At 38.1% G+C, this 72,089-nt stretch overlaps 2 long non-coding RNA genes across 2 annotated transcripts; one reads left to right on the top strand and one right to left on the bottom strand.

The window, feature by feature from the left end:
* Positions 1-36,392: 36,392 nt before the first annotated feature.
* Positions 36,393-69,090, bottom strand: LOC123383879. The gene is made up of 4 exons (XR_006594214.1): positions 68,876-69,090; positions 64,009-64,123; positions 41,441-41,500; positions 36,393-38,749 (listed from the first exon to the last, which is right to left on the bottom strand). It is a non-coding gene; the product is annotated as an uncharacterized LOC123383879 (long non-coding RNA).
* Positions 69,091-69,230: 140 nt separating this feature from the next.
* On the top strand, positions 69,231-70,104 carry LOC111557288. Its single transcript, XR_002737235.2, has 2 exons — positions 69,231-69,397; positions 69,732-70,104. It is a non-coding gene; the product is annotated as an uncharacterized LOC111557288 (long non-coding RNA).
* The last annotated feature ends 1,985 nt before the right edge of the window (positions 70,105-72,089 follow it).

Below are 72,089 nucleotides of genomic sequence, written 5' to 3'. Positions count from 1 at the left end.
TGCCATACAGAATTAAAATAATGAAATTATGTTGCTACCTCAACTCTTTCCTATATTCACAATCTTCAATTGTCACTCTAACTAGTTTACAGTAAAATAAATAAGGGTAAAGTTACCAAACATTTACCTTTATCACTAATGTACCTTCAACACTAAAGATTTAATTGTGTTGGAAGTGAAATTAGGATCTTTGAGAGTTAGAACCGTTTATCAATATTTTAGTGCCTGTTATAACATTCATGCTATTAATGAATCAGATATATGACAAATATCTCTGATTTATCAGAGAAAAAAAAGATCATTAGGAACTGCAACTATGAAGCTTCCAAGGCCTATGTCCAAATCTAAGCAGGAAAAACAAAATGAGAGAACAGTGTTTCAGAACAGTTTGTAATGGGAAATCTGTACAAAAGTATTTACATAACCGAAAGAAGCCTCTAGAGAAAGGAAGAATTTGCAGGTAAATTAATGCAATGGATTCACAGAAAAAAGGCAGAATTCTGGAAGGCCCAGAGGTGCACTTTACAATGAATAATTCCATCAGAATTATGTGTGCAAATTAGATCAATTAAAGTGGAAGATGCTCAGTCACATACTGGTCTAAGAGTTAAATGTTGTGGGAATACAACTAAAACCAATTCCAACTGAAATTGTGCAGAACATCCCAGGTGGAAAACAAAACAATCCCAGAAGGAAAGAGAGTAAGCAAACGGATTATTTATTTTCTTTTTGTTTTTTAAAGGTTGACACTTTTTTTTAAGATATCATGCATATCTGGCCTGATTATTTGTACATTTATGCTCCCCTTGAACAACAATAACAAAAACACACGAGAAAAAGGCACAAACCTTTTCTCATGAACTCAAAAAAGCCAACCAAAAGTTAGTCCAAAGTGATGATGCTAGTTTTATCAAAATTTAGAGAATACCATATAATCTACTTTGTTAGAATTTTAAGTGCTCACTTAAATCAAATATTTGTTGTTAATAAAAGAATTACAAGAGAGAAATGGGGAAACTGAACATATGTTTTCAAGAAAAAGCAAACATGTGAAAATATAGTACATATTATAGACAAGGTGAATTAATTTGTTATCACTACATAGCTAAACTGTTTAGTATTGCTCAAGCATCTATGGCAGCAAGGTGATTCTTCTAGTCTCTAGGCTCACTCATAAATCTTGGGTCAGTCAGCTGCATGTTGAGTGCACAGCTCTGCTCGTCTACATGGGACTCTCTTGCAAAATCAAGCATCAGTTGGCTAGGAACTGAAGTGCCTCAGCTCTTCTCCACATGGTCCCTCAAAGTAGGCTAGTCCAGGCTTGTTCTTAATGGTGGAAGCCAGGTTTTGAGAAAGTGGAAATACATGAGATCTCTTGAAAATGTAAGTTTGGAATTGGTACACTGTCACTTCTCCTACATTCTATTGGCCCAACAAGTCAGCCGGTCAACTCATATTCAAGGGGTAGGGAAACAGACTCTACTTCTTAGTGGGAGGAGTTTCAAATTCACATCATAAAGGTATGGATGTAGGGAGACCAGTATTTGAACCATCAGTGCAATCAATCTCTCTTGCAAGAGATTAAGTAGCCTTTGGGAAACCAGACTTTATTGTAGACAAATTACTACAGACTAGCAACACCATCACCCTTGCCCTATCAAATAGTAGAAGCTGGGAAAAAAAGAAGAGAAAAGTTTGCAATGAATCACAGAACAACCTGCTATTCATGACTCTGTCCTTAATACTAGCGATAATTGCCAGTGTTTTGGGGTGTCTTCAGCTTTATGCCATATGCCTAGCACTGTAACAAGTAATACTACATAACAATTACCAAACACTTGTTAATATACCAAGTACTAATCTTATTTAAACTTTAAAATGACCCTATGATGTACAACTTATTTGGGGGGAAAGAAAAGAAGAATTTGTCCAAGAAAACATCATTAGTAAGTGACAAGATTGAAATCTAAAGCTCAAACGTGTGCTTTTTTTCCTTTTTTAAAGAATAAGAATTTAATTACATAGGTAGAATTTGCAGCAGACTTCCATATTATTTGCTTCTCTGGAAGACAGTATTAGCTTTTATACCTGCATTAACCATTTATATTTTCTCTTCTATAAATTGTACCTTTCTTTTGCTAGTTTGTATTGTACTGCATGTCTTTTTCTTATTGATTTGTAGAAATTCTTTGTATACACTTGATGAAAACCCTTTATTATTACATTGCAAATATGTATGCATGAATGTCCTCATCTTTCTATTCTATTAGTGATATATTTCATCAATGAAAGTCCTAACATTTGATACAGCCAATATTATCAATTTTTGGTGTCTTGTCACAAGATCTTCTCTGTTTCAAGGATGTAAACATAATCATTTATACATTCTTCTATTATTTTCATTACTTTGGCCTTTATTTTTAGTTATTTAATTCATCCATAGTTTGATATTACAATTGCCATAAGAACATAATTATTTTTTTAAATGATTATACAATTGTCTGAAAAGTACATATTGAATAATCTGTCTTTTCTCCATTGATATGAAATGCTGCATCTACCACAGCCTAATTTCCCAACTACGCATGGACCAGTCTCTTTAATTTCTATTTAATCTCTATTTATTTCATTTCACTGATGTATTTGTCTTTATTTAGCCAATTCCATAGTTTTAATTACTATATTTTATGATATGTTTTAATATCACATAGGGAAAATCCATCTTTTAGTTTTAAATATTATCTTGGCTACCAATTTACATTAACTCTTGCACATGAATTTTAGAATTAAATTTTCAACTACTGTGAAAAAGTGTACTGGGATTTTATTTGGGATTAATTGAAATTATAAAATTAGTATTGTAAGACTCTATAGTCAGAAATATTAAGCTAATGCATCTATAAATGTTATCTTTCCATATACTAAAGCATTTTTTAGGTCCTTCAGTATTTCATATTTTCCCATGGATTTAAAAATATTAATTGGTTTTATTCCTAGCTATTTTGTTGTTTTTGTGCCTATGAAAGATGGCATCTTTTTTTATTGTTATCCTTTATAATGTGTTATGCAAGTCTCTAGAGAAGCTATCAATTTTTGTACATAAATGAGTGTCTTATAATTTGCTATAATTTGCTAACATCAGTCATATGTGATTCTAGTGTTTTATGTGAATCATAAAATATATTTAGTAGCTTTTCATCTTTTCTTATTCTCTGAAACAATCTGCATAAATTGGAAATTACACATACCTTAAAACTTTGGTAGACATTACCTATAAAGGAATTAGGACTTAGTATCTTTTGAGGGTCAGGGCTCAAACTTACCACTCAGAGATCAAAAGTTGCATGCTCTACTGACTGAGCCAGCCAGGTGCCCCTAATTTTGATTTTAATATATTCAATGTATGATGGTCTAATCAGGTATTCTATTTATGTTGTGCCAGTTTTACAATTTAAATTTTCTTAGTAAATTATGCATTTCATTGCATACTTGTTGGTATAATATTACACATATAACTTTTACCTTTTAAACTTCTTTTGTGTAGTTATATCCTAGAATGTTACTATTATTCTAGTAGTTATTCTTAACTATTAAAAATACATAATTTAATTGGTACTTTACAATCAATATCAACATTTCACCAGCCCTCATACTGTCTTTCTGAAAATGAGACTTAACATGCTTTTATTTCCTTCTTATTTCCCTCATCTCTCCCTCCTACATCACATGCTGATAGTCTTTGGATTTTGTTTGCCCAAATAGTAACTGAAATTTACATTAATATTTCATGTATAATATACATCTCAGTTATTTAAAATTACACATGGAACAAGAAAAAAATGGCTACAAGTATTACAGGTAGTCATCTCAAGGACTGGCAAGAGTACTTATTAACTTTCCTTTTTATATTTTTATACCATAAAAATACAAACATCAATATTCAATTGTTCTTCATAAATTATAGTGGCTCATATCTTTTCCTCTATCCACATGAGAGAGCCAAATTATACTGGATGAGACAGAGAATCTACTTATTAAATATACTGTTAGGTACACTGATTAAAACTCAACACTTATTTAAAACTAAAAATAAGTTCTATTAGTCTTTACATACCATTGCTTACTACATCTACTTCTTCTGGAGTTGTAGCATATTCTCCAGTAAATCTTTTAGAAAGAGACTTTCAGTTTTAACTTTGTGTGTCTTTGTATGTGTAATAAATTCTGTGGCTCTCATCACTCTATCAACTGAATAATCCTTTGGCTGCATGAAGTTCTAGGTTCCATGTGATTTTCCGTCAGCACTCTGAAAACAACTCATAGTTGCTCAAAAAGGAAAGTACACTAATTCATGTATACACCTGATCTGAGATGACACAATAATTATTACCTTTATTATGATAACTTGAACTTATAAAACAGTTACTTAGAGACATTATAATAAATACATTACTTGGATTTTATTCTTTATGATTACATGAAGTAGGTTCTATTAGTCACCCTATTTTACAGGTGAAAAAACTAAAGCTTGGAGAAGTAAGGAAATATCAAAACTCACATAGGGATTAAATAGTAGAGTTGGGAAACACAGAAAGGTAATTGGACTAGTTGACCTCAAAACCTCTACTCCTCGGATGCCTGGCTGGTTTAGTCAGTTAAGGATCCGACTCTTGATTTTGGCTCAGGTCATAATCTCAATAGTTTGTGGGATCAAGCCCCACTGAAAGTGCAGAGCCTGCTTGGGATTCTCTCCCTCCCTCTCTCTCTGCCCTTCCCCTGCTCACTCTCTCTCTCAAAATAAATAAATAAACTTAAAAAAATATTTAAAAAACACCTCTACTCCTAATCACTAAAAGAAACTATCTATCTGTAGTTCAATATCATACTTTCCAAACAAGACTATATCTTATGCTAGAATTGAGTAACATTATAGGTGTATGCACACTGTATCCAGAGTATATGCCTGATGTCTTTTTAAGATCTTATCTAATATAAAATGGCTGCTGAAATACTGACACTGGCCCCTCTGGCTGAATATGAAATTATACAAGGAAATCAGCCAGATCTTGCTGGTCAATCTCCATTATCCTTTCAGTTGACTATATGTATAAAGGTAATAAGGCATTCTCAAAGATAGTTTAAATTCCTCTAAGTAATGGAAGATTTACTCTCTGGAATGGCAGACCATATGATTCAAAGTATCACTACAGAATTTTAATTTCCCACAGGGAGGGGACAACTTGAAAGAGTGTGTTAAGTGGCCTGGTAAGTAGTACATTCCTTTATGCCCTCAACAAACCAATTCTAAGACAATGGAAAGAAATTCTAGTCTAAGATCTCATATCAGTCATTTCTTAATGCTGTGAACTAGTTTCCTATTTAAGCTGATTCCTCTGGGATTACTTTAGGATTACATTGAAACTAAATGACACTAAATGACCTTAGAATTTCTGTAATAACCAATATCTCAAAACATCCTTGTTAATTTCAAACAATTTGGCTATCAACTTCGTGAGCAATCACTGTAATCTTTACCAATTACATGCCATTTTTACAATGACTATTTTATTGTGTTGTGACCACTTATGAGCACTACTGCATTAACTTTCATATTTGATATGTCTGCCACTGGGCCTGGACCTGATTACTATGTTATAGCCTTTATGTTTCACATTTGTGAATAATAAAGTTTACATCATATCAAATGATATGAAAATAACATAATGGTTCTTTGGTTGCATCCAAGAATATTTTAAATACATTATCTTTCATGGTAACCTTTCTTCTTTCAAAGGTTAAACTCACATCCTTGAATCTGTAAGCAGAACACCAATGTCATTTGTATTGGTTATATATTGCTGTGTAACAAATTTCCCCAATACTTAGTGGCTTAAAACAACAAACAGTTATAAAAGACACTGATGAAAGAAGTTGATGACACAAATAAATGGAAAGATGTACCATGACCATAGATTGGAAGAATTCATATTGTTTGCTAAAATATCCATAGTACTCTAAACAATCTACAGATTCAATACAATCCCTATCAAAATACAGATAGTATTTTTCACAGAACTAGAAAAACAATCCTAAAATGTGTATGGAACCACAAAAGACGTTGATTAGCCAAAGCAATCTTGAGAAAGAACAAAACAGGGGGTATCACAACCTCATATTTTGAACTATGCTACAAAGCTATAATAATCAAAACAGTATGGTACTGACACAAAAATGGAGAGCCCAGAAATAAGCCCACACTTACATGGTCAATTAATCTATCACAAAGGAGGCAAGAATATACAATGGGAAAAAGATAGTCTCTTCAGTAAATGGTGCTGGGAAAACTGGACCACTACATGCAAAAGAATGAAACTGAACCACTTTCTTATACCATACACAAATATAAACTCAAAATGGATTAAAGACCTAAACGAAAGACCTGAAAGCATATAACTCTTTAGAAAAAAACATAGACTTTAGCAATCTCTTGGTCACTGGCTTTAGCAATATTTTTCTGGATCTTTGTAGGCAAGGAAAACAAAAGCAAAAATAAATAGTTGGGACTACATCAAACTAAAAAGCTTCTGCACAGTGAAGGAAACCATCAACCAAATGAAAAGGCCACCTACTGAATAGGGGAAAATATTTGCAAATGACATACCTATAAGGTGTTATTATCCAAAATATACAAAGAACTCACACAACTCAGAACCAAAAAAAAAAAAAAAAACGCAAATAATCCAATTAGAAAATGGGCAGAGGACCTGAATAGACATTTTTCTGAAGATGACATACAAATGGCCAATAAAAAAATGAAAAGATGGTCAACATCACCAATAATCAGGGAAATGAAAATCAAAACCACAATGAGATATCACCTCATACCAGTCAGAAAGTATCAAAAAGTAACAAAAGACAAGAAATAACAGCTGTTGGTGAGGATGTGGAAAAGAGGGACCCCTCATGCACTGTGGATGGGGGAATGCAAATTGATGCTGCCACTATGGAAACCAGTATGGAGGTTCTTCAAAAAACTAAAAATAAAAATACCATATGACCCAATAATTCCATTTCTGAGTATTTACCTAAAGAAAACAAAACCACTAATTCAAAAAGATATATGCGCCCATGTTTATTGCAGCATTATTTACAATAGCCAAGATAGGAGACAACCAAAGTGTCCATCAATAGATGAATAGAAAACAAAGATGGAGTATATATACCCAATGCAATATTACTCAACCATAATAATAAATGCAATCTTGTGACAACATGGTAGGACCTAGAGAATATTACACTAAATGAAATAAGTCAGACAAAAAAAACCCAACAAATACCATATGATTTCACTTAGATGTGGAATCTAAAAAACAGCTAATAAACAAACAAATAAAAACAGGAATAGACTCATAAACACAGAGAATAAATTGATGGTTGCCAGAAGGCAGGGGGATGGAGAGGGATAGGTGAAAAAAATTAAGAGATATAAACTTCCAGTTAGAAAATAAATAAGTTACAGGAGTGAAAAGTACAGCATACAAATATAGTCAATAATATTGTATTAACTTTGTATGGTGACAGTAACTATATTTGTTGTGATGACATTTTCATAATGTATATAATTGTCTAATCACTATGTCATACACCTGAAATTAATACATATTGTATGCCAACTATACTTCAATGAAAAGTTTGTAATTAATAAAATTACTATATGCAAGAAAACCCAACAACAACAAACATTTATTATCTCACAGTTTCTTTGGGTCAGGAATTCAAGCACAGCTTCACTGGATGCCTCTGGCTCACGGTCTCTAATAAAGCTGCAATCAAGCGGTCAACCTGGACTGCAGTCATCTCAAAGCTTGACTGAGAGATGAGACACTTTCAAGCTGACTCAGGTGGCTATTGGCAGTCCTCAAGCCCTCACTGCCTTTTGGCCAGGTACATCATCAGTTCCTTGCCACATGGGCCTCTCCATAGGGCAGTTCACAACATGGGAGCTGCCTTTCATTAGAACAAATGAAGGAGGAGAAGGCACTTGAGTCAGAAGCCAAATCTTTTTGTAATCTCAGAAATCACTTCTGCTACATTGTATTCATTAGAAGTGAGTCCAGCTCACATTCAAGGGGAAGGAATAATAACAGACTGTGAACACAGGAATCATTAAGAACTGTTTTAGAAACTAGTTACTACTTCATACATACTTCCACAGTGTATGCTGAAGTTGAAGTACACAAACTGACTTGTAAATATGTTGGAGTATTTTCTATGGAGTGGTTGTGACACTTAATCTATTTGTTAGAGGGGCATAACTCTCTAGACCAAGATACAATATTAACTCTTTAATGTTTATGAAGAGTATCAATATTAATACTAGAATAACTGATATCTATAATATAATTATCTATATATTAGCTTTATCTATATGTATGTAGACATCTATTTTGCTTAAAGTTTACAGTTGTTTTGCATGCTTACTCTATTCCAGGCACTTTACCAGTTCACAGAAGTCATTGCAAAGTGGGCATCATTATTCCCATTTTACCAAAGAGGAAACTCAAAGAGCTTAAAGGAAGTACTCAGGACCACATAGCTAGAAAGCTAGACTATTGGGGTTTAAATATAAATAAAAGCCTGTACTATACCTTGCCCTACCACTATCCAGAAATTCAGTTTTGAATAGACTTTCATCTAGCTTCTGTCAAAAATGAATTTAGGCCAAATTATATTATATTAATAGACTATGGTGACAAATGTAATCCCCAGTTAATGAACAGAATCAACTTGGGGGCTTTAAAATACACATAGCCATGTGAGTCCTAATCCAAGATCAGAATTTCTGGGAATAACATCAATACCTATATGCTTTGTATTTTATATTTTGAAACATTCCCTGGATAATTCTGATGGTACAGTTTTAGGAAGTGCTAGTTTAAGGTTTACATTAATGATTCATTCCACTAAAATAATATTTCTAAAAATACGTCCTACTGAGCTGATGCCAACCAAATAATAATCTTTCAACAAGAAGTCCTAGAATTATACCTTAAACAAGTTCCCTGGGTGAATCCTGTATACGATAATGTTTGAAAACTATTACTATATGCTTACTAAGTTCTACCCTTAAAATATCTTACTTTGGCTCTCTAGTATTCTCATAACTGACAGACTAATCTTGAGTTTTTTCCTTTGTGGAGGATCCAAAAACAATAACCAAAACTCAAAAAAAAAACAACAACAGATAAACAGAGAACACTTCAATATTCTTGGGAAAAATTATCATTTTCTATCAATATTCTATTGATGATGACTTACAAGCCACATAGCTAAAAGACAGGCTTCATGTTTATTTATATTAATTATACATGATTTCTGGTTGAATTACAGTTCCTTTTTCTACATCATGGTTTCTCAATCTTGCCACTACTAACATTTTGGGGTAGAGAATTCTTTGTTGGGGAAGGAAGAGTAGTTGTCCTGTGCACTGCAGGACATTTAGCAGCATCCCCAGCCTCTACCTACTAAAGCACTAAGTAGTGCTTTCCTACTAAATACCAGCACCAATCCACCTGCCCAGCTCCCCCACTCCAACTGTGACAACCAAAAATGTCTTCAGACTTTGCCAAATGTCCCCTGCAGGACAAACTGCCCCCTGCATTACATGATTGCTTACCTCTTCTGACTGCCTTCATAGTTAACAGTCTCACATAAATATTTTAGTTATGAACCACTTTAATTGTTTTTGGAAGTAAGAGTTGTGAATTATAAACACATGTGAAGCAAAGAAGATTACAACTTTATTATAAATCCATTAATATATTAATATTCACAAATGTATTGAGTCTTCATATAATCATCAATAGATTCCAAAATAGCTTAACAGGTCCTTCACTTCAGTATGACCTTTTTGAGATCTGTGAAATGACCTACCACACTGAGCTTGTTTTTCCCCTAACAATTTAGCTAGCATTATCAACAGTTCTTCAAAAACATATCATAGTTCTTTACTGCATGATACTATCTATGGGCACTACACTAGATAACAAATTATACAGAGCTGGGCAAGCGAAGGCGAGATGAACAGAACCACAGAGTTAACATTCGTCCTTCATTAGATTTGTCTCTTTATCCACTATTTAGAAAAATATCATAAGAAATTTTGTCCTAGCTCTGTGTTTAATGTTGGAGCCAGATAAGTACTGGTCCAGAAGAGTAAGTATTTATTTGCAGTATTTGATACCTAGTTAATCTTAGATTTCAGAGCTGGTTCTCATTAAAATCACTAGCATTTCTATTTACACTTTTTCCTGTCTGTTGACATTTTGTAAATAAATATTTAGACACCAAGTGGCTGTATCTACAGGCCTTCAAACATGGAGATAAAAAAATGAAAAATATCATCATCTAGCTGCTAAGTTTCCATGTTTTGTTCTATGTTAAGAATGCTAATTAAAGCCAAATAAAACAAATAAAAAAGTAACAGGAAACTCCATTTTTCTATAAATTCAGATTAAAAAGGCATGAGAAACTTAAGAGTAATTTAAGGATATCTCATGCTTATATAAATTAGAAAATATGTATTTGATTAAAAGTCATCTTTTAAAAATTTTCTAACAGAGATATGCTGTTATGTTATATGTAGGATTCCGGTATTCATTATAACTATACTGCTTTACATAATTAGAAGGCCACTGAAAATAAAAGTAGTTTACTTTCATTCAATTAACACTAATTGAGTATATATATTATGCAGATGTTGTACCAGGTGCTGGGAAAGACTAAGATGAATAATCATGGTTCCTGCCCTTGGGGAGCTCACAGTTCATCGGGGAAACAGATAGTTACGTGACTAATGGTAGTACAAAGTGATAAGTGATACATACTGTGTCAGGCAAATACAGGACATGGACTGAGGGACCAGTAAGCAGTTCTGGAGTGTGGCTGAAGGTCACAGTGCACAGTGGGAGGATGTAAGAGAAGATGGGCTATCGTGGTGGTCTGCAGACTTTGCTCCACAGAAAAAAAGTGAAGTAAAAGTATTTTCCTTCCAGGAGCATGTGGGTGGCTCAGTTGGTTAAACAACCAAACATTTTTTTTTAAGTGCTTTCCTTCTAGTTACATCCTGGAGTTACAACAAAAGCTAGGTTAGTACTTTTTTGCTGCTTTTTTTTTTAACTTAGCAGTCTGGCCAGTGGTATATTTATCAATAAAATATTCCAACTCAAAAATAATTTCTCTAGTTTTTTAGTACTTTTGGTTTCAAATGCAAACTCCTTTCTTCTACTGTAACTATGCAACTTTCACCAGTGTTACATAAAAACAAAAGCTTGAAGTGATAAAATATGTGGAAAAATAGTACATCATAAACTTCTTCAAGTTGGCTATATTCTATTTTATGGAAGATCTTGTCAACCACAGACTCAGTGCTCCATGTTTTAATCAATTGAAGCCAACTCCTGTCATTTCCCCTTCTCCCCCACTGGAACGGTAGCTAAGGGTTTCAGTCTATCTTTAGATAAGTATAATGAATATAATAAAACCCAAGCCTATTGGGGTGTTCAGGATATATCTAAATGCATCGAGTCAAGGGCGGCAGCAGCAGCAACAGCCTTCGTTTCCCAGCTAGTTGTTCCTTTACTCAAATGTAAGGCCTCCAGGTCTAAGATGTTCTAGTCTCCTGATTTTTCTCCCCTTTCTCTTTGGCAAACCTTACTCCCAGGAAAGGATCTGATATTTACATCTTGGTATGAATTTAAGTCACTGCATTACTTCTCCCTGCATTACTTATGTATATCACAAATTTTAGATATTTGTTAGTAGGAAAAGAAGAGTCAATAGAATGAACTGTGTTCATCCTGCCCTGTCTCACTCTTCAGTACAATGTGGAAAATAAGAGATACTTAGTAAATACTTACTGGGTGATCACTGAATTGCTCATCGGATATTCAAATATTTGAAGCACAGGAAAGCAAAGCGTATAATTTTTTATCTTCAAATAATGTCAGTGATGGAAGAGTATATTAAACACCTTCTACTTTAGCCTCTGCACTCTACAGATTATAGGACATGCCAGCAAATAAAGAACCTAGGATAGCCTAAGGCAGTATACCTGGAGACAGAGCTCAGATCTCCTGACCAAAATCCTTTTTCCCTTCGGCAACATGCTATTTTCTGCTGAACAGGCAACACAGTCTTCAGACTGAAAGAGTGCAAAAAACTGAAGCAGAATTTATACTATATACATCTTTGCTGTGCATTTTTATTCTTATAGTCTCTAGTTATTCTTTCCCATAACACCAGTCCAGCCTTAGCCATTGAGACAGTCTACAGCATTGTTATCAGTTAGTAATTTAAACTCTGAACTTTGTTTTCACAGACACTAATCATCCTAAATATCACATTCTGTCTGTATTTCATCAGACATGCCTCTTTGTACGTACAGTTGGGTGTATATGATGTTCCATCTTCATGGAGATCTTTAAGCCCCATTTTTTTCATCAATTCTTGTCAATATATATTTTATTTACATTTGTAAACCAAATATTCCCTGGCCTTACCAGCCTATAACTACAAAATAAAATTATACTTCTTTAATAACCATGTAATGATGACTTATAATTCTATTCACCTGCAGGGAATTCAGTCTCTTACTTTGGGATGTTTATGTGCTCTACACATGCAGTCTGTCTTCTTGGGTCTCATCACCCTTCTCATCTCTACTCTGCCCAGTGAGCGGTTACTTGCTCCATGCAGGTCACCTCTTGATAGTCTGAGACTGCAATGTCTCTCAAGCCATTATCCCTTCTCCATGCATTCCCTATGGGGGTGATATCATGTCCACAGGGGTGAAAATTGGTTCTTTGGGGGTGAAAATGTCTTACTCATCTTGCTTTTTTAATGTATAAAGCACAGATATGCATATAGTACATAAACAGATATACACTCTATTTCTGGTATTAAAATTTCATGGAGAGGGAGGCAATTAGGGAGAAAAATGGCTAACAAGGCTCCTTAGGGAGTTGATAATGAAAACAAAAACAAGGTTGAGAAACATCGTTCTAACCTTTCATCCCAAGTATGAGAACAGCCCCTGCCCTTAACTTTTCATAGCCCAACTGAGACCAACCTGCAAGTGTTTACAAGATTTACTAAACATTTAGGGGGTTATAAAAGATGAACATCTTGGAAAAGTGCTAAATATGGTCCCACTCAGAACACAAGCTCCCTTAGGAAACCTTACAAATGTGCCTCTCTGCCTTCTTCCTGGTCAGCTTTCTTCTCATCAGTGTTACCACCTTCTCTCCAGGAGTTCTGGACACATCTGCGATTTAGATTTCACATTTCTCCTCTCCAATTTCATTCATTTGTCCTGGAGCTGCCACTTTCCAGGGTGAACTGTGGAAATTCCCACTCCCTCCAGGGTGCTCAGTACCCATAATATGACCTTGCCTCGTGGCCTCCAGAAGGAAAATCCTACTGGAAAATCCTAGTCTGATGCAGTACAGTTTTCAAGTCTATGAGAGCTGGTCTTATATTACTAAAAGGGTGTCATAGCAACAATTTAATCTAATCAAGAATTTAGTCAAATCCAACCCAATACCCTTTCAGGTTCCCTTTGGGCTGATATGAAATAACACTGCTAAGTCTTCCCACTCACCTCAGAGGTCATGGTGCCTAAACTCTAGTACACACATTTAGAAAACAGTGACAAGATTCTTTAACTTTTTTGCCAAACGCAGCACTCAGGTAATCTTGGAAACACCACTGTTAACTTGTCTTTTCTTTCACTGCCGTCACAATGGTGATCCAGCAGGGCTGTCAGCTGTTGGGTATTTACATGGTTTCACATTAGTTCAGATCAAAGTGTGCACTGATGGTAAATGAAAAGCTTCCAGTAGGTTAACCAACTTGTCCCTGTTTGCTTAGAACTTTCTTTAACTTAGCACTGAAAGTCCCGAGTCCCAGGAAACCACTCAATCTTGGGCAAACTAATTTCCAGCCTAATTCAGTGACTATCTAGAGACGATTCTAGAGAAGGTGACATAACAGCAGCGAGTATTACCATGATTTTTTTTTTGTAGTGCAGTATTGAGTTTGTTTTCCTGATGCTACATTCTCCTTTACCCTGTTTCTCACTGTAAAAAGAAAATCTATATAGCAACATTTTCCCCACATATAACAAGCTAAACATTTTATCTTACAATCAATGTGAATACACACATCTTTTAGAAACTGGACATTCAGATGGCCACTCTGTAACAAGCTTCTAATAGGAGATGCTATTATTTTTGACAGCTGGCAGTGGTGAATCATCCTATTTGGTAATCATAGTTTGCTGGTTGTCAAGAAAAAACATTTTAAATATTGCATGATACTGCTTAGCCCTCTGCTCCTCCTTGTCAATGCCACTGCTGTGTCTCCTGAGAGACCCAATATGTTAGGGCATGTCCATTGAAAATTGAAGCGGTATAATCTATTACAATGCAAAATAGAAATCAGCTTCACGCTGTGGGTAGCATTGAAACAGGCTTGTTACATTTACAAAGATTGTTCTGATAAGAGCATCCCCAGTTGACCAACATATGGGCACTGATGAGGCTATGTGTCTCTCATTTAATTTATAGTTGGAGCTTCCACCTTTGAGGTTTAACTAGCTTTTCAATGGTACATTTTGCACCTGTTCAGTGTTACTAATCCCAGAGACTATTTTCCTCTTTATCCTGTGGAATTATCCAGAGAGGCCAATTAAGAAAAGAAAGAAAGAAAGAAAGAAAGAAAGAAAGAAAGAAAGAAAGAAAAAAGCAATTCAGGGAAATAGAAATGTATTGTATCCCAGAGGTTACAAGATGGAGCACATGAGGGAAAATGGATTCTTCTTTGAATGTACTGCTGTAATTTTTAAAATAGTCATATATATATATATACACATATATATGTATATGTGTATACACATATATATATACACATATATATATGTGTGTGTGTATATATATAAACTGTCACATACTGGAAGAAGCTTTTCATGAGCTTTTAAAAATATCTATTGGGGCGCCTGGGTGGCGCAGTCGGTTAAGCGTCCGACTTCAGCCAGGTCACGATCTCGCGGTCCGTGAGTTCGAGCCCCGTGTCAGGCTCTGGGCTGATGGCTCAGAGCCTGGAGCCTGCTTCCGATTCTGTGTCTCCCTCTCTCTCTGCCCCTCCCCCGTTCATGCTCTGTCTCTCTCTGTCCGAAAAATAAACGTTGAAAAAAAAATTTAAAAATATCTATTAATTCCTAATGTATATAATTTTGATATTTGTGAAGTTCCTACTGTATAGATTAATGACTACAGAAAACTCTTCCTTTTCTCCTCTTTCTTCTCCAAAAAGAATAGAGTCAATGTCGCATAACTTCCATGTCAGCTACAGGGAAGGAGAAGTCGCTCTCATCTCTATTTCTCAAATGGAGAGACCATAGCACAAAGACATTGCTACATCTCCAGCAATTTCATAATTTGCCAGCATGCCTGAAATATGATCAAGTTGGAGCTCTTACATCCCTGTGAGATATCTGGCAGGAAAAATGGTTACATTTTTTATTTATTTTGTTTTGTTCTGAAAAGTATAGTTTATTAAATTTTCAAAAGATTTATTTTCTGGTAGTTTTTTTGTTTTTTTTTTTTTTTTTTTTTTTTTTTTAGGACAATGTTTAAGCACAGCAGGAAAGGAAACCAAAACATCAGGTATTAGAAGTTCTGTGCAACCTAAATAGGGAACAGACTGGATTTAAATATATTGACTGGAATAAGTGTAATATTACTACACTTCAGTTTCAGTTAGAGCAGTTTTTCCTTTTGCTATCTCAAGACTGTGATCTTTTATATTCAGATTGTTTTGCATTACTTAAAAGGTAGTCACATCTATGTCCTGATTCAATTATAATAGTAAGTTTTGGTGCTATGGAATTAGATCTGATCAATTAAGGAAGATTTTATGTAATTTTTCTACTTATATTAGAAAGATTCCATCATGCTCTAATTGCTTAATATGACTGCTCACATTTCATTAAGATAAAGTTATAGTAGATTACCTTAATATTTAATTATTAACAAGAGACTTGGCTATATAACAGTGTTCTGACCAAATATATAGGGTGAACTGTGTGATTCAACTTCATTCAGTTCCATCTCACAACAGAACTGTAGCTGTATTATTTCAATAATCCAATCCTGATGCAGGTTCCTTCTCTTCATAAATTAATAAACTCTGCATTCAGAATTTTAGATGAACAAAGAATTAAGAAAATTAAGCAGTTTTTACACATCCAAACCTCCTGAAGTTTTGATATATACCTATTATTTTTAAAGAATATTCATCGCCTCTCCTCCTCCCTATCCCCCAGCCCATACCTCAACTGCTTCTTTTAGAAAAAAAAAAACTGCAAGAGAGGTAAAGAAATACATTTTACAGTTAAATAAAATTTATTTTGAGAATTTTATATTTTCCTTAAGATTCCATAAAAACATCTTAGTATACTGGGTAGCATGGATTGGTGGTTATTGATTCATATTGATTGGTGATTGAAAGCTTCTTCTGCCTCTTCCCAAAAGAATTTGAGTTGGCTCTCAAAATGCACACAATACAAAAAGATGATAAATAAATTAGAAAACTGGGAAGATAGGAAAATGACAAACATTAATACAAACTCTAAATAAATGGCCAGAAAATGGGATTCAGAGATCGTACTATTAGTTCTTTAATCTCTACACCAGTGCTTCTTAATTCTGTTTGTGCATTTAGCTACTGGGAAGCTTCTAAAAAATACCAATGCCTGTTGGGGTGCCTGGGTGGCTCAGTCGGTTAAGTGTCCGACTCTTGATTGCAGCTCAGGTCATGATCTTACCATTCGTGAGATCAAGCTCTACTTCAGGCTCTGCACTGATGGTGCAGAGCATGTTTGGGATTCTCTCTCTCCTCTCTCTGCCCCTCCCCTGCTCATGCTCTCTCTCTCTCAAAATAAACAAAACAAACATTAAAAAAAAAAAAAAACCCACCAATGTCTGCACTCCACCTCAGACCAGTTACATCAGAATTTGAGAGTGGGGCCCAGGCACTGCTATTTTCAGAATATTGTGTAGATTATTCTAACATGCAACCATGATTGAGAATCATTGTCCTATACCAAAAACATAAAAAACAAAACCAAACAAACACCCCACCCTGGTTCTCTCCTTTTCAAAATAAAGTTACCAGACTTCCATTGCAATTCTCACATTATTAACTTTGCTTAATTTAAATTGATTCAAATTCTTTTCAATAAAAATTTGTAAAGACTTTGCTTTCAAGGTGCTTAAGACCTTGTGGAAGCAGAAACAAAAAGTAAGTAGTCCAAGGTGCAGAAGGCATAAAGGCCTAATAGTGGTGTAAATACAGAGCTATGGGGGAGAGAAGTGATTCACTATAACTGAAGAGAAGGGTATGAAAATCACAAAGGACTGCAGGGAGGAGGCAGCTGGCATTTGTTCCAGAGCTTGAGAAGTAAGAAACAGTTATTACATCTAGAGAATAGATGAAGGCAAAAGCACTTGCATCTGAGGGATGAGTGATCAGAAGCACAGAAGTAAGTGTTCCTGTGTGTCGGGAGTCCATGGGTAGGAGAGCAGACCCACAGGCCCAAGGACAGGAGGTAACTAAATAATTACATTCACGAGTAGTTCTCATGTTACATTTCATGGAAGATAGTTTTTTCAAGGCTGGATGCAGCAGGAAGAAATTTCCTGTTTGACTACCCTGGAGTTAAAAAACCTGATGGTGGCCTGTATATGTGACAGGATAATTAATTGAAATATTATTTTGTCCTTCCCTCCCTAAGCTTTTCCTGTGTCCCTTTTTTGAAACAAGTTACCAAGCCTTGGGGTTCCTTGTAGTCCTTGTAGTCAGAATCTAAGTAGAACACAATGCAGAAAACGCCTAAAGCAGTCTATATTTGAAAAACCTTCATCACTTGTTATTCTGCTAGAACACTAGAAGATGAGAGGAGAAGTGGAGAGGGCTCTGGGCTGTGGGCAGAGGGCTCTGGGACAGAGCTGTTACTGAGTGAGTGGGCATCTCAGGAAGGGGACCTGGACTCAGGGTTTCCAACATTAGCTAAGATTCTCTTACCTACTTGAGTAGGGTACAGTAAGTCAGGGGACATCAAGGGACTATAGCAGGCAAAAACCATGAGAAGTCAGTAGCAACCAGGATATACTGGACATCAGCATCCCCCTCCTATTTCTAACTCCGCATAAACCTTTGAGAGCCTGGCCCAACCAAGGGAGGGGGAAAAACAACTGGAATAAAATTCTCTACTGCCCTGAAGGATAACATAAGGAAAATAGTTCCTGTACAGTCAAGTTTGTGGACCTAAATTTGCACATGCTACAGATATATGGATACTTGGGCTCAAGAGTGTGGAGGAGAGTTTGAATTAGCTAGGTTCCTACCTTTAGTTACTGGAAGAGCTTCGTAGAATAGAACTAACATTTATTACACACTAATTAACTGCAAGGTATTTGCTTACATTACCTCATTTTCTCTTCATAGCAATCATATAAAATAAGAACTATTTTATTTCCATTATACAGATGAGATCAAGACCAGTCAACTTGGGGGCACCTGGGTGGCTCAGTCGGTTGAGCATCCGACTTTGGCTCAGGTCATGATCTCATGGTTCTTGGAGATCCGTATCAGGCTCTCTGTTGTCAATACACAGCCTGCTTTGGATCCTCTGTCCACGGATCCTCTGTCCCCCTCTCCCTACCCCTCCCCCACTGGCTTGCATGCACATGAGCGCGCTCTCTCTCTCTCAAAAATGAATACACATTTAAAAAAATTAAAGACCAGTCGACTAGGTAAGGTAATTAAACAAGAATATGGGGAACCTGAATTCAGCCCTAGGCTGATATCACAAAAACCTATTTCCTTAACTTAATTCCTTTTATCTCCTCCATGGAAGTTTTATTCTTTGCTGCTATTAGTAAAAATATATATGCTAAAAATAAATAAACCAAAGGATAGGAAAGCTGTGGAGGACTTATTTTATTTCCCTCCTTGACAATTTGAAAAACTGATAAAAAAGGCTGAACAAGTATACTGCCCTCACTTTGAGATAACTAGAAGAGAATTTCCAGTATCACCCAGTCTGCTCTTACAGTATATCTCTGTACATTTTCTTTCCTTTTCCTATGACTGCAAATTTTTCTCTGCCATGACTGCTTGTCATTTACATTCATTGTGCTCTGATAAAGGACTGTCATAGCTTTAAAGTAGGCAATTCCACCAAAGTAACCTTCAAAAAAAAAAAAAAAGACCATCCAAAATCAAATGCTTATAGATCTCTGTCTCACTACTCCTTATCTCACCATGAATATTTGATAAGGAAATTCTTCCACCATATATTCACTAGGAAGGAAAAATGGATTGCATTTCTATATGCGAGGCAGTATTTTTGATGAACTTTGAGATATTCTGGTACTTTATGCACCTGTCATTCTGTTCAGTCATAGTAGTTTTGTTTCCTGACAACTTGTTCACTTGTATTAAGAGGCCAGTGAGAAGCTGAACTAAATAGGTAAAGAAATTCCTAAATGGTAGTTGTGTTGAGCAGGTAGCTGTGGCTTCTTCATAAACCTGCTTCATAGGGGAGATCTCAGGAGTAAAAAGGCCCTAAAACCTTTATTGGTGCCCAAAAACTGTGTTCCTCTATCTCAATAAGGTACATTTTAGAAAATCCTAGAAGAGAAAGAGACTGGATAGGTTTGTCCATCTAGAAAATTCAGAGACAGGTGTGTGTGTGTGTGAAAGAAAATAGATACTTCAAAGTATGATTACAGAAACATTAGTAGCTTCAGCTCTCCATTCTACGTGGTGAGATTTGGGGCAAATTTTATATTCCACTATACGCTATTATTCTTCAAGATTCATATTTACCTAGAATGAACATTTCTAAATTATAACAATAATTTATAAACAAAATAATAAATAAGAGGCATAGAAATAGTATTATAGAACATCTGAAAAGAAAAGGAAAAGTATATAATGATAGTTTGAAAACATCATTTGGTACCAATTAAAATAGCAGGAAATGTTCCATCAACTATAGGCAATGCCTCTGAGAGTCTTGGAACAGGGAAGGATAATAAATATATTGGTATTCAGTCATGGAAGAAACTGCTGGATGAGTCAGTGCCAGGGCAGAGCTGATTAAGTTCTTCAGGAAGCTGGAAATAACTGAAAACACAGCTTCTGGATCCCTTTAATCTAGGATCACCCTCCTCAGGGGAATAATATACCCTTAACAGGACTAAATGTGGTTAGTCTTCATGGCTCTGCTAGGCACAACAGCAGGCATGGAGGGAGGTCGAATTTCTTGCTATTCCCTCTCTCTCCACCCCTAAACCCAGAAATTCTTTTAAAATACACAGAATTATCTCTATCAGTTTGTGTTTTTCCTGATTTGAGAGAAGAGAATCTTGGAGGCCAAGGTGTAATCAGAGAAATATTGATGGGTAAACACTGCTCTCTGAGGTAACCTCAGGGATCTACTGACTGGCTGGTCTGGCTGTGCTCTTTATCCCCACTGGCCATTTCCACCTACTCTCATTAAGAAGCAGTACAATGGCAGCTTGTGACAAATAGCTTGGTTGTTTTGTTATAAGGAGCTTCATATTCCAAGGATGAATTATTAAGCCTTTTTTTCTCTCTCTTTTTTTGTTGTTTTAAAATAGGGCTGTCTCATCTGAAAATGTGTTAATTAGGTTATCATGTATTGCCTTGTTTCTAGTCCTACACATTTGATACTGGCAAATTACTCTTTAGAAGACAGTTCCCAATACTTGGAGTAGCAGCTGGAGTGATTCTACCAAGAGCCTGATCTGGAAGGGCTGGGCATGAGGAGTGGGCTTGGCAAGAAGAAGAGCAAAGGAATGGTCTGACCAAACTCAAAGGCAGGCAGGATCCCTATCGTGGCCCTTGGTTAAGTCCACTTTCCTTTCTGTATGCCTCCTAATCAGACTTTATGTTACCTGCCCACTGACCTGTTTCCCAAGACACACTCCCAACTGACCCTTTTACTAAATCTCTGCTGGCTGGGAATTGGCTTTCCTTAGCCAAAAGCTAGCCAGAAAAATATTTCCTCTCTCTTAATAGGCTGGAATGTGACACTTTAGGAATGGAAGCGACAGCCATAGGTCCTATACCCTGTCAGTTGGATATCCAACTCAATTAAATGACCATTTAGTAGGCATCGACTGTGTTCAACTGCCCTGAGGTAATTTAGAGAGAGATGCAAGAATTGAAACATAGTCTCTCCCCTTAGGTTCTTTAGGACCTATCCTGGGGACAAAGCAACTATTTTCAAGAACAATAGTAAGCACAGCAAGAGAAATGCAGCAATGTGTTATGAAAAAAAAAAGGATAATCAGAGAATTCCCCCCACTGACCCCCCACCCCCAGCACACACCCATGTGCTCCTAACGAGGTAAGGTGTGACTTCATGCTCTCCGTATCCCAGTGCCTCCTGCAGGTCTGGCACATAGTGTTTGCTAAGCCATTATTTAGAAGAAGGGATATGAAGTGGTGTGAATCTGAAAGGGCTCACTAGTCAGGTGAAGTGCTGCTAGGGAGAGAGATGAGGGTTGGAAGAACATTCTAGTCCAAAGAAAAGAATATGAGCAACAGCTCAGAGACATATAGCTCCTGCCCAACTTCCTGTGCTTATTGACTTCCACTTTATCCAGGAATTTTGAGGAGGGATTTCCACAGAGGTAGTTGAAAACAAGACCTTACCTGGTGAAAATAGCTTAGTTGATCTCCTAGCTCTAACGGTTGCTCAGGAATCCATGTGTGGTTGCTTCCCTCTCTTACTCCTATTCTTTCATATCTGACCTTTCCACTTTTCCTTTGGGTCCTGTGTCTCTTTTCTCTTGGTTTGAGCTCCCGACATCATCCTCATGTAGGGTAAGGGGATAAGGCACAGGTGCATTACCAGGTCACCAAGCTAATCCAAGCTTTCCCACACAACAAAGTGCTTCAGAGTTGGTCTTTTGTGTGGCTCTCCTAACTCCCTCCAGTATTCATCTTTTTTCTGTGACTGGCATCACAGAAGTTCTGAGAGTTGATATGGATGCAGCATGACAGAAGTGTGAGTCACAAATGCTCATTTTCCACTTCTTTATTTTGCCTTCTGAGTCATAGTGCTTCTGAAAAATTAAACACCTCCTCTCCCCACCACCTGAACTCCTGAAAATTTGCAACAAGTCTATATGCGTCTCCAGCTTTCTACTCTTAAACGGCCTCAAATGGAACTTTTCACAATGGTTTGGCTCCCCATTGGATTGAGGATCCAGTGGGTGGCCTTGGTTTTATAATAAAAGGCTAGTAGAACGTCTTTTGTTTGTTTGTTTGTTTCCTTCCATTTTCACTGTATTGTTCAGTTTGGGCTGTCCTTTCTTTCCTCATATCTCTGTAAGATTTCTTTCCAGACATTTCTTCAAATGACTTGACAACAGCCCTGTTATCTTCTAAGAACCTAATAATATTACTCTGGCTGCTTTAGAAAAAAATGTGTCTGTTTTTCCATGTCATTAAGAAGCATCTGAAATCTCTCTGAAAACACATGAAAGGAATATACAGAGGGCCTCCCAGAATCTGAAAGTCCCATTAAAATTAAGGCCTATTAGCGTTTTTCATCAAAGAGGTCATCAGTGCATTTAAAAACTGTACTATTTTGTTTTGGCTATGGGTGGGGTAGGACTTACATGCAAATTTACTTGCTTCTGAGTTTATTAGGAATGAAAGAAAAGAAGTGGAGAGAAAAGGAATGAAGAGAAAAGACAGCTCTGATTCTTTTCATCTCAGGTTATTTCTGAAATGACAAAATGATGATCCTACAAAATTTGCAAGAGCTCTCTGCCTGTCGCCACAGTTCCACTGCTCTCAAGGGGTGACCTGCCTAGGAAAGGATCCCTTGTTGTCTTTCTGGCCACTAAGCTGAGGCAGATGTAGCCACAAGGTGTCACTATTGCTAAAATAGATCTTTACCTATGCGCTCAATTGTGATTATGTACATAAACGTGGCTTTCATTTTGTTTTTAAGTAGGGTCTTTGGGAAAGGCATATTTTGATTGGCAATATTAGTTGTCTCCTTCCAACTGTGACCCTGAGTGAGGCTTAGATTTATAATCTGGAAATTGGATAGAAGAAAACAATGCCTGTTTTTTAGAATAGTTGTTTGCTTTAGAGAACCTTGGTATAGCTGAGTTTCACATTCAGCATTGAGTAAGTATTCAACAAAGGTTAGCTCCCTTAACTTAAAAGTGAGGAATTAAGTTAAGAGGCAGAAGTGGGGGAGAGGGTGGTAACTTTAAAGTCTCTTCCTTTCCTTTCCTTTCTTTTCTTTCTTCCTTTCTTTTGATTTTAGAGCTATAAGAATAGCATTTAGTACAGAGTTCTAGTTGTCGTAAATAGTTATGCCATTTAAAAAATGCTTGGGAAAGGCTAAATAGTATAGCTTCCTCCGACAGCATCACAATAAATTACAGTGTATAAATATTAAAGTCATATTAAAGTCTCTAAGGAGTTCTGGCATAAGGAAACCTCTCTAACTGACCTATTTTGTTGAATCCAGTTTCCCGTTTCTTTGAGCCAAGAACATGTTTTTTATTGTCTAGATTGGGAAACTTTGGTCTGGTTTATTGTACAGATGTGAGAACAGAAACCTAGAGAGTAACTTTTGGTCCACAAAACACATCTTGGAAGTGACAGAGTTGGTCTAGAACTGCTACTACATTAGATTGGGTTTGTATCAATTCACAAGAAAAAGTGATGTTCATCTCTTTCTAATACCGTGGTTAGCAATGTCAGGTTGAAATCTTGAAATAAGCCACAGTGGGAATATTTACACCACAGAAATTGGCAATCACTACAAGCCATTTTTCCCCAGACAGCAGGTTTTACCAGTATACCACTATTAGAACCCAAGGTAAATGAAGAGTATTTGGTAACTGGCCAGTTATCTCTTCCAACCCAACCTTGATTTCTGGGATGGCTTCAGGGGCCAGAACAAGTTCAGTGACTCCATTTACCCTGCCACTGCTCCAAGATGGCTTATTTTATAGATCCGTGGGATGCAGGCTATGGGGATTTGGTGACTCCCTGGTGCTGTCCGCCTGCTCTAAAAAGTCCTTCTCGTTAATAAGTAAAGATAACAATAATGAGGACACTGACAGCCATCGATACGAGTACTTGCTCTGTGCCATGCGCTGCATGAGATACTTCTCATACCCAGTCTTAGTCTCATAAAGGAGAAAACTGAAATGCAACCAAATTTATCAATGTGATCACAGTCATACAACCAATACCTACCCACCAGGCTTTAAATAGCATGATTTTCCCTCAAGACACTTTAGGCTTCCTCTAGTATAGGGAAAGAGGAGCAGAAATGACCTGCCTGGCAGGGGCACTCCTGAACAAGAAAATATACCAGAACCAAGGAACAAATAGTCTTTTGAAGAAATTTCTGCCTATTCTGTCTAAAACTCACACTTGCCTCAGTCATGAGGGTAGAAATGAAGTTGTTCCATGCCTGGTGGGGGAGATATTACATGAGTACACTGGGAGACACAGAGCGATTGCTGCCGTTGACTGTGGCTTCTGGGCAAAGAGGAAATATGGAGAGAACTAGGAGGTTAAAGTAGTTTTTACAAATAACAGCTTGGGTGTTAAACCAGGATGACAAGTTGCTTCATGCTTTTCAAAAATGGCTTCAAATCATTCATCAATTATTTCAGTCACAACAACATTAGCGTCACCAAAGGCTCTGAAATTTGACGTGAAACTATGGTAGGAAACCAGAAAGAGTACAAAGCCATGTGAGCTCTGGCATGGGCTCTGTGCCGTGCCATTACTGGGTTGTGCACAGATGCGACGGTGGCCCAGTGCCCAGGCTCCACTAGCAGTAGGTCCTGAGAACCCAGCATTGCAAAAGAGTAGCTAAGAATCCCTGGAAGTGATGAAAAGGACCTGGTCACTCCAGCTACATAATGACTTGCTTAATCCCATGTTTTTATTTGGGGGATGAAGCACTGGAGCTGTGGAGTCACTTTTACATTCAGGCTTGGATATTCAATTTGTGCTCTCTATGGTCTACTGGTTGAGCTTCACACAGATTTATCATCCTGGAGGGTTTATATATTTTGCTGATAAATTTGAATTTGATACTGCAAAATTTAAACCTGAAATCATTTCCTATACCACTATTTATGCTTCATATCAGATAAGTGCCACTTCTCAGCAACAGATTAGAATTCAGTCACTCATGGTCAGGCTTCCAAAATCAAGCCCTCATTATTTGAGCATGGATGAATTGTCTCTCTTTTTAAGCATGTGGTATGCCATTTTTATATACTAGGTTGCCTGCGTCTAAAGATTCCTGTGCTGAATATCTAGCATCTGGTGGTGGAAAGGCCAGTAGTATAAGCTATTGTGACCACAACCCCCTTACAAAGCAGTCCAAGAGGAGCTTCAGGAGAGCCATGTTCTGTGCCAACATGGCCCTGTGTTATTCTTCCACACTCTCTCCGGGACCCATGCTCATGCTGGCATCTGAACAAAAACAACTAGTCTCAGTCTGGGTTAGCCTTGTATGGCATGACTAGTGGAGGCAGTGGGGAGCACTGCGGTGGGGACACCACTTGATGGAAAAAATACCTAATAAGGGAAAACCATCGAGTGTGGCTGCAGGATCCTTCCAGCATGGAAGCCACAGGGGCTTGCATCCCTGTACTAGATTGCTTTCATGGGGGGACAGGCTTCCCACCATGCATGGCTGATTCAAAGTTTAACCCATGCACTCAATCACAGTAATCTGCAAACATTCCTGAATCTGGAGCTAAAGTAGTTTAAGAGTGAAAAAGCATGAAAAAGTAAAGTCTGATAGGATTAGAAGTCTACATTTTAAAAAATAAAATATTAAGTAGAATAGCAAGACCTACTCTTCATTGGTGCTGTTAAATGGAATTGATGATCAAACTTTCATTGCCTACCATTTTATTTTAGACCCTAAAAAGCACAACAAATTCAAAAGTTAATTATAAAAAGGGAGGGCAACTACATCACAGTCTTTGTGTGCTTATCTTCATCCACCACAGCGGCTGATTAGCAGAGCTTTATCAGAGGATGTTAGAATGCAGACACATCAACAAAGCTCATTTATTAATTCTGTGAACAAAATTAGATCATCAGAGCTTGTTCCTAAATTTTTAGATCAAAGCTGAATATTAATAAGTAAATAGACAATTTAAAACAAAGCAACGCATACACTACAGAAAGCTCTCCTCTCCTCACTCCCCTCCCCGTTCCCCCACCCTCAAGCAGAATCTCTCTCTGTCTTTGAACCTATAAAGTTTGCTCTATTTGCCTACGTCAACTACACACAAGGGATCGTCTTGGTTATGGAAAGGGGATGTTTTCCAGTGAGACAACCAGTCACAGTCTGACTCCTGTGTGCTTTCTCATTTTTCTCTTTACTGCTCCTCTACATTATACCTTGTCTCCAATAAATATAATTTGTTTTTATGCCCCTGTGTGTCCACCCATGCCATTGTTTCCAACTAGAATATCCTTTCCTTTCCATTTTAACTTTAAAGTCATACCCATCTGTCAAAACCTGGCTGCAAATCATCTAACCTGGCCCTGAGAATAGGATATGATCTTGTCCATCTGTGGTCATTTGAAAAGGTTATTTTCAAAGTTTATGTGACAAGAATCATATGTAAATCATATTAAAACTGCAGATGTCTAGGCTTTATTCCTAATGATTCTGATTAAGCAGATCTGGGATGGGGCTCCATAACCTCCATTAAAAAAAAAATACCAGTTAATTCTGATGCACCAAGTTGGTGGACCATTCCTGCTACAGACTGAATGTTTGTGTCTCCCACCACCACCAAAGTTATATGTTGAAACCTAATCTCCAATGTGACAGTGTTGGGAGGTGTGGCCTTTGGTAAGTGATTATTAGGTCACACAAGTGGATAAAAAAAAGAGACTCCAACCAAATACCATTTTGAGACGGTTCTTTTTTTGTTCTCATTATAAAAATATAAGACTTGGTCCCTATCTTTAAGATTGGAAAAAAAAAAATGTTAGTCTTTGGGGCATTGTTCACATTCGTTGCTCGTGGTTGAGACTTGATACCAGTTAACTTACCAATACATTCAGAAGGGACTGAGGAGTCTAAATGTATGGTCTGGATTGTTTGACAAACAACTATTGGCTCAGTTCCTCCACCTATGAAAAAAATTAAGGTTTTTCATCAAACATACATCTAGCTAAACGTAGTGAACTAGTGCTTTGCAAAGAAGCCTGGGCTGTAAATTTACTTAATTTGCTTTGTATTAAAATTATTCAATTAAACCTGGGAAGAAATGTAAGGTGTTCCTCAAACTTTCATATGAAAGCCATTTTTCTAAAGGAGTTCCTGTATGAATACACATAGCATTCTTTCAAAAATTAATAGTCTCGACCTGAAAAATATCATAGCACTATATATTAATTATCCAAAGCAGTGGCTTTATTTATGACCTCTTTGACACAGTCTTCACCTCAGTAGTCTCAACTCCAGAAGCCGTGAAGAAAATAGAAAAGGACCTGAATGTAGGTTTTCAACTGGAACTGTGTTTAATTACTTCTGTTCTACACTATTTGTGCTGTATGGTCAGTAACATGCTAATGAGTTTCAATTAAGTTACCTTCACAAAACTAAGTTACCTTTACAAAATTCGGCTGAGAAACAGAAATTGGGTCATAGAAGGTGGGATGCTAAATAAATACTGTCTTGTTATCAGTGAATATATATGCTTAACCCCTTTAATTTTCCATTATCTGTGATTCAGAATCACTGATGTGTGTTACAGGGTTAAGGTCATGATTACAAGTGGCTGAGAAGGAAGGAAGAGAATTAATAGGCTAAACAACTGTAACTCTAATATGTTCTATGAAACCTGAAAGGTGTGCTTTGGACTGTTGCACCCTGAGCCTTGTCAGCAGAATGCTAAGGTGGGAAGGTGACTGGCCTGAGAGAAAGGGCTGGAATTAGAACAGCATTTGTCAGCATGTTCTTCACAGAACACTAATCCTTTAAAAATAAGAGAGGAAAGAAAGTATTCCATGGTCAAAGAATTTAGGACACATTATATACTCTATCTCCCCATCCCACCTTGGAGATTTATACAACTTTCTGAAATTCCTGCAATTGAGGAAAGGCAAAAAAAGTATTTAAAGTTTTTACTCAGTATCTCCTGATACTTTCCTGAACTAAACCCTTATTTTTGAGCACCATCCATGGAATCTGAGAATGTAAATTTGGGGATGATTCCTTCCATCCCAGAACTGATAAGAGTAGCTCACTGTCCACTGCCCCCAATAAAAACCCTGGGCATTTGATATTTAATGAGTTTCTCTGGTTGTTAACATTTCACATGTACTGTATCAGTGCATTCCTAGGGAAATTAGGTGCGTCCGTGTGATTCACTGGGCAAGGAAGCTTGTGCTTGGTTTTCCCTCTGCTGATGATGCTTGGTAGCTTTTCACTCTAACAAGTCATAACTGTGAGTACTAATATCTTCTGAGTCCTGTGAGTCTTCCTAGCAAATTACTGAAACTCAGGGCAGTGTTGGGGACCCCAAATACACGTGGTGTGCAAGAAAATGATGTCTCTACCCTTGAAGAACTTACTATCTAATGATGTAGATGACAAACCAGCATTTAGAAAAATGATCACTTACACTTACAATTAAGGTAAATACATATTTTTTTTAAAAAAGGAAAAGTGCAGGTTTCTATGGAAGAAGTAACAGCAAACTAAATCTACATTGGGAAAATAGGCAAAAGCTGTGCTGAAGAAGTGAGATTTAGGTTGAGTCCTGAAGGATGGGTAGGAGTTACTCAAGACAAAAGGAAGGTGATGAGCAATTTGAACAAAGGGAACAACTGTGAAGGTTCTGAGACTTACTGAAGATGGTACATCTAATAAGCAACAGACATTGACATTCTGTTGCTGTGTATATCAGAAGAAAGACCAGTTATGCTGAGATATTTATACGCTGAGATTCATTCCAAAGTCAAAAAATCTGGCTTCTTTTATACATACCTTATTAGCCAGCAACTGCACCCCAAATTATATACTGAACAGAAATGGTGTACATATATACACCAAGTGGATATACAATAATGTTCACAGCAACCAAAAACTATAAACGACACAAATGTTTTCTACAGAATCTGGATAAAATATTTATATAATGGAATATTACACAGCAGCAAATTTGGGGGGAAATATTGGTACAAGCAACAAGATGGGTCAATCTCAAAAACATAATGATAAGCGAAAGAAATCAGACATAAAAGAGAACGTTTATACCAACTTATGAGACTGAGAATGAAGTGCTACCTACTGCACTAACAAGGCACCTTATACCAACTTACATACATTCTTAAAACATGTAAAACTAATTCGTGGTGACAGAAGTGAGGATTTGATTACCCTGAGGAATAGAGACTGGAAGTAGCACAAAAGATCTCCAGGGTGCTAGTAATATTCCATTTCTTGACCTGGGTAGTGGGTACATGATCTGATTGGTAGATGTGATCCCAATCTGTGATGTCATTAAAATAAAATCACATTCGTTTCAGTTGACTCTCAGTTATTCACTGCCTAATCATCTAGCCTATGAGTTTCCTAGACTTCATCTCTTCTCTTCCAAACTGTTTACCCATAGCAAAAGATATGGAGATAAAAGAAAAAAACAATTATTATTATTTTTTAATGTGGCACTGATAGTGATAGAAAAAAAGAACAGAATATGCCTTTAAAATTTACGTCATAGTCTAGTTTTTAAATTGTCAAAGTATTGGGGCGCCTGGGTGGCTCAGTCGATTGAGCAACTGACTTCGGCTCAGGTCATGATCTCATAGCTCGTGGGTTCGAACCCCACGTCGGGCTCTGTGCTGACAGCTCAGGGCCTGGAGCCTGCTTCAGATTCTGTGTCTCCCTCTCTGTCTGCTCCTCCCTTGCTCACACTCTGTCTCTCCCTTTCTCAGAAATAAAGATTAAAAAAAATAAAATAAATTGTCAAAAGTATTGCCACTGTGTATACTAACTTCAGTCTCTAAAAATTTATTTTGATTACTAAAAATAATTCATTTATTGGCTATATATCACGTAATAAAGTAGGCATTGTATAAATATGTTAATATATGTGCCTATATATGTAAAATATATTTTTGTAAGATATAAATATACGTAAAATTTAAAAATTCTTGCAGATAGAATCATCTTATTGAATCCTTATATCAAACTAATTGAGTAGATTTTGTTAAATTATTTTGTAGATAAGAAAACTGGCTCAGTGAAGTTATGCTATTTGTGTAATGTTATGCAAAATGAAGCTGAAATAGGTTTGGTACCTGGGACTTTTTGCCTCCAAGGCCCCTGCTTTTTATCTACATTATCCCCTCCTGTTGGTGGTGCCTTTAAAGCACAGGTTTTTCATCCATGCCTCCTAAATGGATCTGCTATGGTGCTGACCACTGCAACAGCTCCTTCATTAAACAAATACCTAGGCCAAATTGTCTTTCTTTTGCACATGACAAAGTCTACATCATAAGGAAAACATATGTAAGCTATTTATTTGATTATTCACTACATGTCACTATTTGCCCCATACAAAATGCCTGATAGAAAACTATTTTTCTGTGTGGTGAAATCACAGCTTCAAAGCATTTAAAATTTACAACATTAAAAAGATATGTATAAAAGGCCTTTCATGGTTCAATCTTTTTTCACAGAAGTCTCAGTGCTCCAGGGACCCATCAACCCCTCCCCCCACATTTTAGAAGAGATCCCAGTCTCCCACCCCTAGACCCCAGATCCTGGTCCAGGATTGTTAAAGATTTTTGTCTGAGACTTCCCTGAACTAAGAAATGAAACATGACCCTTGTCACTAATTAAAGAATATAGATGAGGTAGAGGAACAGAGGTAATAAGGTATTGGGATAGAGGCTAAAAGCTCAGGAAGCCTTAGGAAGGACAGAAAGTGTTACAGGACAGGTTGGAGTGGATAAACAAACACTTCACAGTGCTTGGATTTAGATAAGAAAACAATGATGAGACCTTTTTCAGTTCTGCCTAAGAGAAGGAGGGCATTGGCTGTTGGGAACCGCATACAAGGTGATTAACAAAGAGGAGACACAATGAGCTCACTGCTTCCACATCATAGACCCAGCCAGCAACTGTGGGCTTTGCTCTCAACCATTTTATGTAAAAGAAGTTGATGCAAAAGACCATTAATAAATGTAACTACCCCAAGAGCTGTTCTAACTTAACACCTTAAGGATTCACAGAGATGTAAGCTTGCTGAGAGAGGCGACAAGATTGAGGGCTTGCAGGGCAGGTGCAATTGGTGGCGGAAAGGTAGTGCGCAAGGGAAGGAAATGGGGAAAATCACTGTATATGAGAATGCTCTCAATAAGTAGGCTGGTCACAACCTGTCTATGAACAAACTTAAGAACTCTGTGTATCTGACTTTATGTCTCTTTTCCTCTCCATTCTGCTATCACTTCCCTGGAGCCTTTTGTCTCATCTGTAAAAGAAAGGCATAGAAATGGATAATCTCCAAGGTCCTTGGCAGCTCTGACAGCCTATGACTAATCCTTACGTGTGAATGCAGTGCTTCATAGTGTATGTAATACCACATTGCCTATGGGGAGAAAACTAGGCTGCGGTGTAGAATTATGAATTTGACCTTTGAAATGTAAACTGTTTTGATTGTATTTTTACTGTTTTCCTAAGGGAGCCGTTCATGTTGTTTTAGTACTTGGAAACTAAACATAGTTCTTAAAGCGAATTGGTGAAAATGACGATTATCCATCATTCAGCACTGAGGTCTGTCTCAAGGGCTGGTTAGAGGGCATGTGGCTATCTGAGGCAGAGGAAATGAAGCAGGAGAGGAAGTTTATTATGCCAAATGCAGTGCCCACTAGAAATCCAAGAAAGCCCAGCCTCTTGAGCTCAATGGGATTTTGAACCACTTGGTGTTTGAAATAATTCACTCTTGCCTAAAGGTATAAAAAAATATCTTTCCAATTTTCCTCTTGAAATATCTCCAGCTGTCCCAGACATTTTAAAAAATAGCAGTATTTGGATGTATTGTATTTTAAGAAGAGCCAGCGAGGTTCAGCTTACATTTGCCTTAAGGCTTTGTGACTTTACGTTTGCAGTCAATTTGAAAAACAGTTTGAGATATCTGTTAAACTTTGAACACAGTGAGATTTACCCATCTCCCTTTTTGAGACTACAAAATAATCCTGTATATTTTGATAAAGAGCCAATAAATTGGCCCCTAGGAAAGAAGCAAACCATATCCATATTTCTAAATGCTTCTGGCAAGAGAGTTTGCTCTATTTTGGACACATAAATTGAACCCAGCAATAGCTCCAAAATCCATCTTTTGTACAACCTAAGAAAATTCTTAGTTCAGAATGGCCTAGAGGAAAACGCTGGAGTACTATATGAATCATGTGGGATCTACTTAGGGCATGACTACTACTATATTCTGCCTAGTATGTGACATTTGCATCAAGAATTCTATGAATTACAGATATGAACAGAGCTGTTTTATTTATTACATCAATTTATTTGTTGAGGCAATCCAGACACTCATTCTTAAAGGGTCTGAGCCCCTGGTCACTGTGTCTTTTCATATTGTGACTGCTGCACTTATCCATTTGCCATAAAAAATCATACAGGGTAGTAATGAGATATGCTCCAGTGGATCACCCAGTTGTCAATGCATTCTTCCTTTCCTCCATGTAGGGCTTCTTGTCCCAGTAAGAGACCTGTCTATCCCTGATTACTAGGATCAATTATTTCTTACAGGTGACATCTTTCCTAGCCTTCTGGTCTTTTGGTACAAGGAGTCTGAAGTGACCAAGAGGCAGCCATGTTTAAAGTTTAATAGGAGTCTTTTAGCCTCCCTGAAAAATACATTACTCCTATAGGAATCAGGACTTCTAAACCAAAATTCCTTAAGTTTAATAGATAGAAAGCACAGATTCTTGAGGTTGGTCCCTGAAAATAGCACCTGTCTCTGCACCCAGGCAGTCTATCTATTGGGAACATAGCACCACATAAAGATCATTGATTTAAGGTTGTACTGTCTTTGCAAAGTATCATCTTCCACCTGGTGCCTCATCTATTCATTCAAAAGGTCATCTATCACTCTATACGACTAGCAGCTTCAGTGTGTATGTAGATCCTATGGTTATACATCCACTGCTACACTCTCTATGATGGTTAACTTTATGTATCAATATGACTGGGCACAGGGTGCCCAGAGAGTTGGTCAAACATTGCTCTGGGTGTTTCTGTGTTCTGTTTGGAGGGTGTTTTAGGTGAGATTAACATTTGAATCAGTAGACTCAGTAAAGCAAATTATCTTTCCTAATGTGGGTGGGCCTCATCCAATCAGTTGAAGGGTGAAAAGAATAGAACAAAGGGGTGACTCTTCCCTGAGTAAGAGATAGTTCCCCTAACTGATTGTCTTCAAACTGAAACATTGTTTCATCTTGCCTGAAGTTGTTCAAACTGGGGCATTCAGCTCTTCCTGACTCTACAGCAGCCTGCTGGCTTTCATACTTGAACTGGGACATTAGCTCTACAGACTTTGGACTACATAGCCTCCATAATAATGTGAGCCAATTCCTTATAATAAATAAACAAACAAATATATAAATAAAACTCATACACACACCCTATTGGTTCGTTTCTCAGGAGAACGCTAACTATACACTGTTTGCTACAAACTGAGTTCCTTGGTTCAATACAGTATTATTCAGAATTCTATATGATAGCAGTACTACCTGAGGCTGTACAAGCAGGAAAGGCAATCTCATACCCAAAATATCCGTCAATCACTGCCCCTTCCCGGGGGGAATGAATCCAAGATAATCACGTGCTATCAGTGGCTACTAATTCTACCCAAAGAATGGTGCTATATTAGGAACTCACTATTGGTTTCTGTTGTTGGCAGGTTGGGCCTTCAGTAATTGCTAGATAAGCTTTGGTTAATGTAGGCTCATGCTTCCACCTCTGCCAACATGGCTACTCTGTTCATGTGCCCATTGTGTCAGCACTAGGGCAGCCAATGGCAGAGGCTGGCCATGTCAACTTGCTGAGGTACCCTACATTTTTTTTAGTATTGCTCCCATGCAGAATGCCCTCTAGTAGGCATTATCATGCAATACAAAGAAATTAATATTTTGTGCCCACCTCTGTATGTATGCCTTCAGGCCTATTCTCCAACCTTCTGCTTTGTCCCCAATCTTCCCATTTCTCTCCTAGGCCCTGACCAACCAGCCAAGCCACTTGCCACTGCTTCTCAGTCTCTATATATTATCTTGCTCCATTTTTTTTTCCACATAAAATAGATAACCAGGTGCACCTCCCAAAGTTTTGCCTACTGGTAAAACTCTCACCACTGTTAAGAGTCATCTCCGAACAGAGCTATAGTATAACAGCAATTCATTATAATCTTTCACACATATCATATAATGAGCAGATTCATCTGTGAACAAAACTCAACCATTTTCCTCCTCCATCAACCGGTTATATGGCTGCAGATGTGAACTGAGAGGGAAAGTATGGGGCAACGGTGGTGGATCTAGGGGCTCTGGGCTACCTTCCTGTGAAGTTTACTTGTGTCCTCTGGCCCTTCTTTTGCCTAATTCAGGATGTACCACTTCTATCTTACAATGGTTTTCTGCTGGGCTTGCTTGACATTACGATTTGATGCATCTGGTAATAGCCACCTCTAGCAGATTGTCACAACCCGTGGCTGATAGAATCAGCAAGAGTCAGCATCTGCTTTTTTTTTTTCACAACGATATTCTCAACTTTTGACTTTTTATGAAAGGGGAAGGAGGTATTTTCTAATAAACCAATCACTGAGAGATTTTAGAGATATCCATTATATCCAGAAACATATGACCTTATAAAAAGTAAAACAGAAATAAAGTAATAGAGAAGAAAAAGAAAAATGAAGAAAGAAGTAAAAAAGCAGCAGCCCTACAATTCAGGACATTGAGTGTATGACAGCTTCCCTTTAAAAGTTGTGGGCAATTCAAATGAACCCTCACAAAACCAAACTGAGTGGCTTCTGGATTGCAAAGTAAGTTTTGTCACTGGTGGTGGATGTGAGGGATGTTCATCCGTCTGTCTATGTATTTACCTATTTATCTACTATCTATATGTCTATCACATCAAGGAAGTTTAGAGGCCAGTATTCAAAGAAAAGAGACAAATTTGTGACTGGGTGTTGTAAGAGACTATGATTTGCTAATCATGACCTGCTTCAGGGTAAGGGTGTGTTTTTTCTCATCAGAAGAGGTGATTTTAGGAAACATGACACCTGTGGTTCTCTGTTAGTTGACTGATGTCCAGTCTCACATCTATAGGCTTTAGAACACACTGAAAACTGACCATTCTTCTGACTGACACATTGTTAGGGAAGACAAGATCCTGGCTAGCATCTTTGGGATCTCTCAAACTATATCAGGAGAAATTTGGATAATGGTTCTCAGACTTCAGTGGATATATGAATCCCTTAAGAGTATATTAAATTCCTAGAAACCATCTTCAGAGGTTCTAATCCAGTGAACTGAAATTTGGCATTTCAGCAGGAAAAGCACCCCATGTGATTCTGCTAAAGGTGCCTGGGAACAACATCTTGAGAAACATGAATCTACTGGACCCACTTGAGGAGGAACTGACCAACTATAGTTCCATTCCCTATAACATTTTGGCCATTGAGAAGATCACAGTCATAATAACTCTTGGTGAAATGCATTTTGTGGTATATTTTAGTACTGACACACTTTTCAGGCAGTAGGAAGTTTTCTCCTCCAATGGAAAATAAATGAAATGTAGATCCAATTGAGTTTACTTTTTCTCTGTTCACTGAATGAAAGACAGACATCAGCAGCCAGAGAATTGTTTGAGAACATTTGAAATGATTCAAATAATGCTTGAATGGCGTGATTTGAACTTTGGCTTCTCGTTTAGGAATGCTGAGAATTCTAAAGGCATCTTGTCTCTCCATAGCTTAGACTGCCAAGCAACTGACCATGAAATATGAAAGTAATTTTAAAGCAATATTTTGAAAAATGAAATGTGTACAATAAATTTATTTATTTTAAGCTTATTTTATTTATTTTGAGAGAGAGAGAGCATGCGCACACATGTGAGTGGAGGAGGGGCAGAGAGAGGGAGAGAGAGAGAATCCCAACCAGGCTCTATGCTATCAGCACGGAACCAGACTCGAGGCTTAATCCCATGAACCTTGAGGATCATGACCTGAGCCGAAATCAAGAGTCAGGTGCTCAACTGACTGAACTGCCCAGAAACCCCTACAATAAATTTATTGATTCCATTTAGTCACTTTTTATTGACAAAGAAGCTCTCATTTGAATACCTGAATAAAATACTCATCAACTGATCATTTAAAGTACTACATATTGCTTTTATTTTTAGCTGTTTTTTTTATTAATCAAACTTCCCTTCCTTCTTCTCTCCCCTTCAAAGATTTCCTTCCCTAAAACATCTACAAAATGCCACAAAATTTAGAGTGCCATGAAATTTAAGCACACAATCACACATTCCTTTGCCCTCTCTATATGAAATAAGACAATGCATTGAAAGCACTTTGAAAATGTAAAATACTGTGTTGATATAAAATTACCATGATACCATTAGAAGGACTAAATGATTTTCCCTCTGCTGTGGTATAGGTTACCAGAATATATGGGTTTTTTCCTACTTTCTTTGTAGCTCTCATCTTTCCCAGCACAGGCTGGAGCAAACAGTAGGCACTTGTTGACTTGACAATATTTTATCACCAATTTTAAGTCCAGACTTATTCTTTAAAGTCTTCTCTCATTGAAATCTTATAAAATCAATTCCTACAATTATCATCTCTAGTTTAAACACAGCTGAAAATGACCATAAGAAAATGGGGTGCTCCTACATCAGAAATGTGTGGCATCTGGCCTTTCTTCCTTTTTTTCCTCCATGACAGAAATGGTATTTAACCTTGGGAGCTTTTTAATGATCAGCCTGAATATAGCTCCAAAATCCTGCTTAATGCAAACTCCAGGATTCCCTGTCACTCAGTCAGGGTTTCCTACCAATCTGTCAGGACTCAGGGTGACATCTTTACCATCTTTCTCCTAGGTACTAATTCCAGGTTATAGGTCCATCTGGACTTCCGGGAAAGAAACTAGTTATGGCATCATAAAATTTGGGCTTCTAGTGTTGACACTGCCATAAACAAGCTGTATGACCCTAGGCAAGTAATTTAATACATCAGAACCTCTGTTTTCTCATCTGCAATGTAAGTTATTTGAACCAGATGCTCTCAAGGTACCCAATGCCAGTTGTGAGATTTTGTGATTCAGTGAATGGAAGCCAGTCAATCACAGTCTGGTCAGGCTCTCAGGACTCATAAGAATCCAATAAAATATGCTTCTTTCTCATTCTTCTACCAGAAAAAGAACATTTATGTTTGACATATTTGCTAGACATTTCCATGAGCTTATGTTTGCAAATTCTTGATGATTATTTAATTTTTATAGTCCTCTGAGGAGAGCCATCATACTGGTTATAACTGAGGTAACTAAGCCTTGACTGCATAGAGTATTTGGAACGGTTTACCACAACCATTTTCTGGGTCCCACAAGAATGGCTCTTTGAGACAATAAATGTATCTATTCCTCAACCCTACTATAAACAGCCATGCTGTAGCTCTAAAGCAAAAACTTTATACCACATTTGATTTTTGTGATGCTTTGGACAGTGATGTTCTATGTATGAATCAGAAGATTCCCAATAGCAATCCAATCGGCCAAGGATGCTGTGGTTAGCAAAACCCCAGAGAATTAGCTACCCTGCTTTGTCCTCCTCCAGCCTTGAGCTCCCAGATGAGCACAACTGTTACCTTACATCTGGAGCCAAAAAGCTCCCATGCTTACTGGTGGCTTTATGGCCAGCCCAAATAGACCTACCAGTAACTGTGAGGTAAGGATTGTATGCAATTGGGGATAGGAACACTGTGTAAACTGTAGAGTAAAAGAATGGTAGTCTCTGTGAGAAAAAGAAAAACGCTGGATAAACATGGCTAAAAATTGTTTGTGTCATAAAGACACATCCTGAACAGGCACATGGAAAGAAATATTCAGAGAATATTCAGAGCTGTTTTGTAACTTCTTGACTGAAATGCAATGGATATCACATAGTGTTTGGTATCCATGACTAGTGCCCCCACAGCCACTCAGGAAGTCAGGCTTATCTGTAGGAGACCTGCTGAAGTGTGCATGCTTTCTGTTTCTGTTTCTCTTTATCTCTCCATTCTCTCTCTCTCTCCTTCTCCCTTACCCCTGCCCCAAAACACACACCTTTATGACAATGGGAAAGTTTTGATCACAATGTTACTTCTGAGGACTTGAGACAGTCCAGTTATTTTCTACAGCTTTCCAAACTGTTTCTTTTACTGGGATATTTCCAATCTTAAAGCAAAAAGAAAATGTATGACTCATTATAAGGTTGACAAACACACTCACTGTGACAAAGCTCTTCTTCTCTATGTGCAGGTTTTAATAAGTCATTCTTGCAACCCTGTTTGTAGATAGAAAGCCAATTTAATTTGTATTTTACTGGATATTCATTTAATCATATATTAACTAGGTGTGAACTGTATACAAATCTTATCAAGCAACTCAGAGACCTCACAATATACTTGGAATTTGTGTGGCATCTAAATTCACAAAGTGTCTGCCCAAGTGTGACAGAGTGTTAAGGAGTATTACTTTTGCAGAAATCTAACTCTATAAGAAAAATAGAGGGGAAAGTATGAGGACAGGCAGGAAACTTATTAAATGTGTTTATCACTATACTTCTGGTTTTCTGAGGTTGAAAAGGATATGACTTGTTTTCTGAAGGAAGCAATTAATGTTGCATTGACCAGTTGATGCACAATGTCTATCTTTATGTTCCCCACAATTGCTTTGGAATATATGTGCTATATTCTACATTTTCCCAGGAAAACAGGGTTTTAAGATCCTGTCTCTTCACTTCTACATGATATGTAAATATTTAACTACCTGGACTTTTCAAAGCATAAATTTGCATGAAGTATGATTTCAGGGATGAAGAAGTTAAAGGTCCAAGAGAAGCTGTCTTCAAACGAGCTGACCTCACCTGTTAAAGGATGTGGTTTGTCATGGTGACAGGAGGTTATCATAATCAGTAAAAAATAGTAGATTTATAAATATCTGTGAAAGCTTTTCCCCCCTTTGGCTCAAGGTAGAATGAGCCAAAATCATCTCCTGTGATATCTATAAGATGTACATCTGAAAAATCACTAGTACCTGGAATAATGCCTAGGTCATGGTAAGCTCTTGATCAGTATTTATTCTTGAATGGAAGTTAAACATTTGCAAATAGAGAGCAATATATTCTCGACATTATCCTGAAATTTTCTGCATTATCATGAAAGCCAAAAGGGACACAGCTAGAAGAGGTATTTAAATCACCATTCACAATCTGGGCCCCCTGAGTGGCTCAGTTGGTTGAGTGTCTCTTTCAGGTCATGATCCCATGGTTCATGGGTTTGAGCTCCACATCAATCTCTGGGCTGACAGCATGGAGCCTGCTTGGAATTCTCTCTCTCAACCTCTCTCTCCACCCCTCACCCACCCATGTGTGTGCACTCTCTCTCTCTCCCTCAAAATAAATAAATAAATAAATAAATAAATAAATAAACATTAGAAAAAATTAAAAAAAGAAAAAAGAAACAACAAATCACCATTCATAATCAGAAAAGGCCACCAGAAAGATCTGGAGACCTCCTACTGTGCCAGGCTGACCTTTTCATTGCTGGAGATGAAGGAGGGACTTGAGAAGTCTGCGACTGACACCTGGGCAATGTCAGTTATTCAGAGCCCTAGGCAACAATTATTTACAAACTATTACAGAAGAATGTCATTGTTTCAAAACCAATAAGGCCATATGCACTGTGTCCAGTCTGCCCTCAGACTGAGGTAAGAGAGGAGTGGCCATAGCAGCAATAACAACATTCCTTATCCCTTGGAGAGATCAAGCAAAACATAGAGAATGTGCAGGACTGAAGTCCCTCATTCCCAGTCCTGATCATCTTGTGTTCTCCTTCCAGCCTCTGAGAGAAGAAGGCTTGGAAGGTGTTCTTGACTTGGTAGGTTTATGATAGGTTGCTGACTTTGGAGCTGCTCTCTGAGGGACCTGCTGATGCTCACCTATGAGTGCTCAATAACAGCAGCCAATGCTGATGAGAATGAATGATCACAGCACTCAGCTTTGGAAAAGAGACTAGGGTGACCAAACAGAAGTGCAGGTGTCTGAGCAGTTAGACTAATTTCAGGCACAACTGCTGCCACATTTGATCTGGAAAAGGAGCCAAGAAAATTATGGGCAAGCTAGAACCTGAATGTAAATGTTGATCTAGTCTACTCATTTATAAGAGGATCATCACACAGCTGAAGACCATTTCTCCATTATAACTAAGCCACGTGGACAACAACATCTAACATGGATTTTCCTGTTTACAAACAGATGGCCTCCTTACAACACAGCAAGTTCAATATTATTTTACATTTAACCTATTAGGACACAGATGCTCTCTCTGATAAGCCTGTGGTCATGCAGTTAACCAAGGCTTCTCATCATTTTTTTTTTCACTTTATTTTCAGAAAGAGTGATCGTGAGTGGGGGAGAGGCAAAGAGACAGGGAGAGAGAGAATCCCAAGCAGGCTCTGAGCTGTCAGCACAGAGTCTGGCACGGGTTCAAACTCATTTCAGATCATGACCTGAGCTGAAATCAAGAGTCAGATGTTTACCCAACTGAGCAAGCCAGGTGCCCCAAGACTTCTAGTCATTCTAACCTGTTTTGTTGCAATACACTAAAGCTATCTTTTCAGAGATCACATTCAACCTTTCTTTTCCCTTGATTTTATAGTTTGTCATGTTCCAAAGTAAAAATAGCAGGGGTGCCTGGGTGGCTTCAGTCGGTTAAGCGTCTGACTTCAGCTCCAGTCAAGATCTCACAGTTCATGGGCTCGAGCCCTGAATCAGTCTCTGTGCTGACAGCTTGGAGCCTGGAGCCTGCTTTGGATTCTATGTCTCCCTCTGTCTCTGCCCCTCCTCTGTTCATGCTCTGTGTATCTCTCTCTCTCAAAAATAAATAAAATTTAAAAAAAAATTTTAAATAGTATTACCTTACCATTTGTAATTCTTGAAATTCTCTTGAAAGAATATTGAAAGTAAATTACTTACAATCTGAGAAACCTGGTTCTCTTTGGACTGGAGAAAAAAATATATGATCACATCTTCACCCTTCAAGAAAAGATTAAGTACCATTTACATAGGAAAGGAATTTATATAGGAAAAGTTGCATGCTACATTTGACACTTGACAAGGAATCAAAAAGTTCAAACAGCACTAAGTTTTTACCATATGAATTGAGTTGCTGTGAATGAAGATGAATTTACTATAGGTGCTCTCTTTGGGAGGAGTGCAACTTGTGTTTCACAAAAAAAGTCAGCAGAAGTTGGCAAATACAGCCATAGGGATTAATGCAGTCAATAAAGGTCTGGTTCTCAGTCCTTCCCACTAACTCCTCTCTGCAGCTGCCACCACCAGCAAGCTCTGTTCCGACCTGGGCCAGAAGTCACCTGTGAGGATGGAACCCAGTCACTCTGCTTAGGAAACCCGTCTCAGTAGTCGTCTCATCTCTCATCTCACAGTGGCTCAGTCCAATGTCCTTGGCCAATACTAAGTCTTATTCCTGAATGGCCTGTCTGCTGAACTCCATGCTTCATGCATAACAATTTGTGGTGCCCTCTGGGCCCACCATAAAGCTGCATTGTATGCCTAGATATCAACTGGAATCAGAAAACCAGACAAGACACACCGAAGAGTCCACCTCTAGCCCAGGAGTTCTTACACAGCATGAAAGGACACGTTTATATTTATTTTCTGGCCACAGGCTTCTGGCTGTCATCCCTATTCACCAATGTTTTTTTCTGTACACAGGATGAGGGGATGCCTTTTTTAGCTGGTAAAGTCTGTAATATTGAAAAGTTGTCATAGAGAATGGATCCATCTGACAGTGAATCAATGGTGATTATGAAAGCACCCAGCCATCTTATCTGTCTGTGTGGTTGGGAGTAAGAACACTGATTCCTTGAATACAGCAGTCATGGTCAGATTACCTCTGACTCTAAAAATAGACACAAATAACAACGAAGTTTTAACATGTAAAACAAAGATCTCTTGATTCTTCTTCCTGATTTTTTATTCAGTTCCAAAGTGATTTTGTTTACTTCAGAGCACTGACCAAGATAGATGGCCAAATGCTTAGGAAAAAAAAAATCATATATGACAGGCCATGAGAAAAATTGTAAGGTATTTTTGAGAGATGTAGCAAAAAAAAAATCTAGGAAAAAGTCCCCAAAAGATCCAAGTAAAGTAATTATGTGCAAAATTAATGGAACAAAAGCAAGAAGAAATTCTGTGTCATGGTCTCTGACTGAAGAATGGATATCCAGTTCCCTACCTGTGCTGGGCTGAATAACGGCCCCTCACCAACACCCACATCCTAAAACCTGGAACCTGTGAATGTTATCTTATTGGCAAACAAGGGCTTTGAAGATGTGGTTAAGCAGAAGATCTTGAAATGGGGAGATAATCCTGCATTACCTAGGTGGGTCCTAAGGGCATTCACATATGTCCTAACAAGAGGGAGACAGAGAAGAGGAGAAAGCAGTATTACGCAGAGAAAGAGACTGGAGTGATTTAGCCACAAGCCAAGGAATAGTAAAAGTTACCAAAAGCTGGAAGTGTCAAGTACCCTATTCTCCCCGATAGTCAGTGGTGGGCACTGCCAGTATTTTGATTGTAGCCGGGCAATACTGACTTCAAATTTGTGGATAGTGATCACAGGAAACTAATACACTATCCATGAATCAGACAAAATATGTATTAACCAATACAAGCCCAGCAGACATTTATTTTAGGTTGATGATATCCTTCAAAAAAAGCTACAAGACGTTACTTAAGAATTTTCAGAATGGCTTTCTATCTTGAGTTTCTCTGTTCCTTCTAAATCTTATTTTAAAAATGCAAAGTACCGGGGCAACTGGGTGGCTCTAACATTCTATGGCTAGGTCAGTTAAGCATCTGACTTCAGTTCAGGTCATGATACACAGTTCATGAGTTTGAACCCCGTGTTGAGCTAACAATGTGGAGCCTGCTTGGGATTCTCTTTCTCTCCCTCTGTCTCTGCCCTTGCTCCATGCCCCCGTGTTTGCTTGCTCGCTCTCTCGCTCTCTCTCTCTCTCTCTCAAAAATAAATAAATGTTAAAAAAGTTTTTAATGAAAAGTAATAACTTCATTTAGCAGATGTGGCTACTGACATGGAAGGTTTCATCATCATCATAGCAGACAGAGTAAGAGTTATGGATACTGAGTTTGTAGAAAGGTCAAGTTAGATAATGACAAGCAAATGCCAGCATTGTGAGTAAAAACAAAGTATCTCCAACATGTTGTACTAAGGATTAGGAGAGCTGATCTCTAATGTTGACTTCCAATGATTATCTTTGTCTTCTTGAGCAAATGACTTAGTTCTTCTAGGTCTCAGTTTCCTCTCCATAAAATGAGTCAATTAAATATACTCAGTAATTCCTTGAAGCTCTAACATTCTATGGCTTTATCCAGCCAAGAATTGGAATTAACATTTGTAATAAGCTCACTGTTATAGACAGAGTTTGTGGATCCCTACATGAGTATCAATATATCACCAACTTTACTACATACACCTGGAATTTCACCCATAGCAGCAGTGTGTGTGTGTGTGTGTGTGTGTGTGTGTGTGTGTGTGTGTGTGAAAGACAGAGAGAGAGAGAAAGAGAGAGAGAGAGAGAGAAGAAATATTCCTCTGTCCATTTAAAAACCTCTGGATGACTCTGGGCTGATGGCTCAGAGCCTGGAGCCTGTTTCCGATTCTGTGTCTCCCTCTCTCTGCCCCTTGCCCCGTTCATGCTCTGTCTCTCTCTGTCCCAAAAATAAATAAACGTTGAAAAAAAAAAATTTAAAAACCTCTGGATGAAATCATATAACACTTTAAATGAATTTATCAATCTTCATTATAGTTCTTCTTATTCAGTTACTGTCTTAGACACATTACACTATGACTATTATACCTGTCTCTACCATTAAACAAGAGAAGTTCCTAAGAGAAGGAACTAGGTCTTGTTCATCACTGAATCCTCATGACCCGGCACTTAAGTGCCTGGCACAAAACAGGTGCTCAATAATATTTGTTAGGTAGATGCATACCTAGTTAGCTGGCCTTTCCCCCATATAGGATATCAGAAGAGACGTGTACAGAATAGGAGAAAAGGTCCTGGCAAACAAAACAAACAAAATGAGTGCGCCTGGGTGGCTCAGTTGGCTGAGCGTCTGACTTCGGCTCAGGTCATGATCTTATAGCTCGTGAGTTCGAGCCCTGCGTCGGGCTCTGTGCTGACAGCTCAGAGCCTGGAGCCTGTTTCAGATTCTATGTCTCCCTCTCTCTCTCTGCTCCTCCCCTGCTCATGCTCTGTCTCTCCCTCTCTCTCAAAAATAAATAAACATAAAACACACAAAATGAACATTATCTACATCTCCTAGCTGTGGTGGACAGTACATTCCACAAATCATCTATCCCAGGCTTTTTCTCATAGCTTGATGCTTTTGCCATGTTTTCTTTTGGGAGAAAATTGGGTGTGCTTTATCAGAGGTTTGGTTTCTTTTTAAAACATCCTTTATCTCTCTAAAGCACCATTAAATTGTTAATTGAAATAAAGAGACTTAATTTGTAACTGGGACTTGATGAAGTGGTAATTAGAAACAAATGCTGTATTGCATTTGAATGTTTACCTTATTATTAGTATGCCTATTGATTTGTTTTAAATTACGCTGTTCAGTTGAATTTCAGTAGATAAATTTTAGGTATTTTCCCACTGAAAAATGACAGTGAAGAAAATTGCTAAGCAATGAGACATTAGATAAAGGAATGAGTATTTGGGCCACTTTTCATGAGTTTTCTTGCTATCGTTTTAAAGAATCAATCCAACTTGTGAGGAAGAAAATGTGAGTTTTATACCACTCTCTATGCAAAAATTAGTCTTATAAACACAACGTTATCAAGAGCAGGACTGAGTTTGATTTGTAACAGTTTACTCTTTAATACCCATGGGTTAAAAAAACATTAGAGGGTCCTCAATTTATAGCATCTTCAGAAGAAGGCATTGATACTAAATTAACAATAAATTAACAATACTCCCCTCAGAGAGGAGACCCTGTGCTGACAGCTTGGAGCCTGGAGCCTGCTTTGGATTCTATGTCTCCCTCTGTCTCTGCCCCTCCTCTGTTCATGCTCTGTGTATCTCTCTCTCTCAAAAATAAATAAAAGATTTTTACTTCTCCACCTGAGGCAAAAACTATGATTCACACCCCCAGCACTTTATTATAGTCTGAAAGAGTTTGAAGTGATTTAGAAGTGGCATAAGAAGTGCCTCATTTCCGATTGCATTTGTGAGCTTTCTTCTCACAGATTGTGAAACCCTAACTGTCGCCATTACTGACACTCGTTTGCAACGTATGGGTTCACTGGCTTTCACAGGCCTGAGCTCTATGGGCATTTGTTGAATGGTAAGTGGAAATTCATCATGGGGACTCTTAGAAAGAAAGCATGGAAAATATCAAGCAGGAAAATGGCTAACCTTTGGAAAAATTTGTCAATTTACAGAGTGCAAATGAATGTGCTTTCTTGTGAACTCCACTCATGAAGTTTTTAATACCATTATTCAACAAATATGTAGCCCTTACTATGCACTGATACTGCTCATGTTTTACATTTATTAACCCTTTCAATTCTTATGAGAAGTTGTGATAGATATTATTATTTTCTCTGTTTTGCAGATAAGGGAGTTGAGTGATAGTTGTCCAAAGTCACCAATCTAATTAATGGCAAATCTGGGATTCAAACCCAGGCATTCCTACTCCAGAATCCATGCTGTTGGGCCTTCTGTTTTGCTGCTTCTAGGAGACAGGTGATGTAGACGTAAACAAAGATGCGATGAGGTGCCTGAGTATTATGAACCCGAATGTGTTTTCTCCTTTAATCTTTAGCTTTGTATTAGCTATCATGTAAAAGTATCCCTAAATCATTAAAGTTAGAAGTTTGGCATTTAATATTTTTCCATTTAAAAAGAACTGAAACAATTTTCAACTAGTGAGGATATTCAAAAAGACTTGTGACCTCCCTGTGTATTTGAGTCAACCCTGCCTCGTTTTGTCCCCTGGGGAATGAAACAAAGTCCGTGCTTGGGACACAGTGAGCCATTAGGATGGAATGAATAAATGCTCCACCTTATCCTTCTGCCCCACAGTGGGGGCTTGGCTGGAGTGTTGGGGTATGACAACTTCATCCTGCCTCCAAGGGCCCCTGAGATTTGTACTTTAGTCTCCCTGTAGAAATTCCATCCTCTGTTCCCTTGGACCTTTTCAATTTCAACCCTGTTTCATTGTGCCTTTTCTTTCTTATGGCTTTTACAAGTTTCACTGTCTGGTTTCACCACGCCACACCATGCCATGTCCCCTACTTTTTCTTTTTCTTTTCTTTTTTCTTTTTTTTTGTTCCCTATTTTCTAATCATTTATTTAACATATATCTTGTTTAACTTACATTTTTTGGAGCAACTGCTATAAGCAAGCACTCCATTTACAGTTTTATTTTAACCCTCACAGACTTACAGAAAACTCCTAACTCGCTATAACTTATGTCATGTGCAATTAACTGTATCAGCCAAATGTTTCATGAACTTCTGTAGAAAGTGGCATTCATTTCCTAAGGCTGCCAAAATATATTACCAGCAACTCAGTGACTTAAAATAACACAAATTTATTCTCTTACAGTTCTAGAGGCCAGAAGTCTGAAGTCAGTTTCACTAGGTTAAAATCAGGGTGTAGGCAGGGCAGTTTCCTTCCAGAGGCTCTCAGGGAAAATCCCTTCCCTTGGCTTTTCCCTCTTTGAGGGGTTACTTGCAGCCCTTGGCTTGTGGCTTCTTCCTTGCATTCCTCCAACTTCCTGCTTCCATCATCACATCTCCTACACCTTCTTCTAGTCAAATCTCCCTCTGCCTCTTTCATGTAAGGACACTTGTGATTATGCTTTAGGCCCATCTGAATAATCCAAGATAATTTCTCTCTCTCAATATCCTAAATTGCATCTGCAAAGTTCCTTTGGCCATAGAAAGTATCATTTGCAGATTCCAGGACACTGACATCTTTGGGGCCATTATTAGGCCTATTACAGATGCCCAAATAAACTTATTTACAATTTCTAACAGTAAAATATCCATTTTCATGCTTAGTGGCCCAACCAAATCCACAAAATATCAACTGATTTTAAGTCTACACATTCAAAAGATAAGGAGGCCAATTATATGTGTCCTCTTTTTAGTAAAACTGCCCAAGTCTGCTTGCAATTAAGCACCATCATAGCTGAATTATGCAAGGAGACTTTTCTTTCTTAAGTACTATTCCAAAGAAAATTTAAAAAAATTACAGTATGATCACAATTCTCCATTTTCAACCAGTATTTTGAAATCACCTGAGCCATTATGAAATTTCAAATTTTCCTTCTAGAAAAACAAACAAAAAAAAGGATCTTGACCTTTTGTTTATTCCTCAGAAAGTATGGAGGTTTTAAACATGTCTATAAATTCTTTCTCCTCCCAGGAAGAGGCAAACATTTCCTTCCTTTCCCTCTCCTTATACCTGGGTGGACCTTTGTCACTACATCAACAAATAGCACATGGCAGAAGTGACACTGCATGAGTTCTGAGCCTAGGTTCAAAACAGCCAGGAAGATTCTCCCAGTTTTTCCTGGGACAGTCACCTTCAAGCCCTGAGCCTCCATTTTAAAGATGTAACGAATGCAGGGCACTTGGGTGGCTCAGTCAGTTAACTGTCCAACTTCAGCTCAGGTCCTGATCTCACGGCTTGTGAGTTTGAGGCCTGCTTTGGGCTCTGTGCTGACAGCTCAGAGCCTGGAGTCTGCTTCAGATTCTCTGTCCCCCTCTCTCTCTGCCGCTCCCCCTCGCCCTGGGTCTCTCTCTCTTTCTCAAAAATAAACATTACACAAATTGTTTAAATAAATAAATAAAAGTGTAACTAACTCAATGCCGCCATGCTTGAGTGATCACATGGATCACACCAAGGCAGAAAGAGACGCTTGAGGAGCTGCAGCATTCCAGGCCAGCTGTCAAGTTCCCCCCCATTGAATCTTCATCTTCCAGATGAGGCCTCAGACATTCTGGGCCAGCAGTCAGCAAACTAGACTTGCGGGCCGAATCCAGCCCACTACCTACCTATTTTTGTAAGGAAAGTCTTGATGGAACAATCACTTTCTTCATTTCATGTACTGTCTGTGGCTATTTTCCTGTTGTAATGACTAGGTTGCATAGTTGTGACAGTAACCACTGGGCTTGCAAAGCTTAGAATATTTGCTATTTGGCCTCTCACAGAAAATGTTTGCCAATCCCTGTTGTAGAGTATAGACCAATCCAAAACCAACCCACAAAATATTGGTGCATAATAAATGCTTGTTTTACACCAGTTGGAGTAATTGGTTATGTAGCATGAAGTAACCGGTACTGATTTATGGTGATAATCACTAAAATATTTCTTAAAGTACTTTTGTTTTTATTTTTTTATTTTTATTTTTTTTTAATTTTTTTTTTCAACATTTTTATTATTTATTTTTGGGACAGAGAGAGACAGAGCATGAACGGGGGAGGGGCAGAGAGAGAGGGAGACACAGAATCGGAAACAGGCTCCAGGCTCTGAGCCATCAGCCCAGAGCCTGACGCGGGGCTCGAACTCACGGACCGTGAGATCGTGACCTGGCTGAAGTCAGACGCTTAACCAACTGCGCCACCCAGGCGCAGTACTTTTGTTTTTAAATTATACATAAGCTCATTTAATATTACTGATTTTTCTAAAATTCCCTTTAACTCATGTCTCCTTTAGCTATCACCTTGTTTCCTTATGCCCTTCACTGCAAACTCCTTTGAAGGGTGCATCTGCCATTCCAGCTTGGCTCAATACAACCAAGGTTTTTGTTTTTATATTTGTTTTTGTTTTTGTTTTATCCTCACCACTCTTCCACAATGGCTTTTATCAAGGTCATAAAGTTATCCTGCCAAAGTGAATGGGTTCAGCTTTCTCAGTGTCTCAGAATTTTTGTTTTGTTTTGTTTTGTTTTGTTTTGTTTTGTTTTGTTTTGTTTTGTTTTGTTTTGTTTAAATCTGGGTGGACCACTGTTTCTTTTCTTCCGTAAGTCTCAAAGATCCCTTCCACACCGCTCAGGGTTTTCCCTAACATGACGAGGCATGTTTTGCCTATCTTCCTTTGACTCTTCATCTTCAGTAAGCTTCTAGTTGTTTCACTCCAGGGCTTGTTCCTCATTCTTCATCCTTTCTTTATCTAGTTTCATTATCTATTCTTTCCCTCAGTAATTTCATCCAGTCCTGTGGCTCCAGACTTGAATATCCAAATGTCTACTTAAATTTTCAATGAGGTCTCTAATAAACATACAACTTAACATATCCCAAATATAACTATTAAGCTTTGCTATAAAATCTGCCTCTCTCAAATTCATCCTATTACATAGCATCACCATCTATTCAACTGCTTAGGTCAAAACTGTAGTCATCCTTGATTTCTCTCTTTCATGTACACTTCACATTTAATCCATCAGTAAGTCCGATGGCACTATTTAAAAAATATATCCCAATTCTTACCATATCATCTTCAAGCCACCATCAGCTAGTACTGAATTTGTATTATTCCCTTATGTATGCATAATGTATCTTCATTACTAGCTCCTTGGGAGCCTAGTAAGGTGCTTGGAACACAAGAGAGCCTTAATATGTGTTTTTTGACAAGCTGACCAAATTACAAAGGAATTCAGTGAAAAGGAAAAAGATAAAACTACATTGATTCAGAACAATGTCCAAAGATACTATTAACTCTGGAAATGGCACAAGGGAAGATTTTGAGGCGTTGGTTATAATATTCCACTTCTTGAATTAAATGGTGGTTATTATAGTAGTTCATTTAAAAGTACTACTTAAACTTATGAACCTTATAGCCTTTTGTATGTATCATCTTTTTATAAAATGCTGCATTACAGGAGTAGGCAAACCAAGACTCTGGGTCAAATGTAGCTTGCAGCTTGTTTTTGTACAGCCATTCAACTAAGAATAGCTTTTAAATTTTTAAAAGGTTGCTAAGAAGAAGAGGTGACAGAGATAGTATGTTGCCTACAAAGCCTAAGATATTTAGTATCTGGTCCTTTACAGAAAATCCTACATTAGGATATAGGAGTAAGAGTAGATGTTTTATGGTATTAAAAGCTATTTCAAAAATCCCATATTTTAAGATGAGGATTTGATGAACAAGGTGATAAATAAGCAAGTGACCTAAAGCTCTACAGACCTGATAAAGACAATTCATAAAAAATCCATAAATAATACAAGTACTTCTAATTGACACAACCAGGGTCAATTAAATTTAATGCCAAAGGATATTAAGAAGAGACATAATTGTTGAATATTAAAGATGTGAAAGAAGAAACATTTATGATTCAGTGTTCATTTAATATAAAATTTATGGCATACATTTTAGAATAGAGTAATTTTCCATTTCCTAAGGGGTTTACATATTTTTAACTTTTTCTTTAGCTTGTAGATACAATTTCATATCTTAAGCTTAAATTCCTATTCCATCTTTCCAAATTGAAGACCAATTAAAATATTAAGCATTAAAAATATTAAATTGATTATGTGAGAGAGAAACTGTTAGGTAAAATATTAATGGAAAAGAGATTAAAATATTTGGGGCTGTATTAAATATTTACTAGCTATAGCCTTTAATAAATTAACAGCATTGCCAAAGTTTTTATTGCTGCTGCTATTAGAAGTGAACACCAAAATAGCCATTGCATCGGGTATGAATAAATTAACCTTTCAAATGAACATTATTCCATTTAATGAGTTTTATCTTGCCATGTTGGATATTTACATTAAATATTAACTTTTAGATAATTCAATGTGCATAGTATGGTGGTTTATGAGTTTGGATAAGCTGAGGATTAAAGGTATATTTTTAAGATGCTTTTGGCTGTTACTCTAAGCCAATGGCATCTTTCCTTTCAGGTTAAATGAACATGCGATATAAGCAATGCAGACAAGTATATTTATGTGCTTTTTGTACAGTAACCTACACTTCTTTTTGCATCCATTCCTTTATGTATGGTAAGAGTAGGCTATTTTGAGTCAGGGTGGAGGGTAGTCCCCCTCTCCACCAGAAATCGTGCCACAGCATAGATGGAACCGTCAATCAAGGCTCCCTGCCCTCCCCTAACAATAGGTGAGTACCTGACCTGAGCTAGACAAGATAGGTGGACCCTTATCTCTCAAGCAGAATGACTCACAGAAGAAGAAGTTGTTGCTCAGGAGAGAGGCAGCCTGCTCATCAGGATGTCTGAGCTTTCCTGCTTTTTTGCTCCCTCCTGGCCTGGTCAAAAACCTTCTTTAATTTTGTGAGCTAGTCTATAGCCTGCTAATTGATTTTATCTTTGCTCTTTCTAACACACACATCTGACTTTGTCGTAAATTAACCAGCATCATTTTCTTTCATTTGCTATACCCTATTTGAACAGATTCATTTAGGACATGACATGGAATTAAATAAAGCCTGAGAAGTCAACATTATGAACTGCATTTAAAAGATAAAAGCTGATAAAAATTGGCACCAATGATTTCACTGTATTCTAATATATATAGTATATTTTTTCACTGTATTCATACATATATATGAATTCATTCATTCATTCATTCATTCATTCATTCATTCATTCATTCTCTCCAAGTTTGTCTCATATACTTTTTCTCAAATACTTTTACACCATGAATATCCTATGTTGGTAGCAAGAGATATTATCCAAATATTTACATGTATATAGATGTTAACTCAGCATTCCAACATGATCTACTTGGGTAGAGAAAAGTCCTCTCCAGCCCTCTGATATTTATTTGAACTGTGTGAATTCTCTTAGCTAATGTTGATTCAGGCAACCACCACTGAAGACAGAGAAAACACTAAGCAAATACACTTATTCTATTATATCCAGTGAAAACCACGTGGTTTCATAATAGTACCTTCTCCTAATATCCAATGTATGGGAATATCCTTTCCCTAATTTTCCACAGGGCTTTTTCTTTTTAAACTCTAAAATTGGGGGGTTGTAGAGGGGGGCTAAATGGTTTGAGAAAAGGATCATCTTTAAGAAATAATAGCTTCTATTTAGAATGCTTATTACTCACATCATCTAAATCAGCCCTCACAACAAGCCAAAGAGGAGGCATTATCTCTGTTACTTGATGAAAAAACTGAGGTTCAAAGAGGAAAAATTGACTTGCCTGAGGTCACCCTTATTTACGAAGGGACAGAAACTGAAATTCGAACTGAGGTATATCTGTCAGCAAAGCCCATGCTTTTACCCACTACACTATTTAATTTCTATAACAGATTTTATACTCTGTTCATCAGTCCATGAAAGAATATCTACAGGGTGCAAGAAAAAAATTGGATACAATTTTTCACACAAAATAGCTTTTTAAAACCAACTCAGATAAGAGTCTTGGGTAGGTTGTATTTGAAAAAAGTAAGATGATGGCTTTGTAAAAGTCATATATGTGTGTGCGTGTGTGTGTGTGTATCTTACAACTTCCAATCTCTGCTTTCTTGTCCTGTTCAGAACTTAGAACTCCCAAGTTCTACTAAAGAGACAAGTTCAGAGTTCCTGTTAACAGTAAAATAAAAAGCATTAAAAAGTGCCATAATTTTATCTAGTGCTGTCACAAACCCTGATGTGAAAAATGGGCATTAAAAATTTTAAAAACTCTGTAAACAAACTTGTAAAATTATGCTTAGTGGGGAACATGGTGGGTGGGTGTAAGGGACAGTGTTATGAAGCAAAATTGTAAATATATGCTAAATTCATCCTACATAAGAAAGGAATTTCCTCTGAAAATTAGGATGAATAAAAATTCAAACCCAGCCTCTGTCAGGTTTTCTTCCACATGTCTGGTTTTCAGAGTGGAGTCCCTGAACCAGCAGGATCAGCATCACCTAGGAACCTGTTATAAATGAAAATTCTCTGGCAACATTAGACTTACTAGATTAGAAACTGTGAGTGAAGCCCAGCAACCTTTGTTTTAACAAACCCTCCAGGTAATTCTGATGCACGCTCAAGTTTGAGAACCATTGTGCTAGAGGTACAGACTGGGTTCTACAACCTGGATTTCAGGCAGAAGCATATAGGTCTCCGCTGTCAGATGAGACCCAATGGAGCTGTTCCTGAAGGCAGAAGGTAGAAGGAATAAATAGTTCAGCTTTTATTCTATCTTCAATATCTCTCTCTGATTTCAACATGGATCTCAACAACCGTCTGATTAACATATGTAGAAAACATGAATCTTACTCTACACTTGGGTGTGCAAGTAATATTATATATCTTTTGTTTATTCCACAAGTCTCCAAGCTGGCAGGGAATACCATCAGAGACCATCTTAGGGCCTCCTCTCCCCAGTGTTTTAAGAGTGGTTGATGTCATCACAGGAGGGGGTCAAGTCTACAAAGCCTGAAGGAGTCATCTTAGGTTTTCAGTCCACAAGGGTTAGCACTGAGAAATCCACCATATAAGACAGGAAGCTCATTTGACAATTCTTCCATTTGATGACAGGCTTGGGGCCTGGCACTGCTGCTGAGTCTGGGAACCTTTGCTCAAGAGCCTAGTCCCCATAGGAATACAATGTAGGCATGCCGTTTGAGGTTCTGTCAACACCCCTAAGAGATTTCAAGAGTCTGAGAACAAGCTCCCACAACTTTGGGACCACAGCTTCCATTCCCTTCCCATTCTGAAGGAATTTTTTTATGTAGGTACTCTCAAAACACTCTCTACCAAGACCCAGCAGTCTTGCATCAGCGATCCCAAGCTCTCAAAGAAAAATAGGAAAGGAGTTGTCTTTTTTTTTTATAGAAGATTTTTTAAATGTTTATTTATTTTTGAGAAAGGGGTATGGGGCAGAGAGAGAGGAGAACAGAGGACCCAAAGCAGACTCCACGCTGATAGCAGAGGGCCCGATGCAGGAACCAAACTCACAAACCTTGAGATCATGGTGTAAGCCGAAGTTGGACGCTCAACTGACTGAGCCACCCAGGTATCCCAGGAAGGAGTTGTCTTTATATACAACCCCTTCTTTCTAATTTCCAAAAGCCTCAACATTTATTGGTTCAATCAAAGAAAAAATAAATGAGTATGGCCTCTCAAAGTAATTGTTTCTGTATGCTATTTAGTCCTATACCAGCTTGACTAGATTTTATAACTTTATAATCTCTATCTGTGCTGGCTGCTCAGTCATAAGACTGGCTATTTATCTAACCCAGTGTATGTAAAACATTATTGGTACTTATAACAAAAATAATCTTGATACTTCAGTGTAATTTATCGAGTACCTGCTATGTGACCAACAGCATACTAGGAGCCTTCTATAGCTTCTTTTGTTTACTTTCTCAAAGTAGCCCTATGGGGTACTTCCAATTTAAGTACTTGATGTAGCTTGCCCAAGATCATACAACTCTTAGTTGGAAGGAAAGGCATCCGTTTCAGCTCCAGCTCTGTCTCCTCTCCCCAGTACCTGACAGAAATTTGGTTTCTTCCCTACGACACACTGCTTCTTACCCTGCCTTTCTGAGGGCAACAAAACAATGGAACTCACATTTGAATCAATTATCCAAAGTGCAGCATCAATCCAGCCAAAGCATCTACTAGGTGCCCCTTGGAAGTAATTAAAATGACTGATTAGTAATATTTTGGATAAAACCTCTCCTTGGTGGTGCATACTTTCTGGTCCTGCCCAGAGTAATGAGTCAGAATCACATATTGGGGAAATAAATATTATCTCCTGGAACCAACTTTAGAAACCCAATGGACTTGGGGTGCCTGGGTGGCTCAGCTGGTTAAGCGACTGACTTCAGCTCAGGTCATGTTCTCGCAGTTCATGAGTTTAAGCCCTACATTGAGCTCTCTGTTGACGGCTCAGAGCCTGCAGCCTGCTTCAGATTCTGTGTCTCCTTCTCTCTCTGCCTCTCCCCTGCTTGTGCTCTGTCTCTCTGTCTCTCTGTCTCTCTCTCAAAAACAAATAAACGTTAAAATAATTTAAAAGAAAAGAAATCCATTGGACTCTTCTTTTGAAGTATGAAGAGGAATGCACTATATATACATTCAGATAATACATCCTAATTAACTTGCTGGCCCAAGGGTCCAGATCAAAGAGGCTATGAATTTTCAAATAACTATTGGAGAAGGCTTAAAAAGAAAAAAAAAACAAAGTGGGTGTAATAAATTTATATTAATGGTAGTCTTTATTTAGCATTTATGAGCATCAGGCCCTGTGCTAAGCATTCCAAATATTATCAATTAATGTTCTCCAAAACTCTATGAAGTTGTTTTCTATTCCCCAGTTACAGTTCTAACTTACAGTTCTCTGGAATATAGGGGTCATATTATCATCTCTATTACAGTCAGGCTTCAGTGTGTTAGTACATGTCAAATGTTCACTACATAACAAATATGCAATAAATGTTAGTTATTATTATTTCCTTCCTTACACAAATGAGAAAACTATGGCTTCACTACACTGAAAAAGTTACCCAAGATAGCATGGTAAGATCAAGAGCAGGATTTGAGCCTCTCTGATTCTGGAAGCCATGTCTCAAGCCCCAGCACACTCCAGCTTTACTTTACTTTCTTTCCAAAGCCAGGGAACAAGGCCTCTGGATTCCCCCCTCCGTTCCCCAAAAGTGTACTTGGTCCTCTTAGATTTGATTACCTTTGCCTACTTAAAAATTTAGAAAAATCATTTATCTAAGAAAGTGTGAAGTTTATTATCAAGAGTGTTAACAGGGATCAAGATAAACTTTTCTGTGAAAGCCACTGACACTTTCATTAAGCACTGACCGGCCCACTGAAAAGTTCTTTGATGGATGTCTCCAGTGTGGCTCCTACAGAAGCCACCCAACTCCCTGCTACCGTAATGTAATCAGGTGACCTTTGTCTGTGACAATCCCCAGGCTGGTGAATGTTAAAACACAAACAAAAGGAAATGACTTTTTGATTGACATGGCTGTTTTGTGGATTGGCCCCACTGATAAAATCAGTCAAAACAAATCAGTTTATGCAACAACAAATACTTAGAAAGATTGTATTTGGAAATTTCATGGCAGATGCGATCTCTTCTGCTTTTGCTTTTAAAGCCCTTGGTGTCATCTATCTTACGATAAGGGAGAATGTTAAGAAAGAAAGTGGACTACATAGTTCTCAATTTTTAATTACAAAAGATCACACTGGGAGTCTGCTAAAAATCAGCTTCCTGGGCCTCAGGAGAGAAATTCTGATTCAAAAGATTTAGAATCAAGCCAAGATTATATATATATATATATATGTATATAATCAAGCCAATATTACATCTATATCATATATAGATATACGGATTTTATATATTAATTGTATGTAAGATTATGTATACACATATATAAACAATTTTTAAGTATTTTTTGTTTTTTAAAAATAGTGCCAGAGGTGTCCCTAGGCCTTTAAGAAATCAGGAGATGAAAAAAACATGGTTGACATATGCTTTTACATTAATAAAAATGAATACTTAGAATATGCATTTCACTTAGACTTTTTTGAAGTGAATGACTATGATATACACAGCCTTAGGTAGAATGTATATCCTGAGGGGCAAACACAGGACTTTTCATTTTATATTCCCAATGCCTGGTATGTGGTGGGTGCTAAATATTGCTAAATGAATGAAGTTAATAGTAGGGTCTTGCCTCATTTTGCTGTCCTTGGTGTGCTTTGCATTCAGGAAATAATCATTAATAGAAAGATTCAATATTTATACAATTAGCATAAATGGAGGTACCATAGAACATACTAACTTTGAAATAGTCCCCAAATTACAAACTCCCAGCTTGTAAACACCTGTATATGAATCCCCCGGGTGGAAGACAGCCCATCATCATTGCTTAGAGATGGCTTCCCTATTACCACTATTTAGTTCCACCTCTCTCCCACACTGAAGCTACCCTCAGAGACCAGCGAGCCCTAGAACAAAAGCTAATCCTCTGACCCCAAATTCTCCCCCATACATTTCCAGAGAGTCTCCTGCAGTCCTTCTACTTGTCCCCTAACCTCCTGCCCTTTATTCCACCAGAACTGGGAGTCCCTGGCTGGCTCCCTCATGCACCCTCTTGTCCTACTCCTTGTGGAGTTACTTAAGTTAGCACTTCAGGATAGCCTTCCAATTTGACATTGTTTTTACTCAGCTTCACTGTTGAGAAAGCAGAAGCAACCAAAGACTCTCTCCAGGCCTGATTCCCTAGGCAGGAGCCATATACGGGACAAACATTGTGTTCTCAGGGTAGACTCTTTCCCAGCCTTTATGACAGCATCGTGACAAGAGAAGTAGTGAAGGAATTAACCCTTGAGATGCAAACTTGAATGCAAGTCTGTGATAAAACACGGTGATCTCCCATTCTTCCTCCATTTCAACTTATGCCTAAATGATTTCACATAATTTTAGGGGGCCGGAGTAGAGAGGAGAGGGTACCATCCAGCCAGGTATGTACAAGGTTCTCACTACTCCGTCTCTAATTTGTGGCAACTCTTGAGGTAAATATTAGTGTCTTCTTTTTAAATATGAGAAAATAAATCTCAGAGCATTTATACAACTTCCCCAAAATAACACTTTAGTGAGGGGCTGAGGTAAATTTGAATCCCAGCCTGACAGGACAGGATGTACTCTCCATTTTCATACATTTCTTTCCTAGAATAAACACTGATCACTGTAGAAATGTCGAGGATATGCACCAAAGAAGCTCCCTTTCTTAAGTCTTGTGTTTTCAGTTCATGTCTATTTTGCATTTTCACAGTATGTCTGTGTGAGATTGAAATGTAAACAAATCATTATTTCCTCAAAATTCCAACTTAAGTGACACTCCAGGAAGATGAACCTCACTTACTCCTTGGTTTTAATGCCTCTAGCAAATTAGGGGTGTGTGTCACTCAAGAATGAAGCCTGCCTCTAGGGCTGCTGCTTTAGCTTTGCTACCCTAAATTATTCCACCTCAGCAAGTCAACATAAACCCCTCACTTTGGTAGACACGCTCAACATCCAATTCAAGAGGCCAATGCATTCAGCTATCTCTGGATGTGCTTTGTCTACTGTTACACAGATGTTGTCTACTAAGTTACTCCTTGACTCAAAGTTCAATGGAATAAATTCTTAGAGACTGAAATTAAGAAAACAGTTGATTTTATTAGATAATGAGAGGTATACACTACAATGTTTCCACCCACTCATCAGCTCTAGACTTCCTGAAGTCAAAGGTGGAAAGGAGAAACAGAAAAAATTAGTTTACGAAATGCTTGTAAGATAGAATACCACAACAGAGAAACCAAATGTCTCCATTTGCTTGTGAGCTGTCTGTTCTAAGTAGAACATTATTTTTAGATAAAGGACATTTTTTTTGTATTTTTTTTTTCCTGCAATGAACATGAGGATGCAGATATCTTTTTGAGTTAGTATTTTTATTTCCTTCAGATAAATACCCAGAAGTGGAATTGTTGGATCATTTGGTAATTTTATTTTTCATTTTTTGAGGTAACTTCCATACTGTTTTCCATATGGGCCACAACAATTTACATTCCCACCAACAGTGTGTTTGGGTTCCCTTTTCTCCATATCCTCACCAAACACTTGTTATTTCCAGTCTTTTTGATAATAGCCATTCTAACAGGTATGATGGAATATTTCACTGGGGTTTTGATTTACATTTCCCTGATGATTAATGATGTTGAGCACATTGTCATGTACCTGTTGGCCATCTGTATGTCATCTTTGAAAAAATATTCAGATACTCCGTTTTTAAATCATATATATATATCTTTAATATTTAGCTGTAAAAGTTGAAGGACATATATTTTTATAAAATATGTTTTAAAAGTGCTTGGCCTTTTATATAATATTTTAGAAGTGTTCTCCGGCTTTACAGTCATTTAAAATGGGAGGATAGGTCAAATACCAGCTACTCATTGTGGCTGAAACCATAAATTTGTTTATATGATCTTGGACCAACACAAGTAAAAACTTGAGTTATTTTTAAATTACCATTTATTGCTAGACTTTTGACAAAGTAAAACTTAAGGGGTAAGTTTATAAATATTTCATAGATTCTTCTGAGGACTTATCAGTTTAATTAAAATCTTATTAGAGAACAAGCAAATGACTTCAATCACTACAGTGAATAATTGTTATAAAATAAAGACTAATAGGGATGCATGGTTGGCTCAGTTGCTTAAGCATCCAACTGTTGATTTCAGCTCAGGTCATGATTTCACAGGCATGGGATTGAGCTCCATACTCAGCATGGGGTCTGCTTAGGATTCTCTCTCTCCCTCTCTCTCTGCCCCTCTCCAACTTGCACTCATTCTCACTATCTCTCTCTCTCAAAAGTAAATAAACATTAAAAAAAAAGACTAATAGAGCAAAATAAGCCTAAGTGATCATTATTCCCAAAGGCTTCCATATAATTGAGTTTTTAAAAATTCAGAGTCTATTGTCCTACATAAACGATGTTGAGCTTGGCAAGTTTATTTTACCAAAAGTTAATTTAGATTTAATAGGCCACTGTTAGGATATATTATAATAATTTCTTTGAGACACTAATGTCCAATGTGCCAACCAGAAGTTAAAAACTTCATAAAAGCTTCCATAGGGGCACAGGGGTGGCTCAGCTGGTTAAGTGCCTGACTCTTGATTTCGACTCAGGTCATGATCTCCAAGTTCATGAGTTCAAGCCCCACATCAGCTTCTGTGCTGACAGCACAGAGCCTGCTTGAGATTCTCTCTCCTTCTCTCTCTGCCTCTCCCCCATTTGCACTCTCCCTCTCTCTCTCTCTCAAAATAAATAAATAAACTTAAAATTTTTCTATTCACTTGAAAAGAACAGCTTTAAATCTAAATGACAGCCCTGCCTTAGTTTAAAGCTAAAGTTCTCTTTTCTGCTTATTATGGATCTTTGATAAGAAATACAATTGCTGAGAAGTCTGTTTTGCTTGCTGTTCGCTACGAGTATTGTAAAACCTGTCCTGAATGTAACCCGCCGTGTGATAAATGGGTTGTAAACCTCCTTAGGTAAAGTCTGATATGTGATGAAATAAGCAATTATACGTAAACTAACCGGCATTTCTCGCTTCTGTAAACCTGCTTGCTTAACACATTCCTCACCTACCCTACCCCTTTCCCCCTTCCCCCTTTTTCCTCCCGCCACAAGTAACGGACAAAGCCTTCCCGCCAAAGGACAGACAAAGGACGCCCAATCAGAGAACAACAAATGTCCTTACTTTAAAATCAACTAATCAGGCCCCTCATAATTTGAAACCTCCCCTGTGCTATTTGTCTCTGTCTATAAAAACGCTGTACCAACCCTGATCGTGGCCTCTTGCGTCACCGGCGACGAGTGCGCAGAGGACCAGGTTCGAACCTGCAATAAACGACCCTTGCCGCTTGGCTTTGACTTACGACTCTGGTGGACTTTTGTGGGAGGTTTCGGAACTTTGGGCATTACACACTACCCTCCAATTAGATTCTATTTGTGGGACAGAATCCTCCCACTGCCTAATTCATATACTTTCTTATCCACCCAATAACAGAGAAATTATCCCCTTTACCCTGGTGATTTATAGAGAAATCCTCCCTTGTATATCTTGCTTACTTCCTAAAACAATCTTAGGCATCTTGAAATAAAGTCAAAAATGCAAGATAATCATTTAGATATGAATCAAACAATAATTACTTTGAAGAAACATCACCAATAGAATATATTTGTAAAAAACACAAGCATCTTTTTAGCAAATGACCCTGGCTTGCACTGTTGAAGCATTTAGATGAGGAAATTGCTCAGAAATATGGTAATAGGTAGCACTTCCATTATACTGATATTGACTCGAACTTAGATGTTTCAAGAGCCATAAGCTTCAGCCCCTATCTATTCCTTAATTTTAAATCCTCCCCAGTTGGGTGTGTGCTTGTGATCTGAGAGAATCCATTAACTTTCCTGTCCCTTTCAGGAAGCTTTTTGTGTATGTCTATATCTAGGCAAATAGCACATCTTTATGGGTGGGTAGAAGGTCATATGGAGTGGGGCAGAAGATGATAGTTAATACGATATTTTTCCCTTGTGGTGTCCCAGCCTTGGAGTACCTAAACGGGTTGGAAATACTATGTGGACACATGTTACATTAGCATGTCCAGTGCAGAAGCAATATCTATAGCCAGAGTTCTATGATCTCATTGATAACCAAGATAGAAAACCAATTTTCTGTTTCAATATGAATCCCAAATTGCCATTTTGTGGGTCAGATCAAAACAGCTTATAGGCTATATCTAAAATATATTCAAAATAATAGTTTTTTTAATCTTGTTTTTACAGGGTTTTTGTTTGTTTGTTTGTTTGTTGTTGTTTTTTTTACATTTTCCCTGAAGCATCTATCTATCTATAAGGCAGCTCCAGCTAGGACCCTGTAAGTAGAATGAGTGTTGAGTTGTTAGAAGAGGGGAAATTTCTGAGACATTTTCCAAAGTGGAAGTGAGTTCTCTCTCTGTGTTGGCCAGCAAGAGTTCTGGTTCTCAATGTTTGCTACAGAGAAAACAATCATAATAGGACACTTAGGTTGAATATTTTGGATAGTAAATACTAAGCAAGTATGTGAACCACAAATCAGTGTGTGACCTTGGACCACTCACTCAAAGAAAAAGGCTTGGTTTCTTGACCTCAAATGAGGTCTCTGAGGTCCCTTCCACTGTAACTTTTCACATTCAAAACTTGAATCTATGTACTCAATATACATATTCTGAGGTGAATTCATTTTTCAGATATTATGTGAAAGACTAACAATAATGGCTTGCTTTTTTTTAGCATAAATATGTAAAGTTATCTCATTTCATACTTGGCCAGATCAGTCCCATCTCTATACCCAAAACACATGTGTGCATGCATGTACACACACTCACTCAAATATGCACATGTACACAATAAGATGTAACATCTGTATCAGTAATAATCATGACTAGATTATAACACACTAATATTAAGGTGTCCCAATGTATAAACAGTTTAAAAACATGACTAAGAAGAAAATCAGAACACAATAGCACAATGAGCATTCTTCAGATTAGGTACCTACACTTCTAAGGGAAAGCTAAAATTATTGGGGGTTTTTAGCCAAATTGTGGAAAAAGCCTAAATGTCCATCAACTGATGAATGGATAAAGAAATTGTGGTTTATATACACAATGGAGTACTACGTGGCAATGAGAAAGAGTGAACTATGGCCCTTTGTAGCAACGTGGATGGAACTGGAGAGTGTGATGCTAAGTGAAATAAGCCATACAGAGAAAGACAGACACTATATGTTTTCACTCTTATGTGGATCCTGAGAAACTTACCAGAAGACCATGGGAGAGGGGAAGGAAAAAAGAAAGAAAGAAAGAAAGAAAGAAAGAAAGAAAGAAAGAAAGAAAGAAAGAAAGAAAGGAAGGAAGGTAGGTTAGAGAGGGAGGGAACCAAAACATAAGAGACTCTTAAAAACTGAGAACAAACTAAGGGTTGATGGGGGGTGGGAGGGAGGGGAGGGGAGGTGATGAGCATTGAAGAGGGCATCTTTTGGGGTGAGCACTGGGTGTTGTATGGAAACCAATTTGACATAAATTTCATATATTAAAAAAAATTTTTTTAATTAAAAAATAAAATAAAATTATTAGGGTTTTTTGATGATTCACAAAGAAATAATCAATTAAAAATAAAAGTTGGCTGGGGATGTGTCTATTAAAATCTGATGAGATATATACTTAGGATTTATGTACTTTCCAATTATCTATTTCAATATAAAGTTTAAACATTTTTTAAATGCTGGAATTCGTGCTGCATCTCAATTACATCGATCAATAATAAGATTTCTGTTCATAGCCCACTGAAATATCAACTACATCACAAAATCGTATTATATAAAGAACCCATGACATTCATATTTGGATAGTTGTGAGAAGGCTATAGATAATGCAATAGAGCAATGAAATCACTCACTTGCTACTGGTAATTAGGTTTCATATGCAAAATTATGCTGAGAAGCTTAGGGTGTCTCTTTGGAAACACGAACATTAAAAAGTTGCAAAGACTTCCACAAAAAAATCCTCATCATAGATTCTATTGCAGTTACTGCCATACTTTATCGTAATGAAAATGATTGTATTTCGGTGCTAACTCAAGCAAGAAAAAAATGTAAAGTTTAAAACACTTTGGGCTGGGCCCCTGGCAAATTACAGAGTGTTTCTGTTGGGAGTTTCCCTTTTAAAGGAGGCTTGGAGAAAGGGAAGGGACCCATAAGTATGTCTCAAGCACTGCTTCTGGACTCTGGAGAGCATTCCACCAGAAGTAATGACTCCTATTATTATCTGTAGAGAATATGGACAGTGGAAAATCATGCCCGCATACTTTTGAGCCAAGTGGAGGGGCGGTAGAATACATAAGTTGGAAGTTACTGTAAACACACACTACTTAAAATTGCAGATGTAGGATACATTCATTGTGTGCCCAACATACCCATTTCTTAGGTTCCTTTGGCCCATGAGGTCCAGATCAGTTTGGGGACTTGAGGTCATCTCTGCAGGGGCGCTGTTGTCCCAGCCAGTGAAGGAAATCTTCATCCTCTCTGTGACTAAGTATAGAGAAACAGCTGCTTTAGATAGTTCTGTGAATGGCAAGAGACTGCCTGAGGTTAATCAGGCAAAAAAAAAAAAAACAAAAAAAAAACAAAAAAACATGACTGACCATGCAACAGTGGTTCATCACAACTCAAACTTGTTATGGGAAACAAGAGGTGAAACCAATGGGCTTGATGTCCTGAAAGTGAGTTAATACCATACAGACTTGAAGCCTAAAGTGTCTCCTCATGGCTAGTGAAAGGTCCAGGGAGATGTCCTTTGGTGGCGCTTTCATTTTCTGTATGTGCATGCAGGAAGTATAATATGCATGCTAGGGCTTAGAATGAGTTTGCAAATGATATCACAATATAACAACTTTATTACGGTTTCCCTGAACAGTGAGGAGGGGCAGGTATCTATTATTATGTAGAACATACAGATAAGAAAACTGAGGGTAAGTGAAATTAAGTGACTCACCAAATATCACAAGCCACAAAAAAAAAGAAACATAGAAAGAAAGAAGAAAAGAAACTAATTGAAAAGATAATGAATTTTCATGGTGCAGGATTTCACATAGGTAGCAAGATGGTCTTTCAAGTTAGAAATTAGAGGACCTTCAATGCAGATCTAAAGAACTGAAAGTTTATTTCGAAAGTCATGGGAAGGCACTTTGAGGAGGAAAGCGACTTGGCAGTGTTTAATGGGGATTAGTTCTATAGAAAAGAACAAGATTGGCAGGGAGAAACTACAATGTATATAAACAACAATAACAACAAACTGGCAAGTAAAACTGTTTGAGCAGTTACTATGTTTCAAAACCTCCACTATGGACCTTACTTGTAGAACCTCCACGTAAGCTAAAAGAGAAGTGATATTATTAGCTCCAGCATATAAATAAAAATATCATTGGAAGAGAAAGGCTTTGCAAAATCACCTGTAACTAAGTAACAAAACCTGGGTTCAAAGCCACATCTCTGGCTTTCTAGTGGTCACGCTCTAATCTCCATGGTGAATTCCAGGGAAGCGGAAGGGAAGCTGGCACTGAGTAGCAACCACTTTAAGTCAAGGCACTATCATCATCTGCCTTGACTACTACAAGAACTTTCTGCTACTGTTTCTGTTTTTACCTGCTATATCAGCTAGGTATGGCCACATAACAAACAATCCCAACTTTGGCTGCTTACAATGACAAATACTATCTAAGTTTCCAAGAATCAGGAGTCCAGGAGCCATCAAACTGGCTTGTTCTGACTTTAAGTTGTCAGAATATTGGCAGGAGCTATAATCATCTGAAAGCTTGCATGGGGCTGGAGGACACGCTCCCAATTTGGCCCCCTCACACAACTCATGGCACAAAGTGCTCAGTTTCTTACCAGAAGGTCTTAGTTCCCCATAATATCACAGCTGGCTTCCTCCAGAGCAAGTGATTAAAAAGGGGTGGTAAAGGTCACATTGTCTTTTTTGACCTAGCCTTAGAAGTTTTATACCATCAAACCTATCATGTCCTATTTAAAAGGAGTGTCGGGGCGCCTGGGTGGCTGAGTCGCTTAAGTTTCCAACTTCAGCTCAGGTCATGATCTCATGGTTCGTGATTTCGAGCCCCACGTTGGGCTCTGTGGTGACAGCTCAGAGCCTGGAGCCTCCTTCAGATTCTGTGTCTCCCTCTCTCTCTGCTCCTCCCCTCCTCACGCTCTTTTTCTCTCTCAAAAATAAATAAACATTTTTAAAAAATTAAAAAATAATAATTTTTTTTAAAAAAAGTAGTGTCACTAAGCCCTTCCCACATTCAAAGGAAGGAAAATTAAACTCCATTTCCTGAAGCAAGGAATATGAAAGAGTTTGTAAACATACTTTAAAACTGCCACACTCTCCTCTTTAATAGATTCTATATATGCAGTCATTATCTTTTATAAAGATCTCTCTTTTTACATCTCTATTTACATCTCTATTTTTATTAACCCTTCAATGGTATCTCATCAATTTGAAGATAAAACCCAACATCTTTGGTCCTACTTGATGTGGCCAGTGCCCACCACCCTCTAATGTCATCTCCCATTTCTCCCTAGCTTTCTGTCCTCTGGCCACACTCTCTTGCTTCCAGTTCCTCCAATTTCAGTTCAGCCAAATTCCTCTTGGCTCAGGATCTTTATGTTGTTCCTGTAACCAGAATCATCTTCCTCTTGCTCTCATTTATTCATCATTCATCATGAGCTTTTCTGACTCATTAGCCTTCATCAACTCCCCAGCTACAAGCTCTTGGTATACCCTGAACTCTTCATCTGTAGGGCTAACCAGTTTATGATTGCTTACTTATCTAATTATATTGATTATAGTTATAGGGTCCGTTTTAACATTGAATCCTAGTGCATGATAAAGAATTTGGCTGGTGTTAGTAAATATACCTGTATTGAATAGGTTACTAGGAAAGTAAGATGAATTCATAGAACAGATAAAGCTAACCCTTTAACAACATGGGCTTGAACTGTACTGGTCCACTTACATGTAGATTTCTTTCAATAAACACAGTACTCTAGTACTGTATATAGTACAGTACTACAGTGCTATAAATATATTTTATTTTCTTATGATTTTCTTACTAACATTTTATTTTCTCTAGCTTTATTGTAAGAATACATATGACATACAAAATATGTGCTAATTGACTATAATTGGTAAGGCTTCCAGTTCAATGGTAGGCTATGAGTAGTTAAATTATACACTATCCTAAGTGAAATAAGCCATACAGAGAAAGACAGATACCATATGGTTTCACTCTTATGTGGATCCTGAGAAACTTAACAGAAACCCATGGGGGAGGGGAAGGAAAAAAAAAAGAGGTTAGAGTGGAAGAGAGCCAAAGCATAAGAGACTCTTAAAAACTGAGAACTGAGGGGCGCCTGGGTGGCGCAGTCGGTTAAGCGTCCGACTTCAGCCAGGTCACGATCTCGCGGTCCGTGAGTTCGAGCCCCGCGTCGGGCTCTGGGCTGATGGTTCGGAGCCTGGAGCCTGTTTCCGGTTCTGTGTCTCCCTCTCTCTCTGACCCTCCCCCGTTCGTGCTCTGTCTCTCTCTGTCCCAAAAATAAATAAAAAATGTTGAAAAAAAATTAAAAAAAAAAAAAACTGAGAACTGAGGGTTGATGGGGGGTGGGAGGGAGGGGAGGGTGGGTGATGGGTATTGAGGAGGGCACATTTTTGGATGAGCACTGGGTGTTGTATGGAAACCAATTTAACAATAAACTTCATATATTGAAAAAAAATTATACATAAATTTTCTATTGCACAGGGGCAGTGCCCCAACCCCCACATTGCTCAAGGGTCAACAATATTTCTTCTGCTTCGAGAAGACTCAAATTAAAAAGAGGTAAGCCAGGGGTGTCTTGGTGGCTCAGTCGGTTAAGTGTCCGACTTCAGCTCAGGTCATGATCGCTCATTATCTCGTGGGTTTAAGCCCCACATCAGGCCCTGTGCTGACAGCTCACAGCCTATAGCCTGCTTCGGATTCTGTGTCTCCCTTTCTCTCTACCCTTTGCCCGCTCACTCTCTCTCTCTCTCAAAAAAATAAATAAGCATTAAAAATTAAAAGAAAAAAAGAGGTAAGCCAATATATCTCTAATGTTAAATAAAGACAAAAAGAAAAACATACCATAAATGTGCATAAAATGGGATACACCGATGATTGGGACACGAAGAGGGGAAATACAATTAGAGAAAGACAAGGAAGGGATACATGTAATCAGAACTCCTACTGAGTCTCTGATCTATTTAAAATATTAAAGAGATAAAATCCTAATCTTAAATTGTACTAAAGTGGAATAGACTTGGCTCTGAAATTTTAAAATATATCTGCTCATCAAGGTAGCTTTGAGCCCTAAGAACTTTTATTCTGATGTTTTGTCCCATCATCAGCCTGCAACTCCATCACCTACACACTAATGTGCATGTTAAAAGATGCACATATGGCAGTCTCTAGGGGCTGTCACCCATGGGCAAAAGCACCATCTAAAAAGTATCACTTTCGCAGTCTCATTCTCTTTGTTAACACACCAAGGATGAGGCTCCTGGATTAGAACTGTTCTAGGTTTGGGGCTGTCTTCTGGACAGGAAGAGGTTGTGTTGTCAAACACTTTGCACTCAGGGGAATAAGACGTCTGCATTTCAGAGAGTCCATTCAGAGCACAGTGCAAGTTAGAAAGGAGAATGGTTTGCTGGGAAAGAAATTCAGTTCCAGAAGCACAGCTCTGAGCCTAGAGAGGACAAACAATGCTGCTGCTAAGAATAAAAGCAAGTTCAGTGTTTCTCTCATTACGGTTTCTCTTGCTTGAGCTCCTTAAAACCTCTTCTGTTGTGTCCAGGCCTGAAAGCTTCTGGTGATCTGACTGAGCCTCTCTAATGGGGTGCTTGCAGTTCATCTTACTTCTCATTAAAAAAAATAAGCTCATCAGCACTATAGCCTCAGGGGTCCACAAGGAACATGTTGATAGAAAAGAGGCCTTCGTTGTTTATTAGCATTACACAAAGCCTCAGAAATTTACGCTGGCCTCAGCAAGCTGTGGTTCCAAATGTGAACACTTGTCACAAGGCGTAAGTCATTGCTAGTGACGGGCCCACAGGGCCCTAAGAAGGCTGCCCTTTCACTCACCCCAGGTTATTTGAATCAGGGAACCTTTAAGGCGACACCCTTCCCAGAAGTCACAGGCACTCATCTGGGTTGAGGCTGCAGGAAAGACAGTCCCTTCAAACTAAAAAATTGTGAAGTACCGACTTACTGTAAGTCCAGGAGGAGAGATGACGTGAATACGCCATCGCACAAGAGAGCGTACGTACGCCGTTGCGCATGCGGGAGTGTAGGGGGGTACACTGTCGCACATGCGGGGAAGGGGGAGAGGGTATGCCTACACAGTTGTGCGTGCAGGGGGTGGACGTACGCCATTGTGTGCGTGGTGAGAGGATACACTGCCACACGTGCGGGGGGGCGGGGGGGGGAGAGTATGCCTACTCCCGGGTGTGGGGGGAGTAAGCTGTCGAACATGCGAGGGGAGAGTGGGAGGGCACGCCTGCGCTGTCGCACGTGCGGGGGAGGGCACGCCTGCGCTGTTGTGCTTACAAGGGCGTGGGGGAGTACACCGTCGCACTGCGGGGGAGGGTACGCCTGCGCTGTTGTGCGTGCAGGGGCGTGGTGGTGCGCCATCGTGTGTGTTTGGTAGGTGGGGTAAGCCGTGGAGCGTGCTGGGGGCGGCGTACGCGGTCTGGAGTGCGCGGATAGTCTAACAGCAACTGCAGTTTATGAGGTGAGTTTCTTGCTTGGTAGGTTAATCTCTGCGTGTCGCGATGACTTCGTGGCTTACTCCAGCTCATACAAGTAAGGGGTGGAGTCAAATTTTTTTTACGTGCAAAACCAGGACTTTCTAATCTACGAGCCTCCCTTTTCCCTACCAAAGTGTATATAGCCTCTTGACATAAATGCAATTTTTAACAAACGCCCCTTTGAGAGTCTCATCCTAAACTAGGCAGGCGGAGTAGTGCCAAGGGGGCACAGGGCCAGCCGACCTGGGTTAGAGTTCAGTGTCTGCTGTTGTGTCGTGCTGGGTTACCAGCTGAGCCAGTCTCTTCTTTGGGGATTAGGTTGGCTGCCCTGCTGGAGGACAACTTGGAACACAAGTTATGCATCAAGCAACCAGTATGTCAAGAACCGAGAAGAAATAATGTTCCACAAGGGTAGGCACAGCAGGAAGAAAACTAAATTAATTTCAATTGCTGCCAGAGGAAAAAAAAGACATTTATTTCAGCGACTGATACCAAATACTGACTGTTACGAGACTGAGCACAAGAGCAAGTGACTTCAAGTTAAACCTGACCAAATTGATTAATAGAAACCACCAAGTAATTGCCTGTAATAACAGCTGCCTGAAAGGCACTGGAATGTTTGTAAGGAAGTCTCAATTCCACCCAGCCCAAGCATTTAATAGAACCTGAAAACAAAGAGTTTGTGACTATATTAAGTATATAATTACTATTTTTAATTACTTGACTTAAAGGTGGTTAGTTTACATATGCTTCTTAGTCTTTCCCTCCTCTTGCTCACACAATAGCTACACAATAAATACTGAAGCAAGGAAAGAATGAAATGTAAGTAAGCAAAGAATGCAACAGGTTCAATCCTATTCCACTTCGCAAGGCAAACTGAAGCCCTTTTCACTAAGACAGGAGAGAAACGTTTTCACCAGTAAAGCGTAAAAGGAGACATAAATCGGTGTCTGATTAACCTAACATTCACCAAAAATTTGGTAAGGTAGAAACCTATTGTGCAAATATTCCTCTCTAAATTGAGTTTGAATTTTCACGCTGTTCCTATGTGAATCAAATAATTTTTGAATTAGCCATTGCTATAAATCATCTCCCTGTAATTAAAATGATTGGCACAGTTACTTCTATCATAAGTCAAAATAAACTCTTCCTTCATATTCAATATGCTAGTTGTATGTCAGGAGACCATCTGTAAATATCTGACCTGAATCTCATTCTGAGACAATAAGATCCTGCAGGCAGTTAGTATGGAACAAAGTGGCAAGTTCTGATTAGCATTGGTGTTGTTTTAAGGAGTCTAAATCCATTTAAGTTTGCTCCAAATGTGGGTTTGCCTTAGGAGAGACTCAGAACATTTTGTGATTTTAAACCAGGTTGGCAAACTATGGCCTAAGGGCCAGGTGCAGCCTCCTTCACCTGTTTTTATAAAGTTTTGTTGTATCACAATGACATCCATTTGTTTACAAAGTACTTATGTCTGCTTTCAAGCTATAAGAGCAGAGTTGAGTAGTTTAAGAGACACTTGCAACCCCGAACATGTGTGCTATACAGTGCTTTACAAAAAAAAAGTTTGTCCACTCTTGCTCTAAACTATGCCCAATTCTTTAGGTCCTATCACATAAACCAAATCAAATCAACAATGTTTATTAAGTTCCTGTTATGTGTAAACTGGCATATTCACCTCTTACTGAGTAATCCCAGTCAAAATCTTCCCCAGGAACATCCATTATCAGGGTTAGAAATAATGTTTCTGGCTGCTTGCATAGTCCAGAGTTCCAGGGTCATGGCCAATGCTACAATCTTTTTCAAGCAGCAGATATGGACTCATGGCCCTCTCCCATGGCTCTCTTCTCAGTGTTTTGGGTAATATAAGACATAGGAGGCCCAGATCATGCTATGACAGAGCTGACATTCTGCCTGGATAAAACGTAGACTAGATTTATAAGAAGCTAATGCCTGCAAGATTTAAATTTTGCAGTTAGCCTTGACAACCTATTCAGACTTTCAAGTCCCTTAGGCTTAAAAAGAAAAACAAAAACTATTAATTTTTCTGGCTTGACAGGGATACTTTGTTTACAGTTATATGAAGGCATTCCTACTTAAATCCTTTTAATACTGTAAGTTATTAATAAAAATATAAAGAAACATATAAACAATTAATTGTATGTAGCATCAAGAGATCATACAAACATGTTTGCATCAATCTATCAGTAAAAGCCCCAGAAATGAGAGGGGAAGATGACAGAAAACCCAGGCACGTTGAGATCAATAGAGTGATCACTGGGCGCATTTCTGCCCTAGAGCATTGCACACATCAGTATATAAAGCCTTAGAATGATTGCTTTTTGAATGATACCTTTATTTTTTTTATTATTTTTTTTTTTTTTTTATTTTTGGGACAGAGAGAGACAGAGCATGAACGGGGGAGGGGCAGAGAGAGAGGGAGACACAGAATCAGAAACAGACTCCAGGCTCCGAGCCGTCAGCCCAGAGCCCGACGCGGGACTCGAACTCACGGACCGCGAGATCGTGACCTGGCTGAAGTCGGACGCTTAACCGACTGCGCCACCCAGGCGCCCCTTGAATGATACCTTTAGTACTAGGAAACTCGTTACACCTAAGCAGGACATGACCACTGCTTCATTTAATGTGTGTCAATGTGCTGTGACTACATTT

Source organism: Felis catus, chromosome A2 (genome assembly GCF_018350175.1).
Source record: "Felis catus isolate Fca126 chromosome A2, F.catus_Fca126_mat1.0, whole genome shotgun sequence".
NCBI classification, from domain to species: Eukaryota; Metazoa; Chordata; class Mammalia; order Carnivora; family Felidae; genus Felis; species Felis catus.
Note: the sequence above shows the minus strand (reverse complement) of the source record. Positions and strands in the feature narration are given on the sequence as shown.